Source organism: Centropristis striata, chromosome 23, assembly GCF_030273125.1.
Source record: "Centropristis striata isolate RG_2023a ecotype Rhode Island chromosome 23, C.striata_1.0, whole genome shotgun sequence".
Classification (NCBI taxonomy): domain Eukaryota; kingdom Metazoa; phylum Chordata; class Actinopteri; order Perciformes; family Serranidae; genus Centropristis; species Centropristis striata.
In genome coordinates this window covers 5,950,835-6,022,923 of record NC_081539.1, presented here as the reverse complement: position 1 = coordinate 6,022,923, position 72,089 = coordinate 5,950,835, and the positions used below count along the sequence as shown (strand labels likewise).

At 38.1% G+C, this 72,089-nt stretch overlaps 1 long non-coding RNA gene across 2 annotated transcripts; it reads right to left on the bottom strand.

The window, feature by feature from the left end:
* Positions 1–49,666: 49,666 nt before the first annotated feature.
* LOC131962059 (uncharacterized) lies at positions 49,667–53,262 on the bottom strand. Of its 2 annotated transcripts, none has more exons than XR_009389908.1 (3): positions 52,451–53,262; positions 51,440–51,482; positions 49,667–50,025 (listed from the first exon to the last, which is right to left on the bottom strand). It is a non-coding gene; the product is annotated as an uncharacterized LOC131962059 (long non-coding RNA). The 2 variants fall into 2 exon arrangements; XR_009389909.1 differs by having other exon boundaries at positions 53,075–53,262.
* Positions 53,263–72,089: the final 18,827 nt, after the last annotated feature.

The window sequence follows — 72,089 nt, the reverse complement described above, 5'->3', positions numbered from 1 at the left end:
CACACACTGTCTGCTTAAAATGCAGCAGAAAGAAAACAGTTATAATGCATGAAAAGGTACCATTTAAAACAATATAGATGTTAAATGGTAAAGAAATATGACGAGTAAAAGTAGACTCACTGTGAGAGACGACTGGGAGAAAGGCAACTCTGGTTTCCTGTAAAAAGTCAGATAAATTGGAGTTAAAATTAAAGGTATTTTGGGTCAAACACTGAATATTTTTGCAGCTAAAAAATATGTTTTCTCAATCAGCTTTGGGTTTAACATGATGTATGTTTTTGTACAAACAGTTTTGTGTTTTTATTGAGTTTATTTGTGTAATTTGTTTGTATGCGAGTATTAAAAAGGCTTCTTGAATTATTTAGTCTGTTTGTCTTTATATTTTGTTTCCAGGAGCTTTAAAGGATCAGTGTGCCATTTAGAGTCAGTCACACATTTTAAAATTGAAAACATCAGAAGTGAGGGGGAAAAAAGGTTAAATTTGAGTAGGTTAAAGTGAGAAAAGTTGGCAAATTGATAAAAACAAACAAACAGATTTTTATGCCAAAACACAGTGAAAACTTAATTCACCAAAATGGTTAAAAAAAAAATGATATAAATGCATACCTTTGAGAACCATTTAATTGTTCATAAATTCAGAACATTTAAAATTACAAAAATAAAAATTTCCAAAAAATACAGTAGATTCAGGTTGTTCGAATTCAATGAAATTCTGAAACTACATTTTTTTAAAAACCAGAAGTTATGAATAGTGAAAAATGCCATATTTTGATTTTAAAGGGATGCATTCAGATCAATTCAGATACATGGTTTTCAAAGTAAAATGTGTTGATTATATAAATTCACTGTCTGTTAAAATTCAGATAATTTTGTCTAATTGTTTGTTTCCACATTTGCTAATTTTAAGAATATTTTAATAATAAGTTGAAGTACATTTTCAATGAATCTCATTTTCATTTGGAGACTTTTCAATAATGTCTTGGGTGTATTTGCAGCGATTTGCAGAAATGTTTTTTTTTTTTTTTAAATCAAAGGAAAAAGAGATTTCAACAGCAGCTATTTTTGCCAATCAGTCATATCAGAAGTCCAGTTTTGTTGTTTTTTGTAGGTTGCCAGGTTTGTTCACTGGAAAAACTACCTGGCAACACCTCACCTGCTGCAGCTGTGATTTCATGTCTGTGTAGTTTTTTGGTGTTTTTCGTTGCTATTTTTGTATTGTGTTGGGTTTTTTTTAAGTTATATAAAAATCTATTTTGAGTTGTTTGCTTTTGTCTTGTTTATTTAATTGAATAGTAAAGATCATGTTGTGTTGCTTTCATCCACGTGGGTTTGAAATGTTTTTATATGTGCTGAAAGGCTGAGCAATTTTTATTTTATCAGTCAAATAAAGTGCTCCACTGTAAGTCTAATTTTTGTTGATATTTTAGTAACTTTCCACACAAACTGCAGGTTAAATTAGCACATCCTTGATGCCCCAACCCAGGACTACAGACCAGGTGAAACAGTTTACCTTCATGACGCTGCTGCTCACCATCACATGGATAAGACTCTCCCTGTAATTCATAATAACAATTATTTTTTTAATATTGTTTAGTTCTTCAGGAGGTAACTAATACTGAGTCTGGGTGGCCTGTTTCCAAACATAAGGCTTTATACTAGAAATACTCAGCAGCAAAGGCTTTTTTCCCCTGTTGTAGATCTAAAAAGAAGAAGTGTATTGATATGTGTTTGTTTTGCCCTTTTCTCTTTATGATAGAGACTCATGGTGTACTTAACTGGAATTTCCGGTTGAATGCAGTTTAAGGCACTTCGGCTCAGACACGGAGATTGCCGCCGAACGAAAAAACTTTCCATTGAGCCCATCGGTGTGTCCAATAGGAGACCTGTGCGCTGTCACATGATGGTCTAAAAGTCAATAGGAGCAAGTCACCTCAGCCAAAGATCGTCTGTATACATGACGATGGTTGTATGATCACTGTGCGGATGTATTTTTTTGTACCATTCACCTTCAAAATGGTAACGTTATTGAATATTTTTGTAGCGTCTCTCTTCGTTATTTCACTTTGTAGACGATCTTTGTGCAGGAAGAGCAGCGGGAGCACCAGGTGTGTAGATTTAATGTGTAGTGCTCCGGCTCGAATTGAGAAGACAGGTAGTCGCTTCCCTAACTTTATTCGGATAGACGTGTTGTTTGTCTGAAAGCAATGCTCCTCTGATCACTTATTGACACGGGAACAACGAATGTGTGAATATTTTTCCAACTTTCCCGAATTCTGGAAGTTCAGGAAGAAGTCAGGAAATGTTGTGGATCTATTGGCTGCTGGTCGGGAGTTTTCTGGTGATTTTGACTACTGCCAATGGAGGTAGGTAAAGTGTGTATGTACGCAGATATAGCCTATAGTAAGGATTTAAAATCACAATGAAGTCGTAACACTTTATGGGTGCATTACACACTGTCAATCGGAAATGGTCCACAGGGTCCCATTAATGACCTAGACTGGGGCGGCCCGCTATAGTCTCATGTGCTGCGCTAACGTCACATTTCAAGCTACTGAAAGTATATTTACACTTTTCATAATATAAAGTTATTTTGCTTTGTGTTGACGTTGCAGGGTTTTGACTGACTGAAAAGTCAAACTGTCTCAAAAAGTCAGATCTCGCCCCTCTCTGTCTGACAGAACCACAGCAACGTGCTTACCTGTCTTCCGCCCCACATGATCGCTCCATGTACCTTTGCGCGTGCGCGGGAGGCGAGCTAAATAAGAGGCCAGCTGCCACCATTGGGATAAATGCAGCATCGGTGTGAGAATGGAGGATGTTTCGACATGTAGACCGCCATGGTCAGGAATCAAACCACCGACCGATCAATGGGCGACCGCTCTACCATCTGAGCCACAGCCGCCCTCCAAATACTACCAACCTGTCCAAACACCAGATCCAAACACTCTGCTGCATACGTTGTTCAGTCTCCGCGAGCTAACATTAGCTAACAATTAAAGTTGTGTTAGTCACAAAAAGATAATCTGCAGCTTTCAAAATATGAGCACAGTTAACACTGTTTACAGAATACACCACATCATTTACAAGAAGACTGTCAAAATAAGATGCCTTCAATAAAAACATAAAAGTACGGAAGCGTATTGCTGCCACCCTTATAAAAAATATCTTCCATTTATCACGTTATTTCGAGATAATGAAAGTTTCTCGTTATAACGAGATACTATCATTATCTCGAAATAACGTGATAGTATCTCGTTATAACGAGATAAATGGAGGATATATTTTTTTTATAAGGGTGGCAGCAATACGCTTCCGTATAAAAGAACCCTTATTCTCCATTAAAATAATTCTTAAAATATGCAATGATTAAGATCAGTGTATGTGATGGAATAGTGGCATTATAATGTGTGAGAGACACCAAATTTGGGCTTTTATGGAAAAAAAATTCTCCGGTGGGGCATGCCCCCGGACCCCCCCTAGATGGTTCGCTGCCCCAGTTTATTGTTATAACAATATCTTTTTCACGTTTTAACAATATATTAGACCTATGTAAATGTACAGTAGGCATGTTGTGTGTTTTATAATTATGATGCCAAATTATTTATATGGAAGCATTTATTTAAATAGAAAACATGCCTCCAAACTCTTTTTAACATTAATGTTAAGTCAGAAGGATATAAGGCACCTGACCATGCATGGCATCGCAGGGCGGGTCCTGTTCAGAACTGCAGTGGGATCCATAATAAAGCAACCCACCCCTGAATCTGTTCATCAGAATAAATTGATGAGCTTGTACCTGATGTCTTACAGGTGCTCAGGTTTCCTGTGTTTTCACTGGGAATCGACACATTTCCACAGCGCCTCCGTTCTTCCTTTTCTTTTCTAGAACAAATATATCAACAGATAGTGTAGTGAGACATTTTTGCCATTCAAAAAAACATTTGTGTGCAAATGAAATGTCAACGGTTTCCGAAGGTTAATGCAATTTATTATAACTTCACATAACAAAAATATACTTTCCCCTGAAAGACTTAAAAAGAGGTCAACGAAATACACCATGGAGACAACCGTCCCCTGGACACAAAGACCAAACCTCCTATAAAGGATCAAGACCCCCAGACCCGAACCAAAAGACGTAATTATGTGTCGCTTTTAGTTGTTTTGATCATTTTAGAGCTATTTTTGGTCAATTCACATCTCTTCAGGGTTGTTTTGTGTCTCTTTCTTTTTAGTCGTTTGGATCTCAGTTAAATCATTTCACATTATATGGACCCCACCACTGAATCTGTTATAAAGATACGTCTCTGTTCCTGATGTGTTGCAGATGCTGAGGTGTCCTGTGGTTTCATGGAGAGCTGCATCTTACCGTGCAGCTTCCAGAGAGGCGCTGATGTGATCGTCCACTGGTTTAAGGTGCTCGACAAACGTGTTCACTCCTACTCCAACAACCAAGACCAGCTGGAGCTCCAGGAGAAACGCTTCGAAAACAGGACGTCACTGTTCAGAGATCAGATCTCAGGAGGAAACGCCTCGCTCCAGCTGACAGGAGTGAAGATTCAGGATGAGAGCAGATACAGATGTTTCACCAGCACCAACAAGGGAAACAAGGAGTCATTCATCAACTTGATAGTGGACGGTATGAGAAACACACAGCACAGGAACTGGTTTGTTAAAATAATTTGTTCATTCATCCGTGCACAACATGACAGTCCTCTGTTTCTTGCAGCTCTGGTCTCTAAAGTCAACATTCAGCAGGTAGAAACCAGGATCACCTGCAGCTCAGAGGGGATCTACCCTGAGCCTCAGCTCACCTGGACCACCAACCCTCCATCCAACGTGACCCTCCAGACCAAAACCACAGTCCATCAGACTGAACAGCAGCTCTACAACATCTACAGTTCTCTGATAGTTTCAGATAAAGATCTGGACTACAGCTGCACCGTCAGCACTCGCAGGAACAAGAGGAGAGCCACTTTGTTTAAGACAAGTAAGTGTTTCTGTGAAGTCTGATTAAATCTGGAACCAGAATCTGATCACAAACACAAGATATTGTATCACTTGTTTTCATTTATGTGTCATATAATTTCAGCTTCCATCAATGTTTCAAACACTGAAACAACAATCTCCTGCACGTCCATCAACACACCACCAACATTCCTCATCTGGAGGTTCAACCACAGTCAGATCATCCTGAACCAGACCAGAGCCAACGTCCCCTACACAGTCTCAGAGGAGTGGAGGCAGCAGGTGAAGAGTGTGTCTGAGTCAGGCAGCCTCACACTGCAGGACTTAACTTCAGATCAGGAGGGAACATACACCTGTGAGCTCAGTGATGATGAGGAGACATACGTCACCAACACTGTTCTAAAGATTATAGAAGGTAAGATGAATGATTTTGGGTGATGTTTTGACCCTTTCCGTAAGTTGTTGCCAGTGTTGGAACTCATGACCTCAAAAACTGACACTTTTTCTATTTCAGGGAGCCAAACGAGTGTCACAGGCATCGTTGTCGGTGTGGTGGTTGGAGTACTAGTAGGTTTGCTGTTATTGGGAGGCCTCGTGTTTTACTGCAAAAGGTAAGAAACACTCTCTGCCTTCACCTGCTCATTATTTATTGTGTATGTTTGTAGTGATTAAGTGTGTTCTACACAGACAGTTACACACACACAGACCAGTTTATTAAATACTCTCCTACTTAAAATCATACCTTAGTTCATAAGAATTACCGATCAGTCACTCTCTAAATATCTCGACATTGTGCAGTGAAATGCTTTGTTGCCGCCTCCAGAACTGTTCTTTAAAAAAAAAAACCATTGAAATATAAACAAGATAATGTGTAAATATTATTTATTCACGACTAATGTAAAAAAAAAAAATTAATCATGCAGCAGTCTCTGTTGTTGTTCCATCAAATATAATAATATTGTATTATGTGCAGAAACCTGTAAGATGTATGCCGGTACTGGTGACTAGTTTAAATGACTGTTTAATACAATACATTTTAGGTTTTTACAGTCTTCATCTGCAGAGCAGCTGCAGCTCCCTGATCAACATAGTGGTGTAAAAAGTGATCAAGTAAAGTCCAAGTTAATCTGAATTGTACTTTAGTACAGTACCTTATTGTACTCTTTCACTCCCCACCACTGAAAATATCATATTATACTGAAGACACATACATAAACATTTTTGTTGAGTTTTACTTTGATGTATTTTACGAATGAATTCTGTTTTCTTTTTGTTCACAGGAACAAAAGGCTCATGAACATGATTTATTAACCCTCCATAACCTTCTGAAGAGGCTGTTAAAGACTGGAACAAATCTTCCACCTGAGTAGTCATGTGAGATCAAATCTATTGAGAATACTAAATGTTGCTGCTATTCGGTTGAGAATTCACCAGTTTCCTTGCATAAGTAGCCATAGGCTACGTTTACACGAGGACGGTCTAAACAGAAGACACAAAAGTGGCGTCGCGTCTTCACTTTTTTTTCTGTGTTTAGACGATCATTTTCGGGAGGAAATCTGCTGCATACGGTGACGCTAAAGTCATGTCAAGTCAAGTCAAAGTTTATTTATAGAGCACATTTAAAAAACAACCTCAGTTGACCAAAGTGCGGTACAGTTATTACAATAGAATAAATCATACACAAATAGGTATAAATAAAAACAATGAAAACAATAAAATACTAAAAACAATAAAATAAAATAGAATAAAATAGTAATATAAACTCAATCCAAAACAGTGTTAGAGATAAAAAGACAAATAAAAGGGTAAAAAAAAAAAAGAAAGCCAAGGATTCTTGCCTAGCTGGGACTGAAAGCCAAGGAGAATAAATAGGTTTTTAATAATGTTTTAAAGTGCTCAACAGACTGTGCAGCTCTGACCTAGAGAGGTCGGCTGTTCCACAGCTTTGGGGCCGCCACAGAGAAGGCTCTGTCCCCACGAGTACAGAGTCTGGACCGCAGTACGACCAGGAGCGGCTGGTTAGACGACCTAAGTGCTCTGGAAGTACTGTGGGGTTTTAAAAGCTCTGATAAATAAGATGGTGCCAGACCATTCAAGCACTTAAAAACAATTAATAAAACCTTAAACTGGATCCTAAAATTTACAGGTAGCCAGTGCAAAGATGCAAGGATGGGGGTTATGTGGTCACACCGTTTCTTCCCAGTCAGCAGGCGGGCGGCTGCATTTTGAACAACCGGTAAGCGGCGCACTGCTGACTGGTCAAGACCAACAAACAAAGAATTACAATAGTCTAGGCGTGATGTGATTAATGTGTGGATGACTCGCTCAAAATCAGTTGTGGGGAGATAAGTCTTAACTTTTGATAGTAGCCGTAGTTGGAAGAAGCTGGTTTTAACAGTGGAGCTTATCTGTTTGGTAAACTTGAAGTCAGAATCCAGAGTAACCCCAAGGTTCCTTGCAGAGGGTTGACATAGAGATTCAAGGCTACCAATGGCGCTGTCATAGCCATCTAGAATATTTTGTTGACCAAATAAAATGATCTCAGTTTTGTTTTTATTTATTGACAGAAAGTTTGCTGCCATCCATGACTGGATGTCTTTTAGGCAGTCTAATAAGACCTGCACAGAGGATGGGTTGTTCATTTTTAGCGGTACATATATTTGTAAATCATCCGCATAGCAATGGAAGGAGACATTATACTTTTTAAATATAGACCCTAATGGCAACATATAAATAGAAAAGAGGAGGGGGCCCAAAATGGAACCCTGAGGCACCCCACAGCTCAGGGGGGAAGAGTCTGAGGAAAACTGGCCCAGCTGCACAGAGAAGCTCCTATCTGACAGGTATGACTCAAACCATTTAAGAGCGGTGCCTTTAATGCCGACACAGGTGTTTAGGCGAGACAAGAGAATATTGTGATCTCGTGTGAGAAAGTGTGTGAAATTCGATTGTATGCATGCCAGGCGGCATCACTTAAAGCGATAAGAGCATCTTTGGGCATGCAGAAGTTTTCACGCCACACATTTTCATCAGCTACTCCTTCCACAAAGTTCTCCACCATCACTAGATCTCCCAGGTCTCGTTCACAGCCGTCTGGCTCGCCTCCGACGAATTGCTGCATCCAGAATGTGATGGAGGTAATTCCAGATCCTTCTCTGTTCACTAATACTATCTGTACATATCCTGTACATTTGGTGGAAAGACTCCTGTAAGTTTATTAGAGCTGCCAGAGCAGCTTGAAGGTCCGACGCATGGAAATAATCCCACGTTTGTTTATTTTCCTGTACTGGAGCACGTATGTGACGTAAACACATACGTGACGTGAGCAGATCTGAGCAGAGTTTTGTGTCTTGGCAGTGTAGACGGACACGCTACGGAGGAGCAGATTCAACTTTTCCACTTTGGAAGGTGGTTTCAGATTTTTGCGTTTTTAAGCCCCCAAAACGCCGTCACCGTCTAAACGAAAGGCACTTCCGATAAAATATTTTGTCGTTTTTACCCGCGAGCGTCCTCGTGTAAACGGGGCCATAGTTATGAAGCATGAACTATGCTGAATTTGCTTTCAGGAACAAAGTCACTCAACTCATCCAAAGAATCACACACACTCTCTCCAGGTTCATGCATTAAACGTGTGTGTGTTGCATAAAAGACAGAGTCTCTCTGCCATGTGATCATTTCAATTATATGTAAATAAAAAAAAGAAAAAAGAGGCAAATCACCATCAGCTGATTAGTGTCTAAATGTCTTGTCAAAGGACTGAACTTGAAAATTAGCCAGATGGCACTTTTACAGGAATGTTACTTAATTATATGCTTAGCCTGGTATCTCACCTGGTGTCCCACCTGGTGTCTCACCTGGTGTCCCACCTGGTGTCCCACCTGGTGTCCCACCTGGTGTCCCACCTGGTATCTCACCTGGTTTCTCACCTGGTGTCTCACCTGCTGTCCCACCTGGTATCTCACCTGGTAGAGCGTGCCCCCCATGCACTAAGCCTGATTTATTGCCTTAGGTCGCACAAATAACTTGACTCTCTCTGGAAAACTACTGATATGCCAAGCTGGAAATTTGCAATCCACAGTAATACCGACTACGACCTCAACAGTGTTAACAAAGTAGTACAGGTGCATCTCAATACATTTGAGTATGATGAAAAGTCCATTTCCAGTAGTTCAAGTCAAACAGCCCCAACCAAGTATTGAGTCATATAAATGGACATACTTTTCCATATTAAACATACTTTTTAAAATTGGTCTTTTGTAATATTTTTAAATTTTTTATTTTAGGTCTTCATTAAATGTAAGCCATAATCATTATAATTAGAAATTAAATAAATGAAGACATGGAATGCTTCATTCTGTGTGTAATGGATCTATATAATGTGTTATTTCCACTTTTTGAATTTAATTACTGACATAAATAAACTTTTCTATGATATTCTAATTTATTCAGATGCACCTTTCGGACAGTATAAATAATTTAGATTTAGACGTCTAAGCTTCGTAAAAGAAGAAAACATAGAGATGCTGTTGTATTGTGCAGGTGTGCCTTATAAAATGGTCACTGAGTGTAGCTGCTAAAAATTTTGTCTCTCAAAGTTTCAAGGACTTTTTTAACTTGAGTAATAACCTATTGAACTCTACTCCGTCCCTTTCTTATTTTGTGTGTTTTTTAGGGGGAGATAGCAGGTCAATAGTAGATGTCACACAAACAATATATGCAAAATTAACTGTTACACAAAACGGAGCCAAAGACGGCGTTCACCGCTGGTTTGCCTTTAAATTCCTTGTAAAATGAATGTGTTTATGTTACTTTCTTCTATTTTGATGATGATTTTATTTCAATACTTTATCCATTTATTTCTTATTGGTTTGTCCTGTTTGTTGTTGTTATTGTTACTCTTGCTGAAAGTTTGTGTCTTGTCTGTCATTGAGTGTGAAAAGACCCAAAACAATGAATATATTGCTCATTAATGCAATCACGAAAAAGTTACAAAAAGCTTAGAGAATTGCTGTTTACCCAAAGCAATTAAAATATGTAGACAGTGTTTATTTTACCAGCTTTAGGTCATCATGTCAATGGTTATAAGCAAACTTTCACTACAGTTTGTTACTTGTGTCCTAATAACATGTTCAACAGATCAAATAGACTGTATTTATATGTCTGTAATGTATACTGAGCATTGTGTTCTGTTTGTTTTTTAAATTATTTGTTGTTTGCAATTTTGTCCAGCAGAGGGCGCTACAGCTCCATTTTAGACTCTGATCATGAAAGTGTCACTGAGTTACTTCTGAACAGTATTTGTCATTTATTCTAGTAAAATGTTAAACATTTACATTTCTTCTGTTCTACCACTAAAACAAAGCTTTAATGAATATAATAAAATAAAAGAAGAGAATGTTTTTGTATGTTTTCACTTTCTATACACCCTCACTATCCGAACATTATTCTATATATGCAAACTTTTTTAAGATTCCTGAAAGTGAAAAGGTAGAGTCCTCCTTCTCCTCCCTATTCTCTCTCTCCTCCTCCTCCTTCCTCCTTGTTTATATATATATATATAAAAGCCAAAAGCTGCTTCTCCTCCATTTTGTAAGTTTTTACTTAGAGCATGATGAGGAAAAAAATTGTACATTTGCACTCACGTAGTTGACTTTCTGTTACTCCACTAGGTTTATTGATTGTGCCACCACTGTATTGTTTTGAAAAGCCGTTTTTTGTAGAGAAGTTAGTTAGGCCTTTGTTTGTTTTTCTTCACAGGTAGTTTAGATAGGCCTTTTTTTATATTATTATTTCAACTTTCTTTTGGCACAATCACTTGTCCCATCCTCCCCCACCTTAGTGTGTCTTTCTTTTGTTGTTCTTAAAAAAAAATCATAATTGTTCACTTCACTTTTGACTTCGTTGATTTTATGATTGTCACGTTATTGTCTGCTGGCTGGGTTCGATCAGTGGACGTAACAGTGATCATATCAGAGAATATCAAGAGCAAAATAATTCACAATGATGTTTTTTTTAATGGAGATGTACCTGACACAAAACATTATTAATGAATATGACTTGATTTATCAAGATGTCTGAGTACATGCAACTATTTCAAGTTGACCCCTTTGGTGAACATTTGGACACTGAGACAGGAATATGCAACCAATCTGAATAAACACAAGCCTTCACCTTGATCAACCCTCCATATCAACAATCACATTCTGACTATTGCAGTTTCTTCACAAGCTGTCACAGTACACAAATATACTTGTTCATCAGGTTGAACTTGATTACAGCTGAGCACTACGACAGAATGTTTTTCTGTCTTTCAACAAAGAGAGCAACATCAGCTACTTGGACAGGGCTTTTGCCATTTGTTCAGGACAAATTACATGGAAAAATACATAAAAGTGTTTACAGTGCTACACATATGCTCGGTACATGTGCTGAAGTCTGTTGCCCATTCCACCAGGAAAAGAAATGATGACAAAGGTTTAAAGGCTCATGCTACCTTTGCAATTGCAAACCTGTGCAGTCTTTTTCGTGCAGGGGGTTTTATGCAAAATGTTATTTCCTGATAAGACAAAATTGTGCAGTACTGTGTAGGTTAAAACACAGTACATGTGGGTTTTTTGTTATCCAGACATGGCAAAATAAATTCTCAAAGGATCCGGCATTATCAGAATATTTAAATCATTCATTATCTATTTCTATTTTTAGTTTCAAAAAATAATTTCTGCTCCCTCTGTGGAATTATGGACCATCCCAAGAATGTTTTTGCTACTGTTTGGGTGAGACATAATTCAGTCAACTATAATTAAACTACATCAATAGATGATCTGTAATGAGGCTAACCTTGAGATGATCTGCAGTTAAATACCAGTACAATATAATAGATACAACATAGATAATGGACGTAGTTCACTTTTAAACTGCATATCCAGTAATTTAGTTTAGCGCAAGTAATTCCATAAAATGGGCTACAGAAAGTGTGTGCAGCTAAATTAAAGTCTGTCAATAGTTTTCCACATTTTGATTATTAAAATAAATATTTATTTATTTTACATTTTTGGATGAAGGACTTCTTTCCCATTTTAAAACATTTATTAAAATAGTAATATAACTTGTGTGATGTAGCAGTTTAAGTAACCAGCATTTGTTGTGATGTGCATAACTTTAGGCATGTTATAATAACACAAAAATATGAAGTTTAGAGACAAGGAAGTTTTGAATTACTGTCAATTGGATTACATGCATTTTGATGCAACTGCAATGTAAGCAAAGTTGTTTTGTCATGCACATATTGTTACATTTTTGTCATGTTGTAGTTCTACCAAGATGAGTTGAGGGGATTTTAGTACTATACTACAACCGTCAATAGTGTAGTTATTACATATTTCATGTCTAAAAAGTTTAGATAAAAACAGATGTTGTAGTAAAACCAGCAGAGATGGATTAATGTGTGGATGTATTTTTTAACCCTTCACCTTTACATGGTAACGTTATTGAATATTTTCTTAGCGTCTCTCTTCGGTATTGCACTTTGTAGACCGGACATGCGCAGGAAGAGCAGCAAACTAGGAACACCAGGTGTACACAGCAGACAGTTGAAGGTGTGGTGTTGCTCCTGGGCGGACCTTCTTTTACCTATTCGGATAGACGTGTTGTCTCTCTGAAAACAATGTTCCTCTGATGACATATTGACAAAGGAATAACGAATCTGTGAATATCTTTCCAACTTTCCCGAATTCTGGAAGTTCAGGAAGAAGTCAGAAAATGTTGTGGTCCTTTTGGCTGCTGGTCGGGAGTTTTCTGGTGATTTTGACTACTGCCAAGGGAGGTAGGTAAAGTGTGTATGTACGCAGATATAGTCTATAGTACGGATTTAAAATCACAATGAAGTCGTCACACTTTGTCTTTATGGATGCATTACATATTCTCTGATATAAATATATATTATTAATTATTATTCATGTGTAATTGTCTAGCAGCGGCACAGTGTGAGATACGCCCAGATGTGCCGTGGTATTTTGTGACAACCACACACTAAACTGCTCCAAGCGAGCTGACATGAAGGATAAACACTTTATTGTCATTCTTTATCACCTTTTTTTCAGTATAAAACTCTTACCAGCAGAGAGGAGATGAAGTATGAACGTTACATCAACAGCTACATGTACAGTAAAATATTACATTATATTTTTAAAAAATCATAAAAATTAAACTGTCTGTTTCCAGTCACTAATTTCACTGCAGGTTCATTCTGTGGCACCTAAGGTATATTATCACAAAATTACAGGACTTTTCACTGTAGAAATTCATAATAAAATGCATTTGAATATTTACTGTACATTAAAAATGTTACATAAGAAAATTAATTAAAATTAAACTATCTGTTTCCAGTCACTAATTTCACTGCAGGTTCATTCTAAAGGACTGCAGGTATATCCTCACACATTTACAGGACTTTTCACTGTGGAAATTCATAATAAAATGCAGTTAATAGTTAGTACTTTGCGCGCATTCATTTCCCAATGCAGAGGCAAATTCTACACTACCCTCACAATAACTATTTTTAAACTTTTAGTTTCGCCTTTTTCGCTTGCAGTGGTGCGGGCATTATTCAGAGATTACCATAGCGCCGGCTGTCGGCCATGCAGCTACTGAATATACACTGAATATAAAAAGTATTCATCCCCCTTGGATGTTTTATCCTTTTGTTGCTTTTACACATGAACGCATGGTCAATATAATTTGGGCTTTTTAAAAAGAATTAGCAAAAAAAACATCTTTACTATCAAAGTAATAAATAGTAATAAACAAAAGGGTGAAACACCCAAGGGGGATGAATACTTTTTATAGGTAGTGTATATTAGGCTATATTGTTATAAATTCTAATAAAATTGTTTTTACTAACAAGTTACAATTCACTACAGCATGTACATTTTACACCCCTCTTCACTTCAAAATAAGGCCAGCATGATAGAGAAACGTGTCTAACTGTCTATATCAGAAAGAAAAAAAAACTCCATCACACACACACACACACACACACACACACACGCAAAAGACGGTGAATTAACAGTGTTATTAGTGTGTGTGAGAAATCTTACTTTTTAGTATTTCATCTGTGAGTAGCCTAGTCAGAATTTACTGAGGAATACATTAACAAAGGCCAACTTCAAAGTGAGTACAGCGTCAATAAGGAATATTATTTTCCCTGGGAATATACATGGAATTTAATTTGTTATAAATAAAAAAAATGAGCCATATTATTTTTTTTAATTCAACTTAATAAAAGGAAACAGCTCTTTGCCAATTTCAGATGGCAATTAAAAGCAAACTGTCAATAATCAGAGACTCATTCCACATTTAGGTGGACAGTAGACCCTTACCTGATTTCAGGACATTCAAATGTGTATTTTCAAAATAAATGTCTTTTGAAATCTCACATTATACTCCATTTTCTTTCAGAAGAGGACTTATTTTCTTTCAGATTGCAATTAAAGGCAAATTCTACATTGTCAAAGATTAATTTTACTTCAAATCGATGAGAGGCATCCTCAGAGTGTCCCTCTATATGAGATTGAGATTGGCACGGATCAGATTGGTCCCAGTAGTGATAGCTATTTTTTATTTTATTTTCCAGAAGGTAGAGAGATTTGTGCACAAATGTAATGGAAGTAATTAGAGCAGTAATATGGCATTAGCGCAAATTACTTTAGTGACTCTGGGACAAAAGACTTGGTCATAATCTGTGCTCACTTTACCAAAATGAGTGAGCTAGGACAAATTAAATGTCCACAGTTTCCGAGGATTAATGCAATTTATTATAGCTTCACAAAACAAAAATAAACTTTCCTCTGAAGACAAAATAAAGCTCTAATTTACAGAAATCATCACGTTTATGTGGTCAAAACAGTGGATTTGAGGGTTAGCGAGGTAACTTGTGGTTTAACCCTGGGTTCAGTTTCACAAAGATGATTCTCTTTTGATCTGGCAAGATCACCATGGTAACTCATGCTGTGAAGCTAACCTGGTCGGGACCAGGTTATGTTCTGAGTCTTCAGCTTGAAATCAGCTAGAAAGCAGAAACAGCACCTCACACATGTCAATAGTCAATCTGATCCATACAATTCTCAGCGAGGAGAATTAGATATAAATGGAAATGTGTTAAGTCGTAACGTTACATAATAATTATAATATATATAGTATGATAATAATGTCACCAAACGGAGCCGTGCAGTACAGTACTGTAGTAACATAGCTACAGTTACAATATAGTTACTGTATGTAACATAGTTACAGTTACAGTAGAGCTACTGTATGTGTAACATAGTTAGGGCCAATCACGGGGCAATCGCACCGAGCACTATTGTTATACTGTTTTGTTTTTTTCCTCTTCCTCTTCCGGACGCAATTTCGTCCCGCTACTAGTCCTACAACTTGAAGAGTTGCAGGACAAATTATATATCAAAACGTGCGGTTTGATCGGGATCGTGTGCTATTACTTTTCTCTATGGAATACGAATTTTTCGCAATGTAAAAATTTTGCATTGAAGTGAATGGGACGGACGAAAAAAAATGAGCGAAAAAGAACAATAATTGGAGATTTTTAAACGTCTACTTCTCTGGCATAATTTCACCTAGAGACTCCATTTTAACTTTAAACAGTAGACACAAGTCTTGTGTATCGGTGTATTAATCCACGTTTCGATAGGTCATATAGTTTTTTATCAATCCCTGTTCAATGACCATGATCATTTTTGGAGAAATTCTGAGATTATAATGGGTGTGTATTGCACGGAATGTTCGTGTCACAGTGTGTGACATCATCGCCAGAGTGTAGAGGGAGAGAAAAAACTGTCAAAAAATAAATTTGAAAACTGCGCTCCAGGCCGCAAATTCCACTCTACAGAGATAATTTATACATAGAAACGTAGGAAAATATGTCTTCTCACTCACAATCCTCTGGTAAAGCTGTCAGAGTTATAGTTTGGGCGTTGGACACACAGATGGCCACCAACACACACCAACAGTCTCATTGGCTCCCATATTAAAAATGCAGGAAGATTTCTGAAAAAGGGAGATGTAACAGTTTTTTAGATCGCTCTAACAAAGCTATTTTTTAATTTTTCTTAAAAAAAACAAACATATGTAGACGTTCAGGAAGAACTCAGGACGCTCAAAGTGAAGTCGGATTAATGATAGATATTACGGATTTGCCAAAAATGCTTTCTGTTCGAGGCCAGAAATTCCAGTCTGTCCACCTCTGGCTGCTGTCACTGTGCTAGAAGAATTCTGTTGATTGCTCTGCTCTGAGTGGTCGACCGCAAAGCCTTTGATGCTTTGATGTGATTACAGTTACAGATACACGCACACACACAGGTCATTTTATGTAATTACAGTTACAGACACATGCATGAACAAATGCGCGTGTAAGCACGCACACTCCTCCAGATACACATGCTTCACACACACACACACACGCACACACATTTTGAGGTTAAAGGGCATAGGTTGCTGTATAAATAAATACTTGAAAAGGAATGCTTGTTGTAGGTGTGCTCCTTGTATATAATTTAGCATCATAACATTACTAGTATTAATTGTTTGAAATCTCTGAAGAATCTCATCATAGTGTACACACACTGGCATTAGCCTCTGTGGCCCTTTCAGAATTTCCCCAGAGGAAATTTTCTAGTTACAGTTACAGTAGAGCTACTGTATGTAACATAGCTACAATTACAGTAGAGCTACTGTATGTAACATAGCTGCAAGACACCCAGACCTCTTAGACTTCTTTTTGGCCATTTTGCATCTCTTTTCAATCATTTCACTTTTTTTGGACCCCACCACTGAATCTGTTATAAAGATACGTCTCTGTTCCTGTGTTGCAGATGCAGAAGAAGTTTCCTGTGATTTCATGGAGATCTGCATCTTACCATGCAGCTTCCAGGGTAACATCGATGTGGTCATCCACTGGTTTCGGGTGCTCGACAAACCTGTTCACTTCTACTCAAACAACCAAGACCAGCTGGCACACCAGGACAAACGCTTCAGAGACAGGACGTCACTGTTCAGAGATCAGATCTCAGGAGGAAACGCCTCGCTCCAGCTGACAGGAGTGAAGATTCAGGACCAGGGCAGATACAGATGTTTCACCAGCACCAACAGAGGAAATAAGGAGTCATTTATCAACTTGAAAGTGGACGGTATGAGAAACACACAGCTCATGAACTTGTTTGTCAAAATAATTTGTTTATCCATCCGTGCATGGCATGACAGTCCTCTGTTTTTGCAGCTCCGGTCTGTAAAGTCGACATTCAGCAGGTAGAAACCAGGATCACCTGCAGCTCAGAGGGGATCTACCCTGAGCCTCAGCTCACCTGGACCACCAACCCTCCATCCAACGTGACCCTCCAGACCAAAACCACAGTCCATCAGACTGAACAGCAGCTCTACAACATCTACAGTTCTCTGATAGTTTCAGATAAAGATCTGGACTACAGCTGCACCGTCAGCACTCGCAGGAACAAGAGGAGAGCCACTTTGTTTAAACCAAGTAAGTGTTTCTAAGAAGAATCATTAAGGCACAATCAGGGCTCTGATAGTTTGGTGTATGTGGGGATTTTTTGTCTTATATTTTTGTGCCCATTGTAGAGTGCATGGTGCACAGGTGGAAGGCAAAGAGGATGAAAGTTTGGTTAGTAGAAAGTTTAATTAACTGACACTTTTCTATTTCAGGGAGTCAAACGATGTTCACAATCATCGTTGTCGGTTTGATGGTTGCAGTACTAGTCGTAGTGTTTCTGTTATTGCTAGCAGCCCTCATGATTTGCGGATGGTAAGTAAACATGCACTGGCTAATTATGCTAATTATTTTTTGTGTATTTTTGTAGTTATTTTGTGTGTTGTACACAGACAGGTACATACACACACAGACCAGTTTATTAAATACTCAAATCTTACTTAAGTTCATAAGTATTACCAAGAAAATTTACTGAAGGAAAAAAAGTTTCTTTCATTTTCTATCAGTCACATTCTCTAAATATCTCAACATTGTGCAGTGAAATGCTTTCTTGCCGCCTCCACAGCTGTTCTTGAAATAAAAGTACAAAGAAAACACATACAACAAGATAATATGTGTAAATATTCAACATTCTTGAATATTTCTGTCGTTGTTGCATCTTATATAATATTGGATTATTTGCAGAAACATGTAAAATGTATTCTAATATTATAGCTGGCTGCAGCAGATCTAAATGTTGTTGTTTTTTAAATATATTGTTAATTGACTGTAAGTAGCTAAGTAGCTGCATCTCCCTGATCAACATAATGGTGTAAAAAGTGATCAAGTAAAGTCAAAGTTAATCTGAATTGTACTTTAGTACAGTACCTTATTGTACTTTTTCACTCCCCACCACTGAATAAATCACATTATACTGAAGACACATACATAAACGTTTTGGTTGAGTTTCACTTTGATGTATTTTACTAATTAATTCTGTTTTCTTCACAGGAACATAATGCACAGGAACAGAAGATGAACCACTCTGAAGAGGCTGTGACTGAAGCAAATATTTAAATCTGGATAGTCATGCGAGATGTGTCCGACAAAGATTTCATTAGTTTCCCTGCATAAGTTGCCGTAGTGATGAAGCATGAATATGCTGAATTTGCTTTGAGGAACAAAGTCACTCTACATGTTTTTTTTTTTTGTTAGTTTTTTTACTTTGACTCTGCACTAATCTATCATGCGCACAAATCCTTTCTCCTCCAGCTGATCTCGAATGATTTTATAAAAATCATTGTTTTTGTGGACTTTATTCAGCATCTCTTGTCTAACCCTAACCCTTCCAACTGAACCACACTAGGGTTCATTTGGAATTGGCTGATTGCACTAGACAGACTTCATGACTATGAACTTGAGGTCGAGTCATGTTTATGTAAAAATGAAGCTATTAGATGTAGAAATTAATCAGTCAACTCTTTATGGTGTTTTTTCAACACCTGACTGAACGTGTCACCAGCTCATTGCACTTTAAAATTAGCCAGCTGTTAGTACTGATTATATTTCTCTCTCTCTCTCTCTCTGTGAATTTTTTTGCCGATCAGGATCACAATCACTTTCTGCTGCCTCAAGATAGCAATGCACCAACACATTTCTTACTTGCACATTGTTGGTGCTGAGTGTGGAGATAAGCTGTTGTATTATATTGTTTGTTTGATTATTTATCATAAGTATAATTATAGTATTATAATCATTGAGCATTTTGTTCAAACTGAATTTAACTTGATTGTAAAGTATTAGAACATTTTAAACAGTCTTCTGTTCTGTTCTAATGCTTTTATAAAGAAATTACATTTGTTAATCATCTGATCAAATGTAAAGTTAAACTCTTACATTTCTTCTGTCTTACTAGTAACACAGAGCTTTATGTGTTATGACCGTGCGTCATGGTTTTGGTGTGTGCATTTCAGAGTATTAATGTAGTTAATTCTCCTGGCCAGAGGGAGGTGCTGCTCCTCTTGGAGATGTCTTCCTCTCTGCCTTTGTCCTGACTTCAGGGCATGTTGTCCCATATTGGGTCTTGTTAAATTTGATTGTCATGAAGTGTTGAATCTTTCCACCTATTTCCTTTTAAACTATTTCTTTGTTGTTGGGTAAGTTAGTTCCAATTAAAACATATTGTGTTTGTTATGTTGGCTGTACTCACCCTGAAGTGTTACGCTCATGTTACCTCTAGGCCGGGGTGTAACACATGTAACAAATGTGAGTTGCTATCATAGACATAATAAAATAAAAGAAGAGAATGTTTTGTGCATGTTTTCACTTCCTATACACCCACACTATCCAAACATTATTCTATTTCTGCAAACTTTTTAAACATTCCTGCACGTGAAAAAGTGGTGCACACCATCTGAAAGCTGGAAGATTAAATTTGAAATTCCGTACATATTTGAATTTTGAACATTTAAAGCAGGATTGATATGGATGGAGAAAGTTGTCAGTAGTAATGATGGTTAAAATTACTGTGAAAAAAGAGAAATGGTGTAAAATTATTCCACTGTATGGTTCAACTAAATTAAAGAGACCATGAATCAACGTAAGTAGTTTTTGAAAAGATGAATCCATGTTGTACTCTTGCTTTCAAGAGTCAGCATGTTAAAGCTCCTCACAGCAGGAAAACCAACAGTCCATATTTAAATAGATGTGCTCTTTGTACTTTTCCTTCCTGCAGTGTCAAATACTTGTTTAAAATGAACAGGGAGCCAGTTGGAGACTCCCAGGTCAACATATCCATGCAACAAAAAGGTAAAGCAGGTAAATGAACATTTAGACCAGCAGCAAAAACAAGAAGAGGGAGAATTACCTGAGAACAGAGAGTGATTCTTCTGTCCTACAAAGTCTAACTGCAGTAACTAGTCAAAGGGTAAATCTGAGAAAAACTGCTTTAAATGTTTTTTAACTGGCCAGTCAAATGGGTTATAGGCAGGTCAGTGATATGACACTTATTTCTACATGTATTGATGATGTAATTTTTATGCTCAAAAACAAATGACGATTTATTTGACCTTTGACCCCAAAAATGTAGTTACTGAAATCTGGTTTTGCTGTAAAAGGTTCTAGTAGTAATGAACAAACAGAGTGCAGTAACTATAATGTTGTTGTCTTCTTTCAGCTTTTATATTTTGTTTTCAGTAAATAAAACATTTTCAAATTGATTTTGTCTGTGTATTTAAAAGTTTTTAACAACTCTATTCAAAGATTTGTGTATTTTAGACTTAATATTATAAAGTAGTTATATTTCAGTCTTAATATAATTATATCTCACTTTTTTACTTCATCACTATCTAGATAATTTCTCTATCAAATAAACGTATAATTTGTATTATTCTTGTCTTCACTATTCAACGCAATGAAGAAATACAAGGCTACACTGTATCACAGTCAAAGCAGACCACACACACACACACACACACACACACACACACACACACACATATGTATGTATAATATTACAAACATAAACTTAATTTATTTGCTCAAGTAAATAAACATAAACACACACAGGCTGCATGATGAGCCACTCAGGTAGAGAGACAGAGAAGAATAGTGAAAATAAAGCATAAATCACATTCACAACAATCTAAAGTTTTAACCATAAAATTCAAAGCAACATATAAGACAACTTTCCAACATAACACACCTTACAATCAAACAGGATTCTATACTGGACTGAACTTCACATTGCAGCAAAATTGTCATTTTCTGAACTTGCTAACTGTTGCAACTGTTCTATTCTTTGCCTCAGTGAAATCACCTGAACAGCCCACACATTTACATGAGCTACAGACATTTTTATTCATGTTTCCTGCACTAAACACAGGTTCTCCTTCATCTCAAGCACATTTACTACTCTCAGCTTGTGTTAAATGCATAAGTGCGCAAAACCAAATCTCAGAGCGGGGAGGGGGTGCAGACAAACGTCACTATGTTTTACTGCTAAATTTAGAAAATCGACCACATTGTTGTGTTTATAATACTTAACATTCATTATCAATAATTATGGTATCATATTGGGTGGGTTGTGGTGGCTGGTTTAGATTATTGGGTGGGTTTCCACCAATTCCCTCCATAAATTACGCCTATGCTACTACAACCTTCAATCATGTAGTTATTACATATTTTATGTCTAAAAATATTTCACATAAAAACAGATTTTGTTGTAGTAAAACCAGCAGAGATGGATTAATGTGTGGATGTATTTTTTAACCCTTCACCTTTACATGGTAACCTTATTGGTTATTTTTGTAGTGTCTCTCTTCAGTATTGCACTTTGTAGACGATCTCTGCACAGGAAGAGCAGCTGCAACCAACACCTGGTGAGCAGAGGAGTCGGTTGAAGGGGTGCTGCTCCATAGACGGATGGAATTGATAAATCAAGTTGTAGCTTGAATTTTACCTTTCTTTATTCAGATAGACGTGTTGTTTCTCTGGTGTCTTATTGACACAGGAACAACGAATCTGTGAATATCTTTCCAACTTTCCCAAATTCTGGAAGTTCAGGAAGAAATCAGGAAATGTTGTGGATCTATTTTGCTTCGTGTCTGCTGGTCGGAAGTTTTCTGCTGATTTTGACTCCTGCCAAGGGAGGTAGGTAAAGTATGCAGATATAGCCTTCAGTAAGGATTTAAAATCAGAATAAAGTCGTAACACTTTGTCTTTATGGCTGCAATAGTCTACATATTATATTATCTTGTCTCTGAGAAACGAGAGTAAGCACATGCTGAATCTATTGTTTGATCGCTTTGTGCGCAGTCCAGTTTGGAGTGAAATAAGAAAACATCTCCTCCAGCCTCTCCTCCTCTACCTCCTCCAGCCTCTTCTCCTACATCTCCTCCAGCCTCTCCTCCTCTACCTCCTCCAGCCTCTTCTCCTACATCTCCTTCAGCTTCTCCTCCTCTACCTCCTCCAGCCTCTCCTCCTCTACCTCCTCCAGCCTCTTCTCCTACATCTCCTCCAGCCTCTTCTCCTACATCTCCTTCAGCCTCTTCTCCTACATCTCCTCCAGCCTCTTCTCCTACATCTCCTCCAGCCTCTTCTCCTACATCTCCTCCAGCCTCTCCTCCTGGACAGGTCGCCAGACTATCGCAGGGCTGACATATAGAGACAGACAATCACATTCTTATTCACACCTACGGGCAATTTAGAGTCACCAATTAAACCTAATGGGGAGGAAGCCGGAGTACCCACGCTGACACGGGGAGAACATACAAACTCCACACAGAAGAGCCGCAGGCGGAAGGTGAACCGGCGACCCTCTAGCCGTGAGGCGAGAGTGCTAACCACTACACCACTGTGTAGCCACTGGCATTAAATATTAAGCTTTTTTAAAATCTCTGCATTGTTGAGGTTCTAAAGTTAGTTGAGTTTGAGTAACTACACTTTGACTTCTCAAGTCTCTTATGTCCACTTTCCTTCTTTTAGACATCCTGGCAGCGCCTAATTACCACACACACACACACACGCACACACACACACACACACACACACACACCACAAGGTATTCAAACGATAAAGTAAATGATTAAGTGATATTTACAGCGGCAGATTAACAGGAACTGCTGTCTCCATGGCAACCAGCAGACCGGCGTTCAAGTCCTGCCGCTGTTTACAACCTGATGAGTGACTGACACTTCTCTTTCAGACGGTAAAAACTGCAGGGCACAAAAACGACTGTTTGACAAAGTGCAGGGGACATGTCCTCTATGTCTCCGCCCAATATGACGTCCGTGTGTCTAGCAGTGCCTCCCAACCGGTGTGCCGCAGCACACTGTGAGATAAGCCCAGGTGTGCCGTGGGATTTTGTGACAACCACACACTATTAATACAGTAGGCCTATACAACAATACAAAAAATAATAATATAGGACCGTGCACTGAACCAGATATGATGAAACTGCAATTTTAAATAGGCATGCAAATGCATGTAGTTGTACTGAGGGCCACTTCAAGTGAGGGTGCGGGCCGTATGTGGCCCCCGGGCCTCCAGTTGCCCATCCCTGCTCTAGGGGAAGCGGTTGCGGTGGGCCGGGTATTCAATAAACAAAAGGGTGAAACATCCCAGAGGGATGAATACACACAAATGTAATGGAAGTAATTAGAGCAGTAATATGGCATTAGCCCAAATTACTTTAGTGACTCGGGAACAAAAGACTTGGTTGATGTTTCTCACTGAACTACTCAGTGCAGTTTGTAGTTTTCTGGACATTTACCCACAGTCTCTGAAATTGCTCTCCTAGATAGCTAATAATAATAATAATAATAGCTAATCTCCTGCTAATAAAATAGCAGAGATTAATACTTTACCTGCATATGAAATGCTGTGTAATTCCGTTAAAACATAACATCACATTATGTTTTATGCTTTATAATAATTTGCTGATGCCAGTTTTAAACTGCCAGTATAACATCTTATAGAACACTGATTTGAAAATGTCTATTGTTTGCCTGTTTGTCTAAGATAATAGGCCTTAAAATCATTTATTCTTGAAGTGGGCAAATATGTATATATATTTGGATGTATCCTTCATTATGGGACAGTTTCAGATCTAAATCCACCTCATGATTATAATGTTTAAATGTCAGTTTACAGTGTAATAGTGAGTGCATGGAGTGGTTAAAATAAAATATTAACACATGAATTCACACTTGTTATTTTCTGCCAGAATTCATCATGTGGAAGTGGGCCGAACACGATAGTTAGGTCAACTGACGCTCGCAACGCCCCCTTTATGTGACTCAAACAGAGCCTGAAGAGGAAAGCCTGGGTTATCTAAGAAAGCTCATAACCACCTTCATGATACCACTTATCCAAGATTACAGTTGTGATGCTTAGTGAAGTGAGACAACGAAAAGATATCCAGGGTATGTTGGACTTGCTTCGGAGTACAGGGCTCTGGCAAACCCAAACCTCCTAGAAAGGAGCAAGACACCCAGACCTCTTAGACTTCTTTTTGATGAGATGCCATTTTGCATCTCTTTTCAATCATTTCACTTTTTTTGGACCCCACCACTGAATCTGTTATAAAGATACGTCTCTGCTCCTGATGTGTTGCAGATGCTGATGTTTCCTGTGATTTCATGGAGAGCTGCATCTTACCGTGCAGCTTCAAGGGCGCTGATGTGGTCATCCACTGGTTTAAGGTGCTCGACAAACGTGTCCACTCCTACTACAGCAACCAAGACCAGCTGGCACTCCAGGACAAACGCTTCAGAGACAGGACGTCACTGTTCAGAGATCAGATCTCAGGAGGAAACGCCTCGCTCCAGCTGACAGGAGTGAAGATTCAGGACCAGAGCAGATACAAGTGCTACACCAGCACCCTCAGAGACAACAAGGAGTCATTTATCAACTTGAAAGTGGACGGTATGAGAAACACACAGCACAGGAACTGGTTTGTTAAAATAATTTGTTTATCCATCCGTGCACAGCATGACAGTCCTCTGTTTTTGCAGCTCTGGTCTCTAAAGTCGACATTCAGCAGGTAGAAACCAGGATCACCTGCAGCTCAGAGGGGATCTACCCTGAGCCTCAGCTCACCTGGACCACCAACCCTCCATCCAACGTGACCCTCCAGACCAAAACCACAGTCCATCAGACTGAACAGCAGCTCTACAACATCAACAGTTCTCTGATAGTTTCAGATAAAGATCTGGACTACAGCTGCACCGTCAGCACTCGCAGGAACAAGAAGAGAGCCACTTTGTCTAAGACAAGTAAGTGTTTCTGTGAAGTCTGATTAAATCTGGAACCAGAATCTGATCATAAACACACATTATTTTTTCATTTCTGTGTCATATAATTTCAGTTTCCATCAATGTTTCAAACACTGAAACAACAATCTCCTGCCCGTCCATCAACACACCACCAACATTCCTCATCTGGAGGTTCGACCACAGTCAGATCATCCTGAACCAGACCAGAGCCAACGTCCCCTACACAGTCTCAGAGGAGTGGAGGCAGCAGGTGAAGAGTGTGTCTGAGTCAGGCAGCCTCACACTGCAGGACTTAACTTCAGATCAGGAGGGAACATACACCTGTGAGCTCAGTGATGATGAGGAGACATACGTCACCAACACTGTTCTAAAGATTATAGAAGGTAAGATCAAGGATTTTGGGTGATGTTTTGACCTTTTCCATAATAAACTGACTTCCTGTGCTCAGTGTTGTCAGGATTGCTGCTACAGTGTTTCAGGTTTATTTCTTTATTAAATGCAAATGCCATAAAAAAGGAAATCACTTTTATTAACACATATAAACCATAAAATGGGCGTAAACATCTGTAAATTATTAGAAGGCAATATTACAGATTATTTTTTACAGTCTTATTCAATTGCTTGGTTTTGAATGGTAAATTACATTGAATTCTATGTAAACAAAAAATAAAAATAAATTACACGTATTGCTGAATGTAAAATTTAGGTAACTTTCTGTTTTCCTACAGTAAAACTTTACATTTAATGTAAAAAGAAATCGTAAAAAAAAACAAAAAAAAAACGTAAAATGTCTTTCAGTAAAAGTTGCCAAACACTTTCTGTCATATTAAAGTAAAAAAAAAAAAAAAAAACAGACATTTAGTGTACATTATCTGTATTTTTCAAGAAATTATCTGTAAATCATGGTTGTTTACTGTTATTTGACAGTCAGTGTTTGGCAACTTTTGCCACCTGACTAACTGTTGTTTTACCAGTTTCCAGGATGTTTCTCAGACATCACTAAGGTGGTGAAAGTGTTGGGAAGATTGCATTTGAAAAGTCATCGATTACAATTAACTAATTTCTTCAAAAACTGTGATTTAAAGTTTTACCAGAAGATATCTGTTTCAGTATTTGGGCACAGGTTCGACCACAAAGAGGCAGCTTATTTTAAGGTGATAGTCGGGCTCTGATAGTTTGGTGTATGTGGGGATTCTTTGTTTTATATTTTTGTGCTCGGTGTAGAGCACATGGGGCACAAATGGAGGGCAAAGAGGATGGAAGTTAATTCACTGACCCTTTTTCTATTTCAGGGCGTCAAACGTCTGTCACAGGCATTGGTGTTGTCGGTGTGATGGTTACAGTAGCAGGAGTAGGTTTGCTGTCATTGGTAGCCCTCGTGGTTTACTACAGAAGGTAAGAAAACACTCTGCTTTCACCTGCTAATTATTTATTGTGTATGTTTGTAGTGATTATGTGTATTGTACACTGACAGTTACATATACACACACCACAGTTTAAAAATACTCAAATCTTACTTCTGTACACAAATATTAGCAAGAAAATGGACTGAAGGTGTCAGGTAAGTGAGATATGGGACACAGTTGCAGACTCGGGGTATCTTAAAGTTATCCAGAGGGAGAACCACAAAAATCACAAGCGGCTGGATGGGACAGGAGGAAATATCTAAAAGAGGCAATATGAAAAGAAATAACAAGCTCCTTTCAATAAATAAGCTTTGATAAGGAGGGGGGACAAAGTAAACCACTGCTGCAGAGCAGCTGAACGAAAGAATGAAGCCTTTAAATAACACAAAGAGCTGGGTTTAATAACTACCCAGGGCAAAGAACAAACACACTGGAAGACACAAGTAAACACCAGGAATAATCACTAAATGCATGAAATGGGAGAGAAGATGCATTATTTATTTATTTAAGACTTATGTTATAAGTTCTAAACATACAGTAGATTATATATAATTTGTACTGTTCACTTTGATGAATTTTACCAATTATTTCTATTTTCTGTTTGTTTGCAGGAACAAAATGCAGAAAAAAAAGGTTTCCACTTCTGAGGAGCAGGAACAAATGTCATTAACTCGCAAAGATGAACCCGTGAGAACCAGGCGAGGAAGTGATGTGACAAGGAGTACAGGAGTGTGAATGTGTGTGCTGCATCAAACAGAGCGGCCAATGAACAGAGTGTGTCTGAGCCTTGCACCCTGCCCCTGGATGAGGCTTTGCACGGTGAAACTGCCCCTGTGTCAATTGAAACAAAGCTATAAAGCAGTAAGGTTACTGAGCTTTTGATCGTAGAGCATTTTCTTCAGAATTAATTTTTAATGTGAAATATTTGAACATTTCTAAACAGTGTTTTCTGTTCTCATGCAACACACTTATTTTTTATTTTTTTTACATTGTACTTGAGGATCTGTTTTGTATTTTGTCTTCTTCCTATGCCGCAAATGTACAACTTTAAATTAAATTAGAGTGAATTTTTAAATGAGTAAAATTCAAGCACTTTCAAGTTGTCTGTACAAAAATATTTTATTTGTATCCTATGTTTTACTACTGACTGATGTTGCACATGTGTTATTAGAGCCCGAGCACTGACAATACAAGGAACTTATTGAAATTGAAGTGATTTTTTCCCCATTCTATTTATTTTCTTAATTTTTATTCTCATTTCTTATTTGCTTTTTTAAAAATATATAATGCTCTTGATCTGTCTGGTCATATGTGGTGTGTCTGTTTTTGTTGAACAATAAACAAAGTTGGGCGTAAAAAAAAAAAATCTTAATCTTGATATCATAATGGTTTAAAGCAAACTTGTGCATATCCATGCATAATTAATGAATACAGTGTGTTGCTTGCGTTTCTATAACAATAGTTCATCAGACTGTATGTGTTTATCTGTAATTTATACTTTAAAATCTGTATGTTTGATTTTAAAAATAAATTATGATTTTTGTTCATTTGTCCAGCAGAGGGCGCTACAACTCCATCAGTTGTTTTAGACTGTTTAGTTTATTGAACACTTCTGAACAGTTTTTGGCATTTATTGTAGTAAAATGTAAAGTTAAACACTTTACCACTAACACAAAGCTTTAATGCAAAGGTGAGTTGTTATCATAGACTTAAAAAAATAAAAAAAGTGAATGTTTTTGCACGTTTTCACTTTCCATACACCCATACTATCCACATACTACATTCTATTTGCTGCAAACTTTTTACATATTCCTGCAAGTGAGAAGGGAAAGAGTCCTTGTTTAAAGGATTTTTTAAAAGTTGTGTATAAACCTCTTCGCTCCTCCCCTCCTTATTTTTTGTTTTTTAGGAGGAGATAGCAGGTCAACAGCAGATGTCATATAGAGGTGGTGCACATCATCTGAAAGCTGATATTAGGTGCATATTCAAATGTTGAACGCTTAAAGCAGGAATGAGAACATTTGATATCAGTATATAAAGTCCATTTCAATGCTCAATTAAGCCTGCAGTTGTTGCAGTAGTTTTGGGTTGATTTGGTGCTAAATTTAAACATTACTTGGGCACTTGAGAAGAAATAAAAATAGTTTAAAAAAATCCTTGCAGACCTTAAGGTCGTGCCCACAATCCTACAGTGTATTGGGCCCTTTTCCTCTGCTGTCCAGCCCCACTTGCTTAACTTCGGGGTAATATTTGATAAATCAGCGTCATTTGACACCCATGTTAAGCAGCTGTCTAGTTTGAGTGTGTCTTTTTCCACTCGAGAAATATCAGCAAACTGAGAACAGTAGTTTCAAATACTGAACTTGAGATGTTTCTACATGCCTTCATCTCATCCTGTATCCACTACTGTAACTCACTTTTCTCCTCTCTCAGTATGTCCGCTTTAAACCGTCTACAGTCAATTCAAAATGCTGCAGCAAAGCTCCTCACTGGGACAAACAGACGATCTCACATCACCCCGTACTCAGATCTCTTCACTGGCTCCCTGTTGCTACAGGATCCAGTTAAGATTCTCACTCTGACCTACAGAGCGCTGCAGGATCTGGACCCGGCTTATGTAACTGAACTACTTCACCCATATCCCTCTCTCTCTATATATATATGTGTGTGTGTGTGTGTGTGTGTGTGTGTGTGTGTAATATTACAATTTCTTTGAGACACTGAATTTTAGGTCTTCATTAAATGTAAGCCATAATCATTTTAATTAGAATAAATTAAATAAATTAAGACATGAAATGTTTCATTCTGTGTGTAATGGATCTATATCATGTGTTATTTCCACTTTTTGAATTGAATTTCTGACATAAATAAACTTTTCTATGATATTCTAATTTATTGAGATGCACCTGTATTGCCACCTTTCTGACAGTATAAATAAAACATTTAGACGTCTAAGCTTCGTAAAAGAAGAAAACATAGAGATGCTGTTGTATTGTGCAGGTGTGCCTTATAAAGTGGTCACTGAGAGTAGCTGCTAAAAATGTTGTCTCTCAGTTACAAACAGCTTAGAGAATTGCTGTTTACCCAAAGCAATTAACATATGTAGACAGTGTTTATTTTACCAGCTTTAGGTCATCATGTCAATGGTTATAAGCAAACTTTCACTACAGTTTGTTACTTGTGTCCTAATAACATGTTCAACAGATCAAATAGACTGTATTTATATGTCTGTAATGTATACTGTGCATTGTTTGTTTTTTTATAAATTATTTGTTGTTTGCAGTTTTGTCCAGCAGAGGGCGCTACAGCTCCATCAGTTATTTTAGACTCTGATCATGAAAGTGTCACTGAGTTGCTTTTGAACAGTATTTGTCATTTATTCTAGTAAAATGTTAAACATTTACATTTCTTCTTTCCTACCACTATCACAAAGCTTTAATGAACATAATAAAATAAAAGAAGAGAATGTTTTTGCATGTTTTCACTTTCCATACACCCTCACTATCCAAACATTATTGTATTTATGCAAACTTTTTAAACATTCCTGCAAGTGAAAAGGTAAAGAGTCCTCCTCTTCCTCCCTATTCTCTCTTCCTCCTCCTCTCTATTATCTCTCTCCTCCTCCTCTTCCTCCCTATTCTCTCCTCCTCCTCTCTATTATCTCTCTCCTCCTCCTCTTCCTCCTCCTCCTCCTCTTCCCTATTCTCTCCCCCCCCCCTCCTCGTCCTCCTCTCTCTCGCCTCCTCCTCTTCCTTGTCCTGCTCTTCCTGCTCCTCTCTCCTCCTCGTCCTCCCTAATCTCTCCTCCTCCCCCTTTCTACTGTCTCCTCCTCCTCTTCCACCTCCTTCTCCTCCACCTCTACCTTTTCTTCCTCTTCCTCCTCTCTCTCCTCCGTACTCCCTCTCCTCCTCCTACTCTCCCTTCTCCTCCCTACTCCCTCTCCTCCTCCTCCTCTCTCCTCCTCCTTTTTAAAGTGGAGTATGAACCTCTTCCACTCCACCCCTCCTTAGTTTAAGAGACCATGAATCAACGTGTGATACAGTAGTTTTTGAAAGATGAACCCATGTTGTACTCTTGCTTTCAAGAGTCAGCATGTTAAAGCTCCTCACAGCAGGAAAACCAACAGTCCATATTTAAATAGATGTGCTCTTTGTACTTTTCCTTCCTGCAGTGTCAAATACTTGTTTAAAATGAACAGGGAGCCAGAGACTCCCAGGTCAACATATCCATGCAACAAAAAGGTAAAGCAGGTAAATGAACATTTAGACCAGCAGCAAAAACAAGAAGAGGGAGAATTACCTGAGACCAGAGAGTGATTCCTCTATTCTGTCCTACAAAGTCTAACTGCAGTAACTAGTCAAAGGGTGAATCTGAGAAAAACTGATTTCAAGTTTTTTAATGTTTTTTAACTGGCCAGCCAAACGGGTTATAGGCAGGTCAGTGATATGAAACTAATTTCTACAAGTATTAATGATGACTTTTTTATGCTCAAAAATCATGACGATTTATTTGACCTTTGACCCCAAAAATGTAGTTACTGAAATCTGGTTTTGCTGTAAAAGGTTCATGCAACATGAAATCAAACCTTTCTCTCTTCATGACATTTATACGGGAGAGGTTACAGATCACTGAGTCAAACCAGTCCGGTGGCCTTGATGTGTAGTTGCCACTGCATATTCAAAGTATGTGAGGGATAAATACACAGAGTGGACTGAGGACGTGAGGAACAGAACAATGACTGGGATTAAAGGTGTCGTGTTTGTGGTCCTGATCTTTCTACACAGTTCTGCAGGAGGTGAGTGAGGCCATCTTTTAAAGATATTATGCTCTGAAAACTGTTCACAGTAAAGTTTTATCAAAGTAACTTGTTCCTGAAATACAACCTTGTGTGTTTCACTGGCTTGATCACAACAAATGCCGTGTAACATCTTAACTATATGCACATGGCTAGAGTTAGCTGGAAAGGCTGGTTTTCAAATTAATTTGTTAATTCTGCATAATTTTAGAAACATTGAGCTTCAGTCCAACCCTTCATTTTAGAGTTTAAAATAAAGTTCTGTTGGTTTTAACAGCTGTTGACACACTCACTGACATTCATTATTTATTATAATTGTATATGATAAATATGATAAATATAATATACAATCCAAAGGCAAGCAGTGTGTGTACTGAGCAGTATTTACAGTGAGCCCCACATGAATGAATACATATATAGTTATAATAAGTATGTTAAGTTTGCTACTTTAAGTATATTTTAGTGACAATATTTTTTTTAATGAGAGCTTTTATGTACATTGAAGTAATGGTACTTTTAAAAGAAGTCTTCTTCCAACTCTGGTCAAATTTCAAGTGGCAAAGCCCAGATTTCTGTTTTCTTTGGAAGTTATAAACAAATCCTTGTGTTAGAAAAACATTTTCATTCATAATCAAATATGAAGAACCAATTGTGGGTTATGAATGCACTGAAGTAGAAAAAAAAATACTGTTTCTGGAATTTGGCAGAACCTGCCAGGACACATGCACACCACCAGCAGAGCGAGGCCCTTTTGTTTGTTGTATCAATCAAGTACTACGTTGGGTCTTCAACCAGCCCAGGAGAGCACTCCTCATCTCTCTGCACTGGCTCCCTGTCACAGCCCACATCACATTCAAAGCCTTGTCTCTTGCTTACAAGACAGCAACAGGAACAGCTTCTACTTATCTGAACTGCCTTGTTCAGGTCCACAAACCCTCCTGCCCACTACGCTCTTCCAGTGAAAGACGTCTGGCTCCTCCGCCGCTGAAAGCCTCTACGTCTCAAACCAGACTCTTCTCCTCTGTAGTGCCCCAGTGCTAGAACAACCTCCAAACGATCTGCTGAATCCCTCTCAATTTTCAAAAAGAGGCTGAAGACCCAGCTCTTTACTGATCGCCTACATACATAATCAACACACAGCACACAAAAAATAAAACAAAACAAAAAAATCTGCACTTGCGTCCCAAAAACACTTACGTCCTCAAAACACTTACGTCCTAACAGGACTCAACGTAATATATGCCTCTTATTCTTGCTTATTCTTGTGTTGGTTCTTGACTTCATCCTTGCTTGTGTTGTATGATCTCTCAAATGTACGTCGCTTTGGATAAAAGCGTCTGCTAAATGACATTGTAGATTGTAGATTGTAGGTAGCAGAGCATGTAGGGCCACTTGCAGCTAATGTTTACAGCCTTTAAATTCCTGATGATGACATTTCCTCTTTACTGAAAAATCTCACTGCTAAAAGAACCCAACCCCTGTCTATCCCATCTCTCATTCAAAACATTTTTAACCCATCTATAAGTTGTTTACCTGTCTTTCTGTTAAGAAAAGTAATAAGTAACCTTGTACTCGTCCTTGTTTTGTGTGTATCTGCATGTTTTTAATGTGAGATGTGCAGGCTTTGAAAACATGTATGTATAACTATTTATATAGGAGTCTGTTTATTATTACTAGCAGTCGTGTGCAACATTTATTTTTAACTGATGTTACAGTTGCTTCTCTGTAACAGCTTGTTGGAGTTCAGAGGGTAAAACTTGCAAATCATTTTATTACCATTACTTTCATTGCTGCTTCCAATCTGTTTCATTAACACTTCAATCAATTATCACCAAAAGTGACCCCTAGAGATTTAAGTATCCAACATCCAAACAGTTCTATTTCTTCTCTCCAGTACATCAAACTTATTCTAGAATTGATTATTTTTTAATAGACCAAAAATTACTGCTCATGATTACTCAAGTAGATTACAATAGTATAGTCATTTCGGACCATTGCCCAGTACTTTTGAAGCTCCGGTTTCCAGAAAACATACTCCCTAAACATACATGGCGCTTCAACTCAAGATTACTTGCTGATAAAAAAATTGTTGATTTCATAAACACACAAATAGACTTATTTCTAGTAACTAATGAGTCTACTGAAATAAGCTATTGCACACTGTGGGAAACCATGAAAGCGTATGTAAGGGGACAGGTAATATCCTACACTGCTTGTGAAAAGAAAAAGAAATCCAAAAGGGTTACAGAGTTGACTAACAGGATCAAAGTGGTAGATCAACTACACTCTACACCCCCCTGAGAACCTTTACAGAGAGAGGCTTTTGCTTCAGACAGAATTTGATTCTCTGACAAATGATAATGCTATAGATCCTCATTTAAGAGCTTGTCATAATTTTAATGAATTTGGGGACTGGCCAGTAACCAATTGAGCCACCAACTTAAACAGTCGGCAACAAGCTCTTGCCACTGCCCCTATTCTAGCAAACATCAATTTTGCCCCATCTCTCACAGATCCATCTTTTCAATTGTGGCATAGGAGAGGGATTTAATGTGTGATGGACCTTTTAAAAGGAAGGGCACTTCATTTCCTTTGAAAAGCTGAAGAAAGACTTCAGTATCCCTCAGTCGCATTTCTTTGGATACCTACAGGTGCGGAGTTATGCTAAAACACACTTCTCTTTGGCAACTCCTCAGAGTACATGGATAGATGAATGTTTGAACATGGATCCAGTTGACAGAGGGCGGGTGTCTATGTTATATGATAATATTCAGAGGATTGCCGTCATATCACTTAACCATTTAGCAAGGCTGTGGGTGGAAGAATTAAGAATTACCATTACAGATGTAAACTGGCAGTCAGCAATTACAATGGTACTCTCTTCATGAATATGTATTTGACATGGGTTACTGCAATTTAAGGTTCTGCACAGGTTACATTTATCTGCAAGTAAGCTAGCCAAACTCTACCCTGGTTTAGACCCGACCTGCATCAGATGCAGGCAGGACCCAGCTACCCTCAGTCACATGTTTTGGTTCTGCCCGAAACTGGCTCTATTTTGGACACGTATATTTGACACTTTTTCATATGTGTAATAAGGTTGTCAGTCCCAACCCACTGACTGCATTATTTGGGGTCGTCCCTCAGGAGACACCACTAACTAGGCACCAGGCATTCTCCACTCTATTGGCTCGGCGTCTAATACTTTTTAGTTGGAAGAAGGTTACACCCCCCTCTCATAGGCGTTGGGTGGAGGAGGTGATGTCTCATCTCAAACTTGAACAACTTAAATACACTGCCCGGGGCACTACCCATAGATATTATAAAGGTTGGCAACCAATTTTAAAGTATTAAAAATAGTAATAAACTTAAGTTACGAGTAATTAACTTAATAATTTCTGTTTTATTCTCTTTATTTATTTAAGTTGTATGACTATTATTTTCTTTTGAGTTTGAGTTGAGTACTACTAAAATTTGATCACAAATACCCTTCAGTCACTCCTGCAAGTAATCTGACTGTAGCGTTAAACATTTCTACAGCAGTTGTTGTATATTTTTGGGCCACAAATGGGATACTTCATGTTACATGTGGCAGAGGAGATTGGCGCAAGTAAGGAGGGGCCTCTCTGACCTTTGGGGTTGCATCTTCACTCTTCATCAGAACAGAGTCGCCTCTTGGAGACTGGGGACAGGTGATTTGACAGAGGATATGTTGGAATGTGAACAAAACAAGTCTATGGATCAGAAAGGAGAAGGGTTGGAATGTCGGCCTAAATAAGGTAAAAAGTAAATTTAGTAGTGTACTTGGGCCCCTGGAAGACGCGCCCATGCATTGTGTATGGGCCAGGACCGAGGGCTTAAAAAACCTCACACATAGAGAAATTACAGAGGAGAACAGGGCTACATTGGGTATGGGACCTTTCATTCAACAGCCTTAATTGACATAATTCTCCTCCAATGTTCCTAGTGTATTTTTTTGATGAGTGATAATAAAGAAAACTAAAAGGAACTTCAACTTGGTCTTCAATCCATTTTTCTCACTCAGAGGGGTAGTAAACTTACACTACACAGTCTACCGTTATCAGTCACCAAAGTGGTTAACTAGCTCCTTCTAGTGGCTAATATTCACGGGAGAAAAACAACAGACCTCCATGTCTCTCTTCGTCTGGGAACACACACACAGACCATTTATTACTGCACATGCTCATGATAACATCCCAGCGCACGCAGGCGCACATGCCGCATAATGAAATCACAGCATAGACTGTTTAACATGGCTTTGCTACTATTTTAAATATGCTTAACACTGGCCCAGTTGAAGTCTGTCTGTATTAAGCTTGAGATGCAATTCTCTTCCCCTTCTGGCAACTCTGCTGTCTATTTTACAGAGAACCATCGCTGCATCTTCAGTTTAGCGCCACCCAAGACTATTGTGTTCACACGATAAATGTGCAAGATGATCAAAAGAAGATGTAAGTTTATAGGCACAGAAACAATCTCATTAAGGGGCACATTTCAGTTATGTTATTGAAAAAAACAAACAAACATGGATATAGTCTAAAACAGGGGTGTCAAACTGCTTCACCCAAGTAGGAGTACACCTGATACAACAAATCAACTGAGAGCAGACAGTTCAGGTGGTTGAAGTCAGACGTGCTCTTGCTTGACTGGAACAAAAACCCTCAGCCACACCAACCTAAAATAAAAATACTCTGTACCTGATGTGTTGCAGATGCTGAGGTGTCCTGTGTTTTCATGGAGAGCTGCATCTTACCGTGCAGCTTCCAGGCTGGCAAAGGTTTAGTCCTCCACTGGATTGAGGTGACAGAGAGAAACACTCCTGTCCACTCGTACTACAAAAAAAAGGACCAGATCACACACCAGGACAATCGCTTCAGAGGCAGGACGTCACTGTTCAAGGACCAGTTCTCCAGAGGAAACGCCTCGCTCCAGCTGACAGGAGTGAAGATTCAGGACCAGGGCAGATACAAGTGTTTCATCAACACCCTCAGAAGTTCTCATGAGTCATTTATTAACCTGAAAGTGGAAGGTATGACAAAAAAAATCAGTGTTTTATACATTCAGTTTCAGGTTTATTAGTTACACAAAGCTAAAACTACTGCAGTCAAATAAAACAATCATGCAATAAATCTTCTTTCAATAACGTTGAAATGTTCAGTTTATGTAGTTTTTAAGGAGGTGCTGATTTACATGTGTGATTTAACTGTTTTATTCTCATAAAAATGTACATTTTGGCACTTTTAAATTTCCCTGTAGAGACTCATTACACCTTTGCTTTTTTTTTAGAATAAATAAAAGAAAACTAACTGTATTAAACACAAGCAGGTATACACACTGAAACAACAGGAACTCAAGCTAAGGGAACTGAGAAGATTTTCATATTAACCATTTTCCTCTTTTCTTGCAGCTCCGGTCTGTAAAGTCGACATTCAGCAGGTAGAAACCAGGATCACCTGCAGCTCAGAGGGGATCTACCCTGAGCCTCAGCTCACCTGGACCACCAACCCTCCATCCAACGTGACCCTCCAGACCAAAACCACAGTCCATCAGACTGAACAGCAGCTCTACAACATCTACAGTTCTCTGATAGTTTCAGATAAAGATCTGGACTACAGCTGCACCGTCAGCACTCGCAGGAACAAGAGGAGAGCCACTTTGTTTAAGACAAGTAAGTGTTCCTAAGAAGAATCATTAAGGCACAATCAGGGCTCTGATAGTTTGGTGTATGTGGGGATTTTTTTGTCTTATATTTTTGTGCCTGGTGTAGAGTGCAGGGTGCACAGGTGGAAGGCAAAGAGGATGAAAGTTTGGTTAGTAGAAAGTTTAATTCACTGACACATTTCTATTTTAGGGAGTCAAACGATGTTCACAGGCATTGTTGTCGGTTTGATGGTTGCAGTAGTAGTCGTAGTGTTTCTGTTATTGGGAGGCCTTGTGGTTTACTGCAGAAGGTAAGAAACACTCTGCCATCACCTGCTAATCATTTACTGTGTATGTTTGTAGTGATTATGTGTGTTCTACATACAGGTACATGTACACATATAGCAGTTTAAAGATACTCAAACCTCAAAAGTATTAGCAATAAAATGTACTAAAGGAAAAAGTTTCAGTCACATTCTCTAAATATCTCGACATTGTGCAGTGAAATGCTTTGTTGCTGCCTCCACAACTGTTCTTGAAATAAAAGCACAAAGAAAACACATACAACAAGATAATATGTGTAAATATTCAACATTCTTGAATATTTCTGTCGTTGTTGCAGCTTATATAATATTGGATTATTTGCAGAAACATGTAAAATGTATTCTAATATTATAGCTGGCTGCAGCAGATCTAAATGTTGTTGTTTTTTAAATATATTGTTAATTGACTGTAAGTAGCTTAGTAGCTGCATCTCCCTGATCAACATAATGGTGTAAAAAGTGATCAAGTAAAGTCAAAGTTAATCTGAATTGTACTTTAGTACAGTATCTTATTGTACTTTTTCACTCCCCACCACTGAATAAATCACATTATACTGAAGACACATACATAAACGTTTTTGTTGAGTTTTACTTTGATGTATTTTACAAATTAATTCTGTTTTCTTCACAGCTACTGAGGAGATGAAGGACTCTGAAGAGGCTGTGACTGAAGCAAATATCTAAATCTGGATAGTCATGCGAGATGTGTCCGACAAAGATTTCATTAGTTTCCCTGCATAAGTTGCCGTAGTGATGAAGCATGAACTATGCTGAATTTGCTTTAAGAACAAAGTCAGTCTACAAGTTTATTTTGTTTGTTTTTTTACTTTGACTCTGCACTAATCTATCATGCGTACAAATCCTTTTTCCTCAAGCTGATCTCGAATGATTTTATAAAAATCATTGTTTTTGTGGACTTTATTCAGCATCTCTTGTCTAACCCTAACCCTTCCAACTGAACCACACTAGGGTTCATTTGGAATTGGCTGATTGCACTAGACAGACTTCATGTCTATGAACTTGAGGTCGAGTCATGTTTATGTAAAAATTAAGCTATTAGATGTAGAAATTAATCAGTCGACTCTTTATGATGTTTTATTCAACACCTGACTGGACGTGTCACCAGCGCATTGCACTTTAAAATTAGCCAGCTGGGACTTTAACAGCATTGTTACTGATTATATTTCTCTCTCTCTCTGAGTTTTTTTGCCGATCAGGATCACAATCACTTTCTGCTGCCTCAAGATAGCAATGCACCAACACATTTCTTACTTGCACATTGTTGGTGCTGGGTGTGGAGATAAGCTGTTGTATTATATTGTTTGTTTGATTATTTATCATAAGTATAATTATAGTATTATAATCATTGAGCATTTTGTTCAAACTGAATTTAACTTGATTGTAAAGTATTAGAACACTTTAAACAGTCTTCTGTTCTGTTCTAATGCTTTTATAAAGAAATTACATTTGTTAATCATCTGATCAAATGTAAAGTTAAACACTTACATTTCTTCTGTCTTACCAATAACACAGAGCTTTATGTGTTATGACCGTGTGTCATGGTTTTGGTATGTGCATTTCAGAGTATTAATGTAGTTAATTCTCCTGGCCAGAGGGAGGTGCTGCTCCTCTTGGAGATGTCTTCCTCTCTGCCTTTGTCCTGACTTCAGGGCATGTTGTCCCATGTTGGGTCTTAAATTTGATTGTCATGAAGTGTTGAATCTTTCCACCTATTTCCTTTTAAACTATTTCTTTGTGGATAGGTAAGTTAGTTCCAATTAAAACATATTGTGTTTGTTATGTTGGCTGTACTCCCCCTGAAGTGTTACGCTCATGTTACCTCTAGGCCGGGGTGTAACACATGTAACAAATGTGAGTTGCTATCATAGACATAATAAAATAAAAGAAGAGAATGTTTTGTGCATGTTTTCACTTTCTATACACCCACACTATCCAAACATTATTCTATTTCTGCAAACTTTTTAAACATTCCTGCACGTGAAAAAGTGGTGCACATCATCTGAAAGCTGGAAGATTAAATTTGAAATTACGTACATATTTGAATTTTGAACGTTTAAAGCAGGATTGATATGGATGGAGAAAGTTGTCAGTGGTAATGATGGTTAAAATTACTGTGAAAAAAGAGAAATGGTGGAAAATTATTCCACTGTATGGTTCAACTAAATTAAAGAGACCATGAATCAACGTAAGTAGTTTTTGAAAAGATGAATCCATGTTGTACTCTTGCTTTCAAGAGTCAGCATGTTAAAGCTCCTCACAGCAGGAAAACCAACAGTCCATATTTAAATAGATGTGCTCTTTGTACTTTTCCTTCCTGCAGTGTCAAATACTTGTTTAAAATGAACAGGGAGCCAGTTGGAGACTCCCAGGTCAACATATCCATGCAACAAAAAGGTAAAGCAGGTAAATGAACATTTAGACCAGCAGCAAAAACAAGAAGAGGGAGAATTACCTGAGACCAGAGAGTGATTCCTCTATTCTGTCCTACAAAGTCTAACTGCAGTAACTAGTCAAAGGGTAAATCTGAGAAAAACTGCTTTAAATGTTTTTTTAACTGGCAGGCCAAATGGGTTATAGGTAGGTCAGTGATATGACACTTATTTCTACATGTATTGATGATGTAATTTTTATGCTCAAAAACCAATTTGACCAATTTGATTAGTTTATTTGACCTTTGACACCAAAAATGTAGCTACTGCACTCTGGTTTTGCTGTAAAAGGTTCTAATAGTAATAATGCACAAACAGAGTTCAGTGGCTATAATGTTGTTGTTTTCTTTTAGCTTTTATATTTTGTTTTCGGTGAATAAAACATTTTCAAATTGATTTAGTTATAAGTGTATTTAAAAGTGTATAACAATTCTATTCAAAGATTTGTGTATTTTAGACTTAATATTATAAAGTAATATTATATTTTAGTCTTAATATAATTTGATCTCACTTTTTTACTTCACGATCTAGATAATAATTTCTCTATCAAATAAACTTATAATTTATATTATTCTTGTCTTCCCTATTCAATACAATGAAGAAATACAAGGCTACACTGTATCACAGTCAAAGCAGACCACACACACACACACGTATATATCACCTGCACAGCACAGACATTTACATGAGCTACGGACATTTTTCGTCATGTTTCCTGCACTAAACACAGGTTCTCCTTCATCTCAAGCACATTACTGCTCTCAGCTTGTGTTAAATACCGTCAATAGTAGTGATCATACACAGTCACGGATCAATCGTGTATAATAGACGATCTTTGGACCATGGGCTACACAGGTGTGAGGCATGGGCGTAGGTTTGCATAGGGACGGTAGGGACATGACCCTACCAACTTTTCAGGAGGCCCAAATTGTCCCTACCAACTTTTAAGCAACCTTGTTTGCATTATCTTTGAAGTGCAGTTACCTGTATATAGGTTAGTTAGATTGTCTTCCCATATTTTGCAAGGATAGAATTGACCCTACCATTATTGAGTGAATTATTTGCATAATGTTCAGAGTCACATTTACCCCTTTTTTAACCAGCGTGAATGTGCCCGTCCAGTTTTTTTTTCAAGTCTACGTTTCAAACTCACGTTTGATTGGCTCATTTGGCTGATGACCAAACAACCCCCCCCCCCCCCCCCCACACACACACACACACACACACACACAGACAAACGCAGTCCAACAGACATGCCCGCCTCCTCCTCCCCCCTTCCCCCTCCGAAGAGGAGGGATATACGAAGTAACTTTTCCCCTGCAGCAGCAGCAACTGTAAAAAGGTAAAAAGTTCAATTCAAATTTTTTATTTTAGATATAGATTTTTTCCAGAATCGCTCAGCCCAACCACTGATGCAGTTTAGAGATTAATTTATTGTGAACTGTATATTAATATAATTTAAGTTATGTTCATGCAATGGATCATTTGTTAATTAATAAAATCCAGTCATTTATTTTGGAAATTTCCCAAAACTTTTCTTCAGTAGTTTTTGAAAACAAAGGTTTGACTGTATATCAGGTGAACTTTTATACCCCTATTTTGGCTGCAAGCAGAAATGAGTAAAACAGAGAATGAGGTATTCTGTAGAACAGAAAGAAAAACATTGTAATGTATATTTGGAAATGTTGGACTTGCTGATGAATATGAACATGTTGGAGGATGCATGCAGAAATTAGAAAACTGAAAATGAGGCATTCTATAGAACAGAAAGAAAACAGTAATGTAGCTATATTTGGACTGGTTTGGTTTACTGATGAATGTGAAGATAAGAAATGGAAGAGTACTATAGAACAGAAAGTTGTAACAGGCTGAATGTTGTTTATAATGTTGTGTTGTAATATAATGGTGAATATGAGAATACACTGTCTATTTCACTGTAATATTACTGGTAAGTGAAAGTTAATACAGTCAGTACACTTTTTTTTTGCATTGATCATTGAGCCTACCTATTCATTAGATTCACATTCACAGGAAATGTAGCCCGACCCCGTCCAATCAGTTTGGTCTTTTTAATGTCCCGTCCCCAGCAAAAAATGTACATGCAGGTTATGCTGTTATATTGACCAAACCTACGCCCTTGGTGAGAGGTGGGAAAAAAACAAATCTCAGAGCGGGAGGGGGTGCAGACAAACGTCACTATGTTTTACTGCTAAATTTAGAAAATTTACCACATTGTTGTGTTTATAATACTTAACATTCATTATTAATAATTATGGTATCATATTGGGTGGGTTGTGGTGGCTGGTTTAGATTATTGGTCCCATCCCCTCCATAAATTACGCCTACTACAACCTTCAATAGTGTAGTTATTACATATTTTATGTCTAAAAATATTTCACATAAAAACAGATTTTGTTGTAGTAAAACCAGCAGAGATGGATTAATGTGTGGATGTTTTTTTACCCTTCATCTTTACATGGTAACCTTATTGATTATTTTTGTAGCGTCTCTCTTCTTTGTAGACGATCTCTGTGCAGGAAGAGCAGCTGCAACTAACACCTGGTGGGGAAAAACCTGAGTCGGTTAAAGGGGTGGTGCTCCATAGATGGATGGAATTGATAAATATCAAGTTGTAGCTTGCATTTTACCTTTCTTTATTCAGATAGACGGTTTCTCTGGTGTCTTTTTGACACAGGAATAATGAATCTGTGAATATCTTTCCAACTTTCCCAAATTCTGGAAGTTCAGGAAGAAATGAGAAAATGTTGTGGATCTATTTTGCTTCGTGGCTGCTGGTCGGGGGTTTTCCTGGTGATTTGGACTACTGCCAAGGGAGGTAGGTAAAGTGTGTATGTACGCAGATAAAGCCAACAATAAGGACTTAAAATCACAATAAAGTCGTAACACTTTGTCTTTATGGCTGCATTACATATTATTTTATCTTGTCTCAGGCCCAGAAACGAGAGTAGGCCTAAGCACATGCTGAATCTATTGTTTGATCATTGAGTAGTTAAGTGCGCAGTCCAGTTTTAGTGGAATAAGAAAATAGAGGAAACGGAAGAGTTCCAGGGGTAACAGTGTCTTGCTGTGCCATAAACAAACAACACATTTATTCTTTTATTCTAAAAGTCACTCCCTCCCGACTGAGTTCTTGACCCAGCTCATGTCACAATGTTTAATCTCATGTTTATTCTTTCAACCTCACCTGTGTCCCTCAAGCCTCTTCTCCTCCAGCTTCTCCTCCTCCATCTCCTTCAGCCTCTTCTCCTCCATCTCCTCCAGCTTCTCCTCCTCCATCTCCTTCAGCCTCTTCTCCTCCATCTCCTCCAGCTTCTCCTCCTCCATCTCCTTCAGCCTCTCCTCCTGTATCTCCTTCTGCATCTTTACTATCCGTAACCTGACAAAAATATATTGATGCATGACATGAACATTGTGATACGGAAGCGTATTGCTGCCACCCTTATAAAAAATATCCTCCATTTATCTCGTTATAACGAGAAACTATCATTATCTCGAAATAACGTGGTAGTATCTCGTTATAACGAGATAAATGGAGGATATTTTTTTTATAAGGGTGGCAGCAACAATACGCTTCCGTATTGTGACAATTTGCGGTGTAACAATCATCATTTTTGATGATAAGGTTATAGAAGAAAAAACTTAGTTTCACAATTACCATGAGTGTGGATTTATAAAATCACATTTATAATCTGAGGTTTTATTGTTTTTTCCCCTAAATCTTTCATTGTTGGTGTTTTTTAAACTGCCTTTCAACACATTAAAATAATGAATAGCCTAAAAAAAATCAAAAGTGTATCTCTTTGGCATTAAATATTAAGCTTTTTTAAAATCTCTGCATTGTTGAGGTTCTAAAGTTAGTTGAGTTTGAGTAACTTACACTTTGACTTCTAAAGTCTCTTATGTCCACTTTCCTTCTTTTAGACATCCTGGCAGCGCCTAATTACCACACACACACACACACACACACACACACACACACACACACACACACACACACACCACAAGGTATTCAAACGATAAAGTAAATGATTAACTGATATTTACAGCGGCAGATTAACAGGAACTGCTGTCTCCATGGCAACCAGCAGAGCGGCGTTCAAGTCCTGCCGCTGTTTACAACCTGATGGCGGTCGTTTTCCGCTTGGTCCTAGTGCCTTCTCTTTCGGACAGTAAAAACTGCAGGGCACAAAAACGACTGTTTGACAAAGTGCAGGGGACATGTCCTCTATGTCCCCGCCCAAAATTAAGTCCATGTGTCTAGCAGTGTCTCCCACCCGGTGTGCCGCAGCACACTGTGAGATAAGCCCAGGTGTGCCGTGGGATTTTGTGACAACCACACACTATTAATACAGTAGGCCTATACAACAATACAAAAAATAATAATATAGGACTGTGCACTGAACCAGATATGATGAAACTGCAATTTTAAATAGGCATGCAAATGCATGTAATTGTACTGAGGGCCACTTCAAGTGAGGGTGCGGGCCGTATGTGGCCCCCGGGCCTCCAGTTGCCCATCCCTGCTCTAGGGGAAGCGGTTGCGGTGGGCCGGGTATTCAATAAACAAAAGGGTGAAACATCCCAGAGGGATGAATACACACAAATGTAATGGAAGTAATTAGAGCAGTAATATGGCATTAGCCCAAATTACTTTAGTGACTCGGGAACAAAAGACTTGGTCATAATTTGTGTTCACTTTACCAAAATGAGTGATCTAATACAGATTGAATGTCCACAGTTTCCAAGGATTAATGCCATTTATTAAAGTTTCACAAAACAAAAATAAACTTTCCTCTGAAGACAAAATAAAGCTCTAATTTACAGAAATCATCACGTTTATGTGGTCAAAACAGTGGATTTGAGGGTTAGCGAGGTAACTTGTGGTTTAACCCTGGGTTTTCAGTTTCACGAAGGTGGTTCTCTTTTGATCTGGCTAGATCACCATGGTAACTCATGCTGTGAAGCTAACCTGGTCGGGACCAGGTTATGTTCTGAGTTTTCAGCTTGAAATAGTCTAGAAAGCAGCAGAAACAGCATCTCACACATGTCAATAGTCAATCTGGTCCATACAAATTCTCAGTAAGGAGAATTAGATATAAATGAAAATGTGTTGAGTCGTAACGTTATATTAATGTCACCAAATGGAGCCGTGCAGCTACAGTTACAGTAGAGCTACTGTATGTAACATAGCTACAGTTACAGAAGAGCTACTGTATGTAACATAGCTACAGTTACAGTAGATAGATAGATAGATAGATAGATAGATAGATAGATAGATAGATAGATAGATATACTTTATGTAACATAGCTACAGTTACAGTAGAGCTACTGTATGTAACATAGCTACAGTTACAGAAGAGCTACTGTATGTAACATAGCTACAGTTACAGTAGATAGATAGATAGATAGATAGATAGATAGATAGATAGATAGATAGATAGATATACTTTATGTAACATAGCTACAGTTACAGAAGAGTTACTGTATGTAACATAGCTACAGTTACAGTAGAGCTACTGTATGTAACATAGCTACAGTTACAGAAGAGTTACTGTATGTAACATAGTTACAGTTACAGAAGAGCTACTGTATGTAACATAGTTACAGTTACAGTAGAGCTACTGTATGTAACATAGCTACAGTTACAGTAGAGCTACTGTATGTAACATAGCTACAGTTACAGAAGAGCTACTGTATGTAACATAGCTACAGTTACAGAAGAGTTACTGTATGTAACATAGTTACAGTTACAGTAGAGCTACTGTATGTAACATAGCTACAGTTACAGAAGAGTTACTGTATGTAACATAGCTACAGTTAAAGTAGAGCTACTGTATGTAACATAGCTACAGTTACAGAAGAGCTACTGTATGTAACATAGCTACAGTTACAGAAGAGTTACTGTATGTAACATAGTTACAGTTACAGTAGAGCTACTGTATGTAACATAGCTACAGTTACAGAAGAGTTACTGTATGTAACATAGTTACAGTTACAGTAGAGCTACTGTATGTAACATAGCTACAGTTACAGTAGAGCTACTGTATGTAACATAGTTACAGTTACAGTAAAGTTACTGTATGTAACATAGTTACCATTACAGTAGTTACTGTGTAACATAGTTAGAGTTACAGTAAAGTTACTGTATGTAACAAAGCTACAGTAGAGTTACTGGTTGATGTTTCTCACTAAGCTACTCAGTGCAGTTTGTAGTTTTCTGGACATTTACCAACAGTCTCCGAAATTGCTCTCCTGTAAAATAAGATAGCAGAGATTAATACTTTACCTGCTTATTAAATGCTGTGTAATTTATAGATAGATAGATAGATATACTTTATGTAACATAGCTACAGTTACAGTAGAGCTACTGTATGTAACATAGCTACAGTTACAGAAGAGCTACTGTATGTAACATAGCTACAGTTACAGTAGATAGATAGATAGATAGATAGATAGATAGATAGATAGATAGATAGATATACTTTATGTAACATAGCTACAGTTACAGAAGAGTTACTGTATGTAACATAGCTACAGTTACAGTAGAGCTACTGTATGTAACATAGCTACAGTTACAGAAGAGTTACTGTATGTAACATAGTTACAGTTACAGAAGAGCTACTGTATGTAACATAGTTACAGTTACAGTAGAGCTACTGTATGTAACATAGCTACAGTTACAGTAGAGCTACTGTATGTAACATAGCTACAGTTACAGAAGAGCTACTGTATGTAACATAGCTACAGTTACAGAAGAGTTACTGTATGTAACATAGTTACAGTTACAGTAGAGCTACTGTATGTAACATAGCTACAGTTACAGAAGAGTTACTGTATGTAACATAGCTACAGTTAAAGTAGAGCTACTGTATGTAACATAGCTACAGTTACAGAAGAGCTACTGTATGTAACATAGCTACAGTTACAGAAGAGTTACTGTATGTAACATAGTTACAGTTACAGTAGAGCTACTGTATGTAACATAGCTACAGTTACAGAAGAGTTACTGTATGTAACATAGTTACAGTTACAGTAGAGCTACTGTATGTAACATAGCTACAGTTACAGTAGAGCTACTGTATGTAACATAGTTACAGTTACAGTAAAGTTACTGTATGTAACATAGTTACCATTACAGTAGTTACTGTGTAACATAGTTAGAGTTACAGTAAAGTTACTGTATGTAACAAAGCTACAGTAGAGTTACTGGTTGATGTTTCTCACTAAGCTACTCAGTGCAGTTTGTAGTTTTCTGGACATTTACCAACAGTCTCCGAAATTGCTCTCCTGTAAAATAAGATAGCAGAGATTAATACTTTACCTGCTTATTAAATGCTGTGTAATTCCGTTAAAACATAACATCACATTATGTTTTATGCTTTATAATAATTTGCTGATGCCAGTTTTAAACTGCCAGTATAACATCTTATAGAACACTGATTTGAAAATGTCTATTGTTTGCCTGTTTGTCTAAGATAATAGGCCTTAAAATCATTTATTTTTGAAGTGGGCAAATATGTATATATATTTGGATGTATCCTTCATTATGGGACAGTTTCAGATCTAAATCCACCTCATGATTTTAATGTTTAAATGTCAGTTTACAGTGTAACAGTGAGTGCATGGAGTGGTTAAATTAAAATATTAACACATGAATTCACACTTGTTATTTTCTGCCAGAATTCATCATGTGGAAGTGGGCCGAACCCGATAGTTAGGTCAACTGACGCTCGCAACGCCCCCTTTACGTGACTCAAACAGAGCCTGAAGAGGAAAGCCTGGGTTATCTAAGAAAGCTCATAACCACCTTCATGATACCACTTATCCGAGATTACAGTTGTGATGCTTAGTGAAGTGAGACAACGAAAAGATATCCAGGGTATGTTGGACTTGCTTCGGAGTACAGGGCTCTGGCAAACCCAAACCTCCTAGAAAGGAGCAAGACACCCAGACCTCTTAGACTTCTTTTTGCCCATTTTGCATATCTTTTCAATCATTTCACTTTTTTTGGACCCCACCACTGAATCTGTTATAAAGTTATGTCTCTGTTCCTGTGTTGCAGATGCTGAGGTGTCCTGTGATTTCATGGAGATCTGCATCTTACCGTGCAGCTTCCAGATAAGCGATGAGGTGGTCATCCACTGGTTTCAGGTGCCAGACAAACCTGTCCACTCCTACTACAGCAACCAAGACCGGCTGGCACACCAGGACAAACGCTTCAGAGACAGGACGTCACTGTTCAGAGATCAGATCTCAGGAGGAAATGCCTCGCTCCAGCTGACAGGAGTGAAGATTCAGGACCAGGGCAGATACAAGTGCTACACCAGCACCCTCAGAGGAAACAAGGAGTCATTTATCAACTTGAAAGTGGACGGTATGAGAAACAATAATTAAAAAAATAAAATAAAATAATAAAATAATCAGTGTATTCATCCGTGCATGGCATGACAGTCCTCTGTTTTTGCAGCTCTGGTCTGTAAAGTCGACATTCAGCAGGTAGAAACCAGGATCACCTGCAGCTCAGAGGGGATCTACCCTGAGCCTCAGCTCACCTGGACCACCAACCCTCCATCCAACGTGACCCTCCAGACCAAAACCACAGTCCATCAGACTGAACAGCAGCTCTACAACATCTACAGTTCTCTGATAGTTTCAGATAAAGATCTGGACTACAGCTGCACCGTCAGCACTCGCAGGAACAAGAGGAGAGCCACTTTGTCTAAGACAAGTAAGTGTTTCTGTGAAGTCTGATTAAATCTGGAACCAGAATCTGATCACAAACACAAGATAATTTACCACTTGTTTTCATTTCTGTGTCATATAATTTCAGCTTCCATCAATGTTTCAAACACTAAAACAACAATCTCCTGCACGTCCATCAACACACCACTAACATTCCTCATCTGGAGGTTCAACCACAGTCAGATCATCCTGAACCAGACCAGAGCCAACGTCCCCTACACAGTCTCAGAGGAGTGGAGGCAGCAGGTGAAGAGTGTGTCTGAGTCAGGCAGCCTCACACTGCAGGACTTAACTTCAGATCAGGAGGGAACATACACCTGTGAGCTCAGTGATGATGAGGAGACAAACGTCACCAACACTGTTCTAAAGATTATAGAAGGTAAGATCAAAGTCCAGAGATAAGGGATGTTTGCTTTGTAGTAAGTTATATCAACTAACTAACTCTTTTTCTGTCTCAGACAGTTCAAATGCTGCACTAATGCAGACAAGTGCAGCGATTGCAATTGGGGTGATTGTATCCATTTTGGTTGTTACTGGCCTGGTGGTATTCTTTCTGTATCGACGTGGAAATATAAGCTGCATGAGGCCGACAGCTCAGGGAGGAGCAGCAGCAAACGCACCAGCTGATGGACAAAACGCTGAGTAAGTATATTCTGCAATGATGCAACAATTAACCTCTATTCTATTCTGCAACAATCTGTTACAAAATCAACTTATCTCAGATAAAAAGAAGGCCGAAATAAGCCGAGACAGTTGTGATGATGATTTATACTCAAGACAAAGACAAAAGAGGTTATTTTGTGTTTGAGCTTGATGCGTTTCAGCAGCACTGAGATTTATTCATTTTTGTTTGCAGATCACCTGAGATAGAATCATTGACAGGAGGGAGACAAAATGGGATGGACCAAGATGAAGACCCCGACCATCCCACTGATCCGTTAACATGAAGACTAGTGTCACACTGTGACCAAACAGCCAGACTTCTCCACTGGAGATTTAAGGATGAAGTTACACTTGCTGCTCTTCTTTGCTGCACTGAGAATATAAACTTGAAGAAACAACGCCCTCTATGTTTGGTTCTTAACACCAACACTGTGAGGCTCTGCACTGCACTGCTTTTTCTTTTCTTTAACCAGGTAAAGACTCATTGAGATTAAAATCACTTTCACAGGCAGCATGAACATCGTTACAACAGAAAAGAGACAAACAGAGCCGTCACACACACTACAGATGAGTGCACACACTGTCTGCTTAAAATGCAGCAGAAAGAAAACAGTTATAATGCATGAAAAGGTACCATTTAAAACAATATAGATGTTAAATGGTAAAGAAATATGACGAGTAAAAGTAGACTCACTGTGAGAGACGACTGGGAGAAAGGCAACTCTGGTTTCCTGTAAAAAGTCAGATAAATTGGAGTTAAACTCTTTGGTTTTGTGGTGCTAACAAGTAAAATTAAAGGTATTTTGGGTCAAACACTGAATATTTTTGCAGCTAAAAATTATGTTTTCTCAATCAGCTTTGGGTTTAACATGATGTATGTTTTTGAACAAACAGTTTTGTGTTTTCATTGAGTTATTGTGTTGTTTATAAAACGCTTCATGAATAATAAGCACTGAACCTTCATCGCTTATTAAGTCTGTAATATTTTATGTTTTCAGGAGCTTTACAGGATCAGTCTCCTTTGGTAGATGAAAACAGTAATGTCACATTTCAGTTACGCATTTTAAATTTGCAAATAGACAAAATGAAATATCAGAAGTTAAGAAAAAGCAGAAATTGGAGCGGGAGAGAAAAGTGAGAAAAGTTGGCAAATTGATAAAAAAGAAAGTTTTTTGCCAAAACATAGTGAAAAATTAATTAACCAAAATTATATAAATGCTGTGTTTGGTAAAAAGCAATGAGCTACAGAATAGTTGCTGCTATTGTTTTAAAAGACAAAAGTATTTTAATTTTTGCAGTTTTCATACCGTTGAGAATGATTTCATTGTTCATAAATTCAGAACATTTAAAATTGCAAAAATAAAAGTTTCCAAAAGATACAGTAGATCCAGATTTTTCGAATTCAATGAAATTCGGAAACTTGAATTTTTTTACCTGAATTTATGAATATTGAAAAATGCCATATTTTGATTTAAAAGGGATACATTCAGAGTAATTCAGATACATGGCTTTCAAAGTAAAATATGTTGATTATATAAATTCAGTGGCTGTTAAAATTCATATGAATTTTTGTTTGTTTTATTTTTTTACTAATTTTAGAATATTTGAGTAATAATTGTTGATGATTCTGATTTCCATTTGAAGACTTTTCAAAAATGTCTTGGGTGTATTTGTAGAAATGTTGTTGTTTTTTAAAGCATAGGAAATAGAGATTTCAATAGCAGCTATTTTTGGCAATCAGTCTGCATCTCAAAGGTCCAGTTTTGTTGTTTTTGTAGGTTCCAACACCTGCTGCAGCTGCTGTGATTTCATGTCTGTGTAGTTTTTGGTGTTTTTCATTGCTATTTTTGCATTGTGTTGTTTTTTTAAGTTATATAAAAAATCCATTTTGAATTGTTTGCTTTTGTCCTGTTTATTTAATTGAATAGTAAAGATCGTGTTGTGTTGCTTTCATCCATGAGGGTTTGAAATGTTTTTATATGTGCTGAAAGGCTGAGCAAGTTTTATTTCATCAGTCAAATAAAGTGCTCCACTGTAAGTCTATTTTTTGTTGATATTTTAGTAACTTTCCACACAAACTGCAGGTTAAATTAGCACATCCTTGATGCCCCAACCCAGGACTACAGACCAGGTGAAACAGTTTACCTTCATGATGCTGCTGCTCACCATCACATGGAAAAGACTCTCCCTGTAATTCATAATAACAATTATTTTTTAAATATTGTTTAGTTCTTCAGGAGGTAACTAATACTGAGTCTGGGTCGCCTGTTTCCAAACATAAGGCTTTATACTAGAAATACTCAGCAGCAAAGGCTTTTTTCTTAAAAAAAAAAAAAAGAAAAGGGGGGGGGGGTGTGTGTTTGTTTTGCCCTCTTCTCTTTATGCTTAAGAGATTCATGATGTATTTAACTCCCTGACTAAAGAAGATCTCAGACCAACAGCAGAGGGAGCTGAGTCCAAGGATAGGGGACTTCCCATATCCATGGGATATGGGAAGACAAAATGACAGAAAATGTTGTGGATCTATTCGTGTCTGCTGGTCGAGAGTTTTCTGGGGATTTTGACTATTGCAAAGGGAGGTGGGTACAGTTTTTATGTGCGCAGATATGCAGTAAGGACTTAAAATCACAACATAGTCGCAACACTTTGTGATTTCGACTGCATTATTTTGTATTCTCTCGTGACCAGAAACCAAAGTAAGGAAGTGGGTACAGTGTGTATGTGCGCAGATATACAGTAAGGACTTAAAATCACAACATAGTCGCAACACTTTGTGATTCCGACTGCATTATTTTGTATTCTCTCGTGACCAGAAACGAAAGTAAGGACATGCTGAATCTACGGTTTGATTACCTTACATAGGCTTCAGCACAGCAAATGCATGCACTGTTGTCCGCGGAGGAAACATTACATATCCTATGTGGACCACACCGTGTTTTATTATGATTATGCCAAATTATTTAAAAAAAAAAAAAGGTTGCGTCACTGTGTTGCAGCCGAAATGTTATTGCAGTATATGGCTGCTGTTGGATTGCTGCTAAACAAACGATTGGCATCTTAATAAATGTCAGGCAAAACAAACAAACAACCGTGATTTATTTCTCCTGCGCACAACATGAGTGGTGCAATTATGGAAAGTGAAAGTAAATCACTTACAGCTCGTTGTGGCTGATCCTGACTATTATTTACTGCTAATAGTTTTAATAGTTAAAACTGATCCGTTGTGGAAACTAGTGTTTACATTTTCTATTGTTTTTGTTGAGTCATTTTTTATGAAAGAGCGTCAAAGTAACTGACAAACCACAGTTTCCTGTCTGTATTTCACAATAAAAGTCGCATCGTGTATCGCCCGTTGAAAGCTTTTAATGTGAAACTGCCGCAGTAAGTTGTTACCAGAGGAGTCTTTTTCAGCTGTTGCTGGATGAAGGAAGAAGGCGCTTTAAACCTCTCCTGACACTAGTTTAGAAGTCTTGTGAACGTCAACAATAATGTGTTTATATTTTGTGTTGCTAACATTAGATATTTAAACAGCTGACAATCACATTCTAGCATTATTAAAGTTAGTTACCAAGACGTTTGTAAAGGGTTCTATTACCGTTGGGCTATAACGCCATCTGTTGTCGCGAGAGGAAACCGTTAACCGTTGACAAACGTTGCGAGACAGGAAAGTGTCGAATAAAGTTAATATTCTCCTGTTTTGTCCGTTAGAAAATTACCTTTTTGTATCAGAATGTTCAGAAGACATGTGGCGTGTGAAAATGATCAAATATAGCTACTTACTTCAGTGACTCTAGGAGAAAAGACTCGGTCATAGTCCGTTCTCACTTTACGAAAATTAGTTAGCTACAACGTTCGGAAACCAACGGTTAAAACTGTTTGGATACACCTTTCTGTTCTCGCGAGAGGATGATGCTCTCCATAGGCATACATTGCCAGATCTCGCGAGAATGAGTTACTGTAACAATTAATATTCTCCTGATTTGTCCGTTAGGTAACTGCCGTTTTCATGTCAGAATGTACAGAAGACGTGGCCTGTGAAAATGGGTCCAATATTTACTTAAGTGGCGTTGGGACCGTCGTAATATGTGCTCACATTATAAAGATTAGTTATCTTAGACAGCCAAACAATTTAATCACCTTTTGGCGAATGCAACCTGTTCTCGCGAGAGGATAACATTAACTATAGGATGTGTTGGCAGATCTCGCGAGATTTTGTTGATGAACGTTTACCGAAATACAGGTGCATCTCAATATATTAGATCATAGAAATGTATATTTATGTCAGTAATTCATATCTTAATTTATACAATTTATTCTAATTATAATGAATATGGCTTACATTTAATGAAGACCTAAAATTTAGTCTCTCAAAAAAAATCTTAATATTACAAAAGACCAATTTTAAAAAGTATGTTTAATATGTAAATGTTGGCCTCTGAAAAGTATGTGCATCTATATGCACAATATTCACATCAACTGTAGAAGAGGAAACCATTTTAATCCAACATTTCCACTCCTCACTCTTGCTTTTTCTTAACTGGAAAATACAGTCATGGAAAAAAATAATACACCACCCTTGTTTTCTTATAGTTTAGTAAATGTTAATGCCTGGTACAACTAAAGGTACATTTGTTTGGACAAATATAATAATAACAACAAAAATAGCTCATAAGAGTTTAGTTTTGGAGCTGATATCTAGCCATTTTCCATGGTTTTCTTGATAATGATTTTGGTTATTATCAAGAAAACCATGGAAAATGGTACAAATGTACCTTTAGTTGTACCAGGAATTAAAATGAACAAGAAATTGAAGAAAAAGGGTGGTCTAATTATTGTTCCCATGAGTGTATATCAGGAAATACGGTAAATTGCATTGAACTTATATAGTGCTTTTCTAGTCTTTGCACCCACTCTAAGCACTTTACACTACAAACAGCGCTCATTCACCCACTCACACACACACACACACATTCATACACTGGTGGCCAAGGCTACCCTAAACACAGCCACCTGCCACAATCAGGACTTCATTCATACACTGATGAACGCAGTTAGTTGCTGTTTTTTTGTAACTCCAACTATCCTACAGCCATGGAGACGACCCACAAAGACCCAAACCTCCTATAAAACCACCTTTGGGATTATTTTGCATCTCTTCTGGTTGTTTTGTGGTTTAATGGAAGTCTAGTTTGGTGACTCTTCTTAGTTGTTTCATTTTATATTGAAATGGACCCCATCACTGAATCTATTTACCAAAAAAAAGAGATGCTGCTTGTTCCTGATGTGTTGCAGATACAGAAGTTTCCTGTGATTTCATGGAGAGCTGCATCTTACCGTGCAGCTTCAAGGGCGTTGATGTGATCATCCACTGGTTTCAGGTGCCAGACAAACCTGTCCACTCCTACTACAGCAACCAAGACCAGCTGGCACACCAGGACAAACGCTTCAGAGACAGGACGTCACTGTTCAGAGATCAGATCTCAGGAGGAAACGCCTCGCTCCAGCTGACAGGAGTGAAGATTCAGGATGAGAGCAGATACAAGTGCTACACCAGCACCCTCACAGGAAACAAGGAGTCATTTATCAACTTGAAAGTGGACGGTATGAGAAACACACAGCACAGGAACTGGTTTGTTAAAATAATTTGTTTTTTAATCCGTGCATGGCATGACAGTCCTCTGTTTTTGCAGCTCTGGTCTGTAAAGTCGACATTCAGCAGGTAGAAACCAGGATCACCTGCAGCTCAGAGGGGATCTACCCTGAGCCTCAGCTCACCTGGACCACCAACCCTCCATCCAACGTGACCCTCCAGACCAAAACCACAGTCCATCAGACTGAACAGCAGCTCTACAACATCAACAGTTCTCTGATAGTTTCAGATAAAGATCTGGACTACAGCTGCACCGTCAGCACTCGCAGGAACAAGAGGAGAGCCACTTTGTTTAAACCAAGTAAGTGTTTCTGTGAAGTCTGATTAAATCTGGAACCAGAATCTGATCACAAACACAAGATATTGTATCTCAACTCAACTCAACTCAACTTTATTTGTAAAGCACTTTAAAACAACAACAGCCGCAACAAAGTGCTGTACATAAACAAACAGAACAAGAGACAATAAAATAAATAAAACAGGAATAAACACTAAAATACATAGATTCATTGCTTTTTAAAACAATATAAAAAAAAAACAATAAATAAAAGCAGACCATAAAACACTAAAACAAGAGCAGAGTCTCATGCATGGTTAAAAGCCAAGGAATAAAAATAGGTTTTAAGATGAGTTTTAAAAATGGACAGTGAGGAGGCTTGTCTGATGTGTAAAGGCAGCTCATTCCATAGTTTGGGGGCTGCAACAGAAAAAGATCTGTCCCCTCTGAGCTTCCGTTTAGACCTCGGTACCTCCAGGAGCAGCAGATCAGCTGACCTGAGGCACCGAGCAGGAGCGTAGGGGTGGAGGAGCTCAGAGAGGTACAGTGGGGCGAGACCGTTTAAAGATTTAAAAACAAATAAAATCAATAAACTTGTTTTCATTTCTGTGTCATATAATTTAAGCTTCCATCAATGTTTCAAACACTGAAACAACAATCTCCTGCCCGTCCATCAACACAACACTAACATTCCTCATCTGGAGGTTCAACCACAGTCAGATCATCCTGAACCAGACCAGAGCCAACGTCCCCTACACAGTCTCAGAGGAGTGGAGGCAGCAGGTGAAGAGTGTGTCTGAGTCAGGCAGCCTCACACTGCAGGACTTAACTTCAGATCAGGAGGGAACATACACCTGTGAGCTCAGTGATGATGAGGAGACATACGTCACCAACACTGTTCTAAAGATTATAGAAGGTAAGATGAAGGATTTTGGGTGATGTTTTGACCCTTTCCATAAGTTGTTGCCAGTGTTGGAACTCATGACGTCAAAAACTGACACTTTTTCTATTTCAGGGAGCCAAACGAGTGTCACAGGCATCGTTGTCGGTGTGTTGGTTGGAGTACTAGGTTTGCTGTTATTGGGAGGCCTCGTGGTTTACTGCAAAAGGTAAGAAACACTCTCTGCCTTCACCTGCTAATTATTTATTGTGTATGTTTGTAGTGATTAAGTGTGTTCTACACAGACAGGTACACACACACAGACGAGTTTATTAAATACTCTCCTACTTAATAGCATACCTTAGTTTATAAGTATTACCAAGAAAATTTGCTGAAGGAAAAATAAGTTTCTTTCATTTTTACATTCTCTAAATATCTTGACATTGTGCAGTGAAATGCTTTGTTGCCGCCTCCAGAACTGTTCTTTGAAAAAAATACATTGAAATATAAACAACAAGATAATATGTGTAAATATTATGTATTAATTATGACTTACGACTAATGTAAAAAATGTCATCATGCAGCAGTCTGTGTCATTGTTGCATCAAATATAATATTATTATATTATGTGCAGAAACCTGTAAGATGTATTCCGGTACTGTTGACTAGTTTAAATGACTGTTTAATACAATATATTTTAGATTTACAGTCTTGAAGAAGAGTACTTTATTAATCCCACAATGGGGAAATTCAACCTCTGCATTTAACCCATCTTTTTTTACACACCATGCAAGGAGACCTGTCAGTACCGGGATTCGAACCAGCGACATAATGGTGTAAAAAGTGATCAAGGTAAGTCCAAGTTAATCTGAATTGTACTTTAGTACAGTACCTTACTGAATATATCATATTATACTGAAGACACATACATAAACGTTTTTGTTGAGTTTCACTTTGATGTATTTTACTAATTAATTCTGTTTTCTTTTTGTTCACAGGAACAAAAGGCCCATGAACATTGAACCCTCAATTACGTTAAAGACCAGAACAAATCTTCCACCTGGGTAGTCATGTGAGATCAAATCTACTGAAAATACTAAAAGTTGCTGCTATCAGGCTGAGAATTCACTAGTTTACCTGCATAAGTAGCCATAGTTATGAAGCATGAACTATGCTGAATTTGCTTGAAGTAACAAAGTCACTCTACTCATCCGAAGAGTCACACACACTCTCTCCAGGTTCGAGCACTAAACGTGTGTGTGTTGCATTAAACAGAGCGGCCATCGTACTGAGTGCGTGTCAGAGCCTTAAATGTAGGTTTATCTGCATGATACAACATTTAATGTTGGAAAACCACCAATTCCACAAAGAGAAAGAGAAAAAAAAAACAGAAAAATGTGGTGGTCCTGTTTGCTCCAGGCGGTGAGGTTTAGGTTTCACAGCTAAAAGTCACTAACGGCACTTTGACAACCCAAGTCTGTTTGGTTTCGAATCAGAGTGAAATTGATACTTTTGGTTTGTTTTGCTTTCACATTGCAGAAATGTAAGTGGACCAAAAAAGAAACGTAGAGGTGTATAAGAAGGCAGAGGGAAATCTACTCACAGTCTGATCTCTTATTGGTTGGAAAGTTGGTGGTTGAAAATGTAAACAGAGTTTCTTTTACTTTGACTCTGCACTGATCGATCATACGCACGAATCCTTTCTCCTCCAGTTGATCTCAAATTATTTTATAAACGTCATTGTTTTTGTGGACTTTATTCAGCATCTCGTGTATGTGTTCGTAACATGTTTCCAATCGAGACCCCCTCTTGCGGGTGGTCTGACCGGTTGTTTTGGTCCACACCAGAGTACGATTGGAGCGTTCACAAGCAACCAAACAAACCATAACAAGCATTTAGCCACACCAGAGTTCAGCTGAAATGGACTAAACTCTGGGTTGTCAAAGCGCCCTAAAATATGTTTTTGGAAACGTTTGACGCAAAAATGTGCAATGCAGTAACAAAATCTTTAATCCGTGCTGCCTAGTTTTTCAGGGGTTTTTTTAGCCTGATTGGCTGATTGCACTGGACGGACTTCATGTGCATGAACTTGAGGTTGAGTTGTGTTGATGTAAAATTTAGCTGTGGAAAGTTGTCAGTCAACTCTTTATGGTGCGTCGTTCAACCATCACCTGACTGGTGTCTGACTTCTCGCCAAAGGACTGCACTTGAAAATTAGCCAGCTGGCACTTTAACAGAAATGTTACTGATTATAATGCATGTCTGCTGCTCCCTGGAGGCTCAGCTGGTAGAGCGTGCCCGCCATGCACAAGGAAAGTCCTCGACTTGTGCAGCTGTGAGTTAAATCAGCGTATCGGTCCCACGATACAATTTTTATCCTGATACTATGCATTTTGCGATATGGTGAGTATTATGATACAATATATTAGGATTTAACTGTTTAACTTAATTTCGTGTCCACAAAACTAAATTCAATCAAGAATTGTTTTGTCCAATAAGAGAAAATTCTCAGTCTATTCATCTCACTTCAGTCTTTTTATTTCTCCACAATGAGAGTCAAACCCACAGACTGTATTCAGTCAGACTGAACTGAACTGATATCAAACATGTTGGACGACAACAACTGCAGCATTTTATCAAACATTCAAAAACAACAAGCATCACTGCTCTCAAGTTTTTTGAATGAAACATAAAAAAAGCTGAACTTTGCAGCTTTATTTGACAACTACCCGACTCGATATATTGACGCACATAACACCAATATATCCAGTATATTCTTAAAAGTCAACGCAAAAACGGCGAAAAATACTGACAATATCGATACTTGGCAGCCATGAATCGATATAAAATTGCCACGCAGAATATCACGATACTCTGCTGTATTGATTTTTGCCCCTACCTCTAATCGTTTAACCTTTTCTCTCTCTCGCCTGTCCTGTCTTGTCCAAAAAAATGAATGCACAATGTCCTTATAAATAAATGAAACTCGCCGTGCCGTATCCATCATGCAGCCAGACCTCCAAATAAAATAAACAGAATCCGTCAATTTGAAAAGTGTCGACACACTTGGTGGATCTCAATCATCAGCAGGAAAATTCTGCAACATTGACTTTAGACCGGATTTCTGTTGTTCAGTGGTACAATTACTTTCTGCTGCATTAAGACAACTTCTCATTTTACCCCCATCACAGTCATGGGTGCACCGATTGGTGCAAGTACATTTATTATTTACACATTGTTGGTGCTGGGTGTGAAAATAGCAACATTGTTGAAATGAGCAGCGTCAGTTACATGTAACATATCGCCTGATATCTCTTTCTTTGCTGCGTTAATTTGTATTATAAAATTCGCCCACGGTGAATCGTACATTTTCGAATAAACAAAGGGTGTACACTTAAGGAAATAACTCTTCTCTCTCGGGAAAACTAGATATCACAAGCTGGAAATAAAATGTAATTGACAGCACCACCCACTAGGACCTCAACAGTGTTAACAAAGTAGTATTATCTTTCTGACAGTGTAAACCAAACATTTAGACGTCTAAGCTTTGTAAAAGAAGAAAACATAGAGATGCTGTTGTATTGTGCAGGTGTGCCTTATAAAGTGGTTACTGAGAGTAGCTGCTAAAAATGTTGTCTCTCAAAGTTTCGAGGACTTAATAACCTATTAAACTCTACTCCATCACATTCTTATTTTGTGTGTTTTAGGGGGAGATAGCAGGTCAATAATAGATGTCACACAAACAATATATGCAGAAATTAAGTGTTACACAAAACGGAGCCAGAGTCGGCGTTCACCGGTGGTTTGCCTTTAAATTCCTTGTAAAATGAATGTGACTGATTGCTGGTGCTCACTGTTGTTTATTACTTTATCCATTTATTTCTTATTGGTTTGTCCTGTTTGTTGTTGTTATAGTTACTCTTGCTGAAAGTTTGTGTCTTGTCTGTCATTGAGTGTGAAAAGTCCCAAAACAATGAATATATTGTTCATTAATGCAATAATGAAAAAGTTACCAAAAGCTTAGAGAATTGCTGTTTAACCAAAGCAATTAACATATGTAGACAGTGTTTATTTTACCAGCTGTAGGTCATCATGTCAATGGTTATAAGCAAACTTTCACTACAGTTTGTTACTTGTGTCCTAATAACATGTTCAACAGATCAAATAGACTGTATTTATATGTCTGTAATGTATACTGTGCAGTGTTGTTTTTTTTATAAATTATTTGTTGTTTGCAGTTTTGTCCAGCAGAGGGCGCTACAGCTCCATCAGTTATTTGAGACTCTGATCATGAAAGAGTCACTGAACAGTATTTGTCATTTATTCTAGTAAAATGTACAGTTAAACACTTAACTACTAACACAAAGCTTTAATGCACATAATAAAATAAAAGAAATGAATGTTTTTGCATGTTTTCACTTTCCACACACCCTCACTATCCAAACATTATTCTATTTATGCAAACTTTTTAAACATTCCTGCAAATAAAAAAGGTAGTCAGGGGGAGACAGCAGGTCAGCGGTAGATGTCATATAGAAGTGGTGCACATCATCCTAAAGCTGGAAGATTCAATGTGAAATTAGGTGGGTTCTCCTTCATCTCAATCACATTTACTGCTCTCAGTTTGTGTTAAAAGCATAAATGGCTGTTTATACATTATTTATTAGGATTTACAGCTGATACTGTCAATAGTAGTGATCATACACAGTCACGGAAACAATCATCTCCATGTATATAGACGACATTTGGCAGATAAAGTGACCTTTGGTCCATCGGCTCCGTTTATGAGGTGGGCAAAACCAAATCTCAGAGCGGGAGGGGGTGCAGACAAACGTCACTATGTTTTACTGCTAAATTTAGAACATCTACCACATTGTTGTGTTTATAATATTTAACATTCATTATCAATAATTATGGTATCATATTGGGTGGGTTGTGGTGGCTGGTTTAGATTATTGGTCCCATCCCCTCCATAAATTACGCCTACTTCTAACTAACCTTCAATAGTGTAGTTATTACATATTTTATGTCTAAAAATATTTCACATAAAAACAGATTTTGTTGTAGTAAAACCAGCAGAGATGGATTAATGTGTGGATGTATTTTTTAACCCTTCACCTTTACATGGTAACCTTATTGATTATTTTTGTAGTGTCTCTCTTCGGTATTGCACTTTGTAGATGATCTCTGTGCAGGAAGAGCAGCTGCAACCAACACCTGGTGAGCAGAGGAGTCGGTTGAAGGGGTGGTGCTCCATAGATGGATGGAATTGATAAATATCAAGTTGTAGCTTCCCTTTTACCTAGCTTTATTCGGATAGACGTGTTATTTATCTGGTGTCTTTTTGACACAGGAATAACGAATCTGTGAATATATTTCCAACTTTCCCAAATTCTGGAAGTTCAGGAAGAAATGAGAAAATGTTGTGGATCTATTTTGCTTCGTGTCTGGTGGTGGGGGGTTTTCCTGGTGATTTTTACTCCTGCCAAGGGAGGTAGGTAAAGTGTGTATGTACGCAGATAAAGCCAACAATAAGGACTTAAAATCACAATAAAGTCGAAACACTTTGTCTTTATGGCTGCATTACATATTATTTTATCCTGTCTCAGGCCCAGAAACGAGAGTAGGCCTAAGCACATGCTGAATCTATTGTTTGATCATTGAGTAGTTAAGTGCGCAGTCCAGTTTTAGTGGAATAAGAAAATAGAGGAAACGGAAGAGTTCCAGGGGTAACAGTGTCTTGCTGTGCCATAAACAAACAACACATTTATTCTTTTATTCTAAAAGTCACTCCCTCCCGACTGAGTTCTTGACCCAGCTCATGTCACAATGTTTAATCTCATGTTTATTCTTTCAACCTCACCTGTGTCCCTCAAGCCTCTTCTCCTCCAGCTTCTCCTCCTCCATCTCCTTCAGCCTCTTCTCCTCCATCTCCTCCAGCTTCTCCTCCTCCATGTCCTTCAGCCTCTTCTCCTCCATCTCCTCCAGCTTCTCCTCCTCCATCTCCTTCAGCCTCTCCTCCTGTATCTCCTTCTGCATCTTTACTATCCGTAACCTGACAAAAATATATTGATGCATGACATGAACATTGTGATACGGAAGCGTATTGCTGCCACCCTTATAAAAAATATCCTCCATTTATCTCGTTATAACGAGAAACTATCATTATCTCGAAATAACGTGATAGTATCTCGTTATAACGAGATAAATGGAGGATATATTTTTTTTATAAGGGTGGCAGCAACAATACGCTTCCGTATTGTGACAATTTGCGGTGTAACAATCATCATTTTTGATGATAAGGTTATAGAAGAAAAAACTTAGTTTCACAATTACCATGAGTGTGGATGTATAAAATCACATTTATAATCTGAGGTTTTATTGTTTTTTCCCCTAAATCTTTCATTGTTGGTGTTTTTTAAACTGCCTTTCAACACATTAAAATAATGAATAGCCTAAAAAAAATCAAAAGTGTATCTCTTTGGCATTAAATATTAAGCTTTTTTAAAATCTCTGCATTGTTGAGGTTCTAAAGTTAGTTGAGTTTGAGTAACTTACACTTTGACTTCTAAAGTCTCTTATGTCCACTTTCCTTCTTTTAGACACCCTGGCAGCGCCTAATTACCACACACACACACACACACACACACACACACACACACACACACACACACACACACACACACACACCACAAGGTATTCAAACGATAAATTAAATGATTAACTGATATTTACAGCGGCAGATTAACAGGAACTGCTGTCTCCATGGCAACCAGCAGAGCGGCGTTCAAGTCCTGCCGCTGTTTACAACCTGATGGCGGTCGTTTTCCGCTTGGTCCTAGTGCCTTCCCTTTCGGACAGTAAAAACTGCAGGGCACAAAAACGACTGTTTGACAAAGTGCAGGGGACATGTCCTCTATGTCCCCGCCCAAAATTAAGTCCATGTGTCTAGCAGTGTCTCCTAACCGGTGTGCCGCAGCACACTGTGAGATAAGCCCAGGTGTGCCGTGGGATTTTGTGACAACCACACACTATTAATACAGTAGGCCTATACAACAATACAAAAAATAATAATATAGGACTGTGCACTGAACCAGATATGATGAAACTGCAATTTTAAATAGGCATGCAAATGCATGTAATTGTACTGAGGGCCACTTCAAGTGAGGGTGCGGGCCGTATGTGGCCCCCGGGCCTCCAGTTGCCCATCCCTGCTCTAGGGGAAGCGGTTGCGGTGGGCCGGGTATTCAATAAACAAAAGGGTGAAACATCCCAGAGGGATAAATACACACAAATGTAATGGAAGTAATTAGAGCAGTAATATGGCATTAGCCCAAATTACTTTAGTGACTCGGGAACAAAAGACTTGGTCATAATTTGTGTTCACTTTACCAAAATGAGTGATCTAATACAGATTGAATGTCCACAGTTTCCAAGGATTAATGCCATTTATTAAAGTTTCACAAAACAAAAATAAACTTTCCTCTGAAGACAAAATAAAGCTCTAATTTACAGAAATCATCACGTTTATGTGGTCAAAACAGTGGATTTGAGGGTTAGCGAGGTAACTTGTGGTTTAACCCTGGGTTTTCAGTTTCACGAAGGTGGTTCTCTTTTGATCTGGCTAGATCACCATGGTAACTCATGCTGTGAAGCTAACCTGGTCGGGACCAGGTTATGTTCTGAGTTTTCAGCTTGAAATAGTCTAGAAAGCAGCAGAAACAGCATCTCACACATGTCAATAGTCAATCTGGTCCATACAAATTCTCAGTAAGGAGAATTAGATATAAATGAAAATGTGTTGAGTCGTAACGTTATATTAATGTCACCAAATGGAGCCGTGCAGCTACAGTTACAGTAGAGCTACTGTATGTAACATAGCTACAGTTACAGAAGAGCTACTGTATGTAACATAGCTACAGTTACAGTAGATAGATAGATAGATAGATAGATAGATAGATAGATAGATAGATAGATAGATAGATAGATAGATAGATAGATAGATATACTTTATGTAACATAGCTACAGTTACAGTAGAGCTACTGTATGTAACATAGCTACAGTTACAGAAGAGCTACTGTATGTAACATAGCTACAGTTACAGTAGATAGATAGATAGATAGATAGATAGATAGATAGATAGATAGATAGATAGATATACTTTATGTAACATAGCTACAGTTACAGAAGAGTTACTGTATGTAACATAGCTACAGTTACAGTAGAGCTACTGTATGTAACATAGCTACAGTTACAGAAGAGTTACTGTATGTAACATAGTTACAGTTACAGAAGAGCTACTGTATGTAACATAGTTACAGTTACAGTAGAGCTACTGTATGTAACATAGCTACAGTTACAGTAGAGCTACTGTATGTAACATAGCTACAGTTACAGAAGAGCTACTGTATGTAACATAGCTACAGTTACAGAAGAGTTACTGTATGTAACATAGTTACAGTTACAGTAGAGCTACTGTATGTAACATAGCTACAGTTACAGAAGAGTTACTGTATGTAACATAGCTACAGTTAAAGTAGAGCTACTGTATGTAACATAGCTACAGTTACAGAAGAGCTACTGTATGTAACATAGCTACAGTTACAGAAGAGTTACTGTATGTAACATAGTTACAGTTACAGTAGAGCTACTGTATGTAACATAGCTACAGTTACAGAAGAGTTACTGTATGTAACATAGTTACAGTTACAGTAGAGCTACTGTATGTAACATAGCTACAGTTACAGTAGAGCTACTGTATGTAACATAGTTACAGTTACAGTAAAGTTACTGTATGTAACATAGTTACCATTACAGTAGTTACTGTGTAACATAGTTAGAGTTACAGTAAAGTTACTGTATGTAACAAAGCTACAGTAGAGTTACTGGTTGATGTTTCTCACTAAGCTACTCAGTGCAGTTTGTAGTTTTCTGGACATTTACCAACAGTCTCCGAAATTGCTCTCCTGTAAAATAAGATAGCAGAGATTAATACTTTACCTGCTTATTAAATGCTGTGTAATTCCGTTAAAACATAACATCACATTATGTTTTATGCTTTATAATAATTTGCTGATGCCAGTTTTAAACTGCCAGTATAACATCTTATAGAACACTGATTTGAAAATGTCTATTGTTTGCCTGTTTGTCTAAGATAATAGGCCTTAAAATCATTTATTCTTGAAGTGGGCAAATATGTATATATATTTGGATGTATCCTTCATTATGGGACAGTTTCAGATCTAAATCCACCTCATGATTTTAATGTTTAAATGTCAGTTTACAGTGTAACAGTGAGTGCATGGAGTGGTTAAATTAAAATATTAACACATGAATTCACACTTGTTATTTTCTGCCAGAATTCATCATGTGGAAGTGGGCCGAACCCGATAGTTAGGTCAACTGACGCTCGCAACGCCCCCTTTACGTGACTCAAACAGAGCCTGAAGAGGAAAGCCTGGGTTATCTAAGAAAGCTCATAACCACCTTCATGATACCACTTATCCGAGATTACAGTTGTGATGCTTAGTGAAGTGAGACAACGAAAAGATATCCAGGGTATGTTGGACTTGCTTCGGAGTACAGGGCTCTGGCAAACCCAAACCTCCTAGAAAGGAGCAAGACACCCAGACCTCTTAGACTTCTTTTTGCCCATTTTGCATCTCTTTTCAATCATTTCACTTTTTTTGGACCCCACCACTGAATCTGTTATAAAGTTATGTCTCTGTTCCTGTGTTGCAGATGCTGAGGTGTCCTGTGATTTCATGGAGATCTGCATCTTACCGTGCAGCTTCCAGATAAGCGATGAGGTGATCATCCACTGGTTTCAGGTGCCAGACAAACCTGTCCACTCCTACTACAGCAACCAAGACCGGCTGGCACACCAGGACAAACGCTTCAGAGACAGGACGTCACTGTTCAGAGATCAGATCTCAGGAGGAAACGCCTCGCTCCAGCTGACAGGAGTGAAGATTCAGGACCAGGGCAGATACAAGTGCTACACCAGCACCCTCAGAGGAAACAAGGAGTCATTTATCAACTTAAAAGTGAACGGTATGAGAAACACACAGCACAGGAACTGGTTGGTTGAAATAATTTGTTTTTTAATCCGTGCATGGCATGACAGTCCTCTGTTTTTGCAGCTCTGGTCTCTAAAGTCAACATTCAGCAGGTAGAAACCAGGATCACCTGCAGCTCAGAGGGGATCTACCCTGAGCCTCAGCTCACCTGGACCACCAACCCTCCATCCAACGTGACCCTCCAGACCAAAACCACAGTCCATCAGACTGAACAGCAGCTCTACAACATCTACAGTTCTCTGATAGTTTCAGGTAAAGATCTGGACTACAGCTGCACCGTCAGCACTCGCAGGAACAAGAGGAGAGCCACTTTGTTTAAGACAAGTAAGTGTTTCTGTGAAGTCTGATTAAATCTGATCACAAACACAAGATAATTTACCACTTATTTTCATATGTGTGTCATATAATTTCAGTTTCCATCAATGTTTCAAACACTAAAACAACAATCTCCTGCACGTCCATCAACACACCACTAACATTCCTCATCTGGAGGTTCAACCACAGTCAGATCATCCTGAACCAGACCAGAGCCAACGTCCCCTACACAGTCTCAGAGGAGTGGAGGCAGCAGGTGAAGAGTGTGTCTGAGTCAGGCAGCCTCACACTGCAGGACTTAACTTCAGATCAGGAGGGAACATACACCTGTGAGCTCAGTGATGATGAGGAGACAAACGTCACCAACACTGTTCTAAAGATTATAGAAGGTAAGATCAAAGTCCAGAGATAAGGGATGTTTGCTTTGTAGTAAGTTACATCAACTAACTAACGCTTTTCCTGTCTCAGACAGTTCAAATGCTGCACTAATGCAGACAAGTGCAGCAATTGCAATTGGGGTGATTGTATCCATTTTGGTTGTTACTGGCCTGGTGGTATTCTGTCTGTATCGACGTGGAAATATAAGCTGCATGAGGCCGACAGCTCAGGGAGGAGCAGCAGCAAACGCGCCAGCTGATGGACAAAATGCTGAGTAAGTATATTCTGCAATGATGCAACAATTAACCTCTGTTGTATTCTGCAACAATCTGTTACAAAATCAACTTATCTCAGATAAAAAGAAGGCCGAAATAAGCCGAGACAGTTGTGATGATGATTTATACTTAAGACAAAGACAAAAGAGGTTATTTTGTGTTTGAGCTTGATGCGTTTCAGCACTGAGATTTATTCATTTTTGTTTGCAGATCACCTGAGATAGAATCATTGAGAGGAGGGAGACAAAATGGGATGGACCAAGATGAAGACCCCGACCATCCCACTGATCCGTTAACATGAAGACTAGTGTCACACTGTGACCAAACAGCCAGACTTCTCCACTGGAGATTTAAGGATGAAGTTACACTTGATGCTCTTCTTTGCTGCACTGAGAATATAAACTTGAAGAAACAACGCCCTCTATGTTTGGTTCTTAACACCAACACTGTGAGGCTCTGCACTGCACTGCTTTTTCTTTTCTTTAACCAGGTAAAGACTCATTGAGATTAAAATCACTTTCACAGGCAGCATGAACATCGTTACAACAGAAAAGAGACAAACAGAGCCGTCACACACTACAGATGAGTGCACACACTGTCTGCTTAAAATGCAGCAGAAAGAAAACAGTTATAATGCATGAAAAGGTACCATTTAAAACAATATAGATGTTAAATGGTAAAGAAATATGACGAGTAAAAGTAGACTCACTGTGAGAGACGACTGGGAGAAAGGCAGCTCTGGTTTCCTGTAAAAAGTCAGATAAATTGGAGTTAAAATTAAAGGTATTTTGGGTCAAACACTGAATATTTTTGCAGCTAAAAAATATGTTTTCTCAATCAGCTTTGGGTTTAACATGATGTATGTTTTTGTACAAACAGTTTTGTGTTTTTATTGAGTTTATTTGTGTAATTTGTTTGTATGCGAGTATTAAAAAGGCTTCTTGAATTATTTAGTCTGTTCGTCTTTATATTTTGTTTCCAGGAGCTTTAAAGGATCAGTGTGCCATTTAGAGTCAGTCACACATTTTAAAATTGAAAACATCAGAAGTGAGGGGGAAAAAAGGTTAAATTTGAGTAGGTTAAAGTGAGAAAAGTTGGCAAATTGATAAAAACAAACAAACAGATTTTTATGCCAAAACACAGTGAAAACTTAATTCACCAAAATGGTTAAAAAAAAAAAATGATATAAATGCATACCTTTGAGAACCATTTAATTGTTCATAAATTCAGAACATTTAAAATTACAAAAATAAAAATTTCCAAAAAATACAGTAGATTCAGGTTGTTCGAATTCAATGAAATTCTGAAACTACATTTTTTTAAAAACCAGAAGTTATGAATAGTGAAAAATGCCATATTTTGATTTTAAAGGGATGCATTCAGATCAATTCAGATACATGGTTTTCAAAGTAAAATGTGTTGATTATATAAATTCACTGTCTGTTAAAATTCAGATAATTTTGTCTAATTGTTTGTTTCCACATTTGCTAATTTTAAGAATATTTTAATAATAAGTTGAAGTACATTTTCAATGAATCTCATTTTCATTTGGAGACTTTTCAATAATGTCTTGGGTGTATTTGCAGCGATTTGCAGAAATGTTTTTTTTTTTTTTTAAATCAAAGGAAAAAGAGATTTCAACAGCAGCTATTTTTGCCAATCAGTCATATCAGAAGTCCAGTTTTGTTGTTTTTTGTAGGTTGCCAGGTTTGTTCACTGGAAAAACTACCTGGCAACACCTCACCTGCTGCAGCTGTGATTTCATGTCTGTGTAGTTTTTTGGTGTTTTTCGTTGCTATTTTTGTATTGTGTTGTTGTTTTTTTAAGTTATATAAAAATCTATTTTGAGTTGTTTGCTTTTGTCTTGTTTATTTAATTGAATAGTAAAGATCATGTTGTGTTGCTTTCATCCACGTGGGTTTGAAATGTTTTTATATGTGCTGAAAGGCTGAGCAATTTTTATTTTATCAGTCAAATAAAGTGCTCCACTGTAAGTCTAATTTTTGTTGATATTTTAGTAACTTTCCACCCAAACTGCAGGTTAAATGAGCACATCCTTGATGCCCCAACCCAGGACTACAGACCAGGTGAAACAGTTTACCTTCATGATGCTGCTGCTCACCATCACATGGATAAGACTCTCCCTGTAATTCATAATAACAATTATTTTTTAAAATATTATTTAGTTCTTCAGGAGGTAACTAATACTGAGTCTGGGTGGCCTGTTTCCAAACATAAGGCTTTATACTAGAAATACTCAGCAGCAAAGGCTTTTTCCCCTGTTGTAGATCTAAAAAGAAGAAGTGTATTGATGTGTGTTTGTTTTGCCCTCTTCTCTTTATGATAGAGACTCATGGTGTATTTAACTGGAATTTTCGGTAGAATGCAGCTTCAGGCACTTCGGCTCAGACCATAGACTGGATATAAATAAGACACGGAGAATGCCGCCGAACCAAACCGGGACACTTAAAACTTTCCATTGAGCCCATCGGTGTGTCCAATAGGAGACCTGTACGCCGTCACATGATGGTCTAAAGCCAATAGGAGAGCTTTGTGCTCAGCAAAGAGCAGCGGGAAAACTGTGTGTAGAGGATTGAGTGGAGTAGGTGTAGGTTTAATGCGCAGGTTAGTGCTCCGCCCCGAATTGAGAAGACAGGTAGTCGCTTCCCTAACTTTATTCGGATAGACGTGTTGTTTCTCTGAAAACAATGTTCCTCTGATCACTTATTGACACGGGAACAACGAATGTGTGAATATCTTTCCAACTTTCCCGAATTCTGGAAGTTCAGGAAGAAGTCAGGAAATGTTGTGGTCCTTTTGGTTGCTGGTCGGGAGTTTTCCGGTGATTTTGACTACTGCCAATGGAGGTAGGTAAAGTGTGTATGTACGCAGATATAGCCTATAGTAAGGATTTAAAATCACAATGAGGTCGTAACACTTTATGGGTGCATTACACACTGTCAATCGGAAATGGTCCACAGGGTCCCATTAATAACCTAGACTGGGGCGGCCCGCTATAGTCTCATGTGCTGCGCTCACGTCACAGTACACTGAAAGTGTATTTACACTTTTCATAATATAAAGTTATTTTGCTTTGTGTTGACGTTGCAGGGTTTTGACTGACTGAAAAGTCAAACTGTCTCAAAAAGTCAGATCCCGCCCCTCTCTGTCTGACAGAACCACAGCAACGTGCTTACCTGTCTTCCGCCCCACATGATCGCTCCGTGTCATGTCGACATGTAGACCGCCATGGTCAGGAATCAAACCACCGACAGATCAATGGGCGACCGCTCTACCAACTGAGCCACAGCCGCCCTCCAAATACTACCAACCTTGTGTTAGTCACAAAAAACTAATCTGCAGCTTTCAAAATATGTGCACAGTTAACACTGTTAACAGAATACACCACATCATTTACAAGAAGACTGTCAAAATAAGATGCCTTCAATAAAAACATAAAATAACCCTTATTCTCTATTAAAATAATTCTTAAAATATGCAATGATTAGGATCAGTGTATGTGATGGAATAGTGGCATTATAATGTGTGAGAGACACCAAATTTGGGCTTTTATGGAAAAAAAATTCTCCGGTGGGGCATGCCCCCGGACCCCCCCTAGATGGTTCGCTGCCCCAGTTTATTGTTATAACAATAATATCTTTTTCACGTTTTAACAATATATTAGACCTATGTAAATGTAGAGTAGGCATGTTGTGTTTTTTACAATTATTATGCCAAATTATTTATGTAGAAGCATTTATTTAAATAGAAAACATGGCCCCAAACTCTTGGCATCGCAGGGCGGGTCCTGTTCAGAACTGCAGTGGGATCCATAATAAAGCAACCCACCCCTGAATCTGTTTATCAGAATAAATTGATGCAGCTTGTACCTGATGTCTTACAGGTGCTGAGGTTTCCTGTGTTTTCACTGGGAATCGACACATTTCCACATTTGTGTGCAAATGAAATGTCAACAGTTTCCGAAGGTTAATGCAATTTATTATAGCTTCACAAAACAAAAATATACTTTCCCCTGAAAGACTTAAAAAGAGGTCAACATAATACACCATGGAGACAACCGTCCCCTGGACACAAAGACCAAACCTCCTATAAAGGATCAAGACCCCCAGACCCGAACCAAAAGACGTAATTATGTGTCTCTTTTAGTTTTTTTGATCATTTTAGATCTATTTTTGGTCAATTCACATCTCTTCAGGGTTGTTTTGTGTCTCTTTCTTTTTGGTCGTTTGGATCTCAGTTAAATCATTTCACATTATATGGACCCCACACCACTGAATCTGTTATAAAGATACGTCTCTGTTCCTGATGTGTTGCAGATGCTGAGGTGTCCTGTGATGTCATGGGGATCTGCATCTTACCGTGCAGCTTCCAGGGTGACACTGATGTGATCATCCGCTGGGTAAAGGTGCCAGACAAACCTGTCCACTTCTACTCCAAGAACCAAGACCAGCTGAAAGACCAGGACAAATGCTTCGAAAACAGGACGTCACTGTTCGGAGATCTGATCTCTGAGGGAAACGCCTCGCTCCAGGTGACAGGGGTGAAGATTCAGGACCAGGGTATATACAAGTGTTTCACCAGCACCAACAAGGGAAACAATGAGTCATTAATCAACTTGAAAGTGAACGGTATGAGAAACACACAACAACAAAAAATCAGTGTATTCATGTGTGCGTTGCATCAAAATCCTCTGTTTCTTGCAGCTCCAGTCCTTAAAATCAACATTCAGCAGGTAGAAAACAGGATCACCTGCAGCTCAGAGGGGATCTACCCTGAGCCTCAGCTCACCTGGACCACCAACCCTCCATCCAACGTGACCCTCCAGACCAAAACCACAGTCCATCAGACTGAACAGAAGCTCTTCAACATCCACAGTTCTCTGATAGTTTCAGATAAAGATCTGGACTACAGCTGCACCA